The following is a 51,725-nucleotide window of genomic DNA, read 5'->3' as shown; positions in this document are numbered from 1 at the left end:
TAAAAATGAAGTTCCAATGTAATCATAGTCTTACTCAGCACCACCCAAGAGTCTGGTCTTCTATGTGCCGTTTACTAAAATGTTCTAGTGCTCTAGCCCAACAACAGTGAACCAGATTAAATGTTTATGTTGTTTCAAAATGAATTTGAAATGCACCTGTATAAACAGTAAAATCTCTTTCTGAATCCTGTTCTTACACTGAATCCTTGTTGTTGTAGAGAGGCCTGTTGCTGCTCCACACTTTATGACATTCTCCTACAGGGAAGATTTACTGTCGATACAGACAGGACACAGGCATTCACAAACTGTACATACAAGTCACATATCTATCCACACACAGATTCAAGATTCAAGATTCTTTATTTGTCACGTGCATACAAGTATACAGTGAAATGCAAAAGTGACAGTGCCACAGAGTAGTGCAACAATACAATAAGTTTTAAAATAGAATAAAATAAAATAGAAGTACTAAAAACACAGGTGCTCATACAGAGCACAACATGCACACAAGTCTGGCCACTTCCTGTTGTTCTTCCTCCTTATGAAACCTCAGGCAATTATTTGCATTAACTAACTTGGTAGTTTATGCCCTTTGATATCTTCTTGTGAGCAAGCCCCACATCAACTTCACTTTTCAAATCCTTCTCTCAGTCATACAGTAGACACCATCCTGTAGTCAGAGTTTACAGGCTCTCTCTGTAAAATGCCTTTGTACAAACCTATGGCTGGTCATCTGCTTTTGGTCATCTTCTTCTGTGAGTGATTCCTCTCATATACTGTCCATTTATGTTGATGTTTGTGCCACAGCATTCATCCATTTATTCTTCTGTCATTTTATGTGTCTCTCCTCTCTTTTCTACTACTTCCATTATTCAACTTTATATTTTTATACTTTCATTATCAAAGCCATAACAGTTGCCTAAACAGTTGCCAGAATTACATTTTACATTTTGCTGCCTATACTAGTCACAAGAATAAGGGGAAAAGTAATGTGCTATGAATGTATGATGTGCCACTTTAGAATCTGAAGTTAAATAGATAGTTATAGTCGAAATAGTTTGTAACTTGATTCTCCCTCTGAGATGAATCAATACAGATTCTGAAATATTACAGTATGTGTGTTAATTACAGCATTATTTCTCATGCATTCTCAGGTTTCCAATGTTACTTGCATGATATTTACTTTTTTAATTTACTTTTTTATTATTTCTAGATTCCTTCCAATTTATTAAATCCGAAGGTCAGTATCATTAAATTGTTTAACTTCATAATGTCTTAAAAGGGAGCTCTCTCCATTGTAACTATTTATTTGTTGTTATAATATAATCATATTTTAAATCAATCAGTTAGGTATTCACCTCCGCATTAAAAGTGGGAACTTGCCTTGTCTATTTTCTTCTCTTCATCATTATCTTGTTAACATACTGTGCGGTAAAGTAATCACAGATGCTATGTATACATGCCACTGTAAATGTTTTTTTTTTTTAAAGACTTTTGATCCTAAGTCATACAATAAATGTATCCATGTGACTACTGATTTTGAATACGAATACCATACGGACACACTCAACTGTTCTTATTTCACAGACCTTCCTCAACCCAGTCTGACAGTGAGTCCTAGAGTCATCAGAGAGACAGACTCAGTTCAGCTGAGCTGTAAGACTCCTCCATCTGTCTCTGTGACTCAGTGTTATTACTACATTGAGGGTGCAATGGAGGAGCCTGCCCTATCACCACCTTGTAGACATTCATTCACAGGGTCTGACCTGTTCAGAGGGACTGGTTTAAGATCACCCAATGAGGTCATCATTAGATGCCAATACAGTATGGAGAATTCACAATATAAATCCATATACAGTGAGGGTTCCAAAGTCAGAATTCAGGGTAAGAAGATGCTTTCCCATGTACCTCTCTTGAAATATTTCATCATACTGTACAAGTTATCATATGAAGAAATAGTCACAAGAAAACAGTCTCACTGCTGCATGAAGATTATAGAGTTATTCTCAAGATCCCTTACACCTATTTTGAAATATCATTGTGTTACTATTTTACAGGTTCCCATTAGAGTTATGTACTCACTCATCATCAATGTCTTTCATGGTGTCATTCATGGTAAAATGAGCAAAAACCAAACACAAAATGTAAAATACTCAATTGTTCTTGATGTCACAGATCCACCCAGGCTGACAGTGAGTCCTTCAGTCATCAGACAAACAGACTCAGTTCAGCTGAGCTGTGAGACTCCCCCATCTGAGACTCTCACTGTGTCTCGCTGTTATGTCGACATAAAGGGGACTCTAAAAAGGAGACTCTCATCATGCCTGGACAAACTCTCAGGCATTGACCTGCTTTCATTGGCAGGTGAACGTTCACCTGCTGTGGTCAACATTAGATGTCACTATTACGTTGTAGGGAGGCAGGACCAATCACCTCTCAGTGACCCTGTCTCAGTCACTGTCCAGGGTAAGAAGGAAATCTTACAATACAGTATGTTTTCAATTTACAAAGACTATATGGTCAACAACAGGATTAACAGTAAATGGTATGAACCATGTTAAAAAATTAAGTAGTTTGAAATGAAAAGTACAATTCTTATAATGTGCTATATTTCATTCATATAACCTCCATACTGTTTAACAGTTTAAAAGTCAAACCTTACACAGTCCACTTCCTCTGATCTCACAGGCTTTCCACCCCCCAATCTGACAGTGAGTCCTGCAACCATCAGAGAGACGGCCTCAGTTCAGCTGAACTGTGAGGCTCCTCCATCTGTCTCTGTGACTCAGTGTTCTTACTACATTGAGGGGAGACAGGATCACCTACAAACATCCTGTCAGTGGACTTTGTCAGGGTCTGACCTGCTGTTGAAGGCAGCTCAAAGTTCACCTGCTGAGGTCAAAGTGAAATGCTTTTACACTGTAAGCAATCAGGAGATAAACACCCCATCTACACACAGTAGCTGTGCCTCAGTCACTGTTCTGGGTAAGATCTTGAAAGTATTCCCCCTTAAATGATTAAGATTCAGCAAAATTAAGATTGACATACTCATACCTCAAGACCGATGTCGTGATAGGACAAAGACCATTGATAAAATGCATATTTGATGAATAACTCACCGTTGCTGTTGCGTTATTCCTTTATTATCTCTATTCACAAGGTTTTACTCCTGGTTCTACTTTGCCCACCAGCACCACAGTGAATCCCATTGAAGGTGTGTCGGCTCTCCGCCTCAATTTCCCATTCATGAATAGAAATTACTCATTCAAATCAAGCAGCTCATATATTTCATTATGCATCAGATGCTGATTGCATCAATCCCGTCCTGTAAAAAACCTTTACTCTTGTGTTATCTGTCATGATTACTAATTGCTTTTCAATAGGTTCAAATACTGGGTATACATCGACTTCTGGTACTCCAGAACGTCCAACTACAAGTGAGTGAACCTTCTAGGTTTCATTCAGTTTGTAAATTAGAGTATAATTGTTTGCATCAACCTGCTTATTGATATACAGGTATACATACTTTTAGTCCAGGTGAGGGGGCAATAGTTGCTTAATTATTAGTTTCCTCCAGATTCACCTGTTAGTTCGACTATGTCCTCTGATTCCTCACAAAGGCTAACTGCTAGTGAGTACCATCCCTTGAGACAGATGTTGTGATGACATAATGACCTTATTGACAGTAATTAATTTCCCACCTTGGCTGCTGGGTTATTCTTTTGTCATCTCTATTCATAAGGTTTGACTCTTGGTTCTACTTTGCCTCCCAGCACAACAGTGAGTGCTATTAAAGGTATGTAGGCCCTCTAATTACTTTGCCCGTTACTGTGCTATGAGAGTGTTGCTATTGTTTTTGTTAACACCACCACCCCCAACCTCCACCTGCTTTGGTTCTGCTCTGTCTATAACTATCAGGGGGTTGATAGATGTATGGGCTCCCTGCCATGTAATATACATGTATTTGTACAGGGAGCTCTCAAAAGAGTGGAGCCTTCCAAATATGCAAAGCCTAATTGTATCACCATTTTATATTGAATAAATGGTTAAACTAAGACGGAAGTGTTGTAAAAATGTAAACATCATCTCTGCTTACTGAGTAGTGCATGTGCATATAGGACTTCAAAGGTCCACAACAAGTGTAGTAAAGTCAGATCGTCCAGTCCATGTGAGTATCCTTTACTTTCAACCTGGCAAAATGCATATTTGATGAATAACTCACCGTTGCTGTTGCGTTATTCCTTTATTATCTCTATTCTCAAGGTTTTACTCCTGGTTCTACTTTGCCCACCAGCACCACAGTGAATCCCATTGAAGGTGTGTCGGCTCTCCGCCTCAATTTCCCATTCATGAATAGAAATGACTCACTCAAATCAAGCAGCTCATATATTTCATTATGCATCAGATGCTGATTGCATCAATCCCGTCCTGTAAAAAACCTTTACTCTTGTGTTATCTGTCATGATTACTAATTGCTTTTCAATAGGTTCAAATACTGGGTATACATCGACTTCTGGTACTCCAGAACATCCAACTACAAGTGAGTGAGCCTTCTAGGTTTGGAAGGATGTATTATGGCCTATGTATCAGTACCCTAATGTATCCACCCTAGTGGGAAGTCATATTGACCATAGGAATTAGTGCTTAGTAACTGTCATGATGTCACCAAACAGCAATGCAGGTTCGCCAGGCAGCAGTGGGTGTGGCCTCTGGAGTGGTTGTGTTCCTGCTGGGATTGACAGCTGGCTGTCTCTGCAGGAGGACTAGTGAGTACAAGGATCTGTTGACATGGGCTAAGCCTAGTAAATCTATAACCATGTGTTCCCTTTGGTCCTATTATATATCCAGTAATATTATTTATTGAGCTTGATTTATTTTTTCAGAGAAAAAAGATTCTCAGAGGTAAGAATACCTGTTTTGTGGATTGTTTCATGTAAGTTTCTATCTTGACCTTTTATTTTGTTCATGATGAGATCCTCTCATTAGAACCTTTTTGTCCTATGGTCTCCTCTCTCTCTTAGGCAGCCAACAGCCAACCCTGATGACTACCGTCAATGTATGTTCCTAAATTAATAAAACAACAAACACCACACATCTCAGACTAACATCATGTTTGTTACGATGGTTGTATTTATTTTGGTTTCTGTTGTAGATGATTTTCTGTCAATGGGCGCTGTGAGCAGTGGAGGCTTGGTGAGTATGGAGCATTACAGTGGTGTTTTGCACCTTTGACTGCCAGATGTGGGAGGATCTCAGGGTGAAGTAAGAAGGCATTTATTATCAATCAATTTGTCTATAATAAGGATATCCCTCTCTTTCTTGTAGGTGGATGCAGGGAATGCTGGGACCTTCAGCCTGGTCACCTATGTGAAGTCAATATATATGTCCTCAGCTTAGTCATTTCAGTTCAGGCAGAAAACAAAGTCTTTGGTTCACATGCTGACCATGGTGGCAACACAGGAGCTCATATATTAATGTTAATTTATACATTTAAGTAGCTACACTATGGTTTATTAATCATACATTTTGCTGAATCTATGACATCAAGGAATGCAGTTAGAGCAGTTCGTTTGAGCATCTCCGTCAGAACATTAGGACAAGATGTTAATACTTTAATTACATCAACACCAGTGCTTCTACTGCTTCTGTAGTACCTGAGCTGGCGCAAGGTAACAGTTAGATATCATTTACTATAGCAGTCTTTTTTTACTCTCTCTTTTTTCTAGTCTGATATATACCACGCATACTGCTCAACCCCTGATTGGCCAGCCAAGTCAGCTCAACAGGATATGGTGTACAGCGAGTTTGTTTCTCACACACATCTCAAAATACACCTCTGTCTTTCATGATGGCCAACTTTGACAAGAAGATCATCACTTTAAACCAGGGTTGTGTTCCAATTCTCTTCCCTTCACCCTGAAGTGTGCACTCATACACTTTCCCATTCTCATGCATTTAAATTAAAAGCATTGGGTTGGTACAAGCATGGCTGGAGAAAGTTTCCACCATATTCCTTACACCTGTCCATTCCTTTTAAATCCATTTGGGATTCAAAAGAAGGGTAGAGAATTGGATCACAACCCTGGTTTAACAAGTGGAAATCCCACAATCATCCTGTGATGTCATTGGCCCATTATGGTTACATGTGTTTTAGGGTTGTTGTTATTATGTTAATATTTTATATGTACTTTAAGTAAGACTGTTAAGACATACATTAGTGGTTCAACATTTCTTTTTCTTGTTCATCTCACAGTATTTCAACAAAAAAAATAAGTTCCAGAAGAAACTTTGTGGGCTTTTTCGTGTCCATAGAACTCCATGTTAAAAAGTGCACTTTCAAGTTTGTAATATTTAAAAAGTGTAATAGGTATCAAAACCAAAAGTCATAGCAACGCAAGTTAGACCTCTCTGCACATTTTAAAGTTGGATTGATGTGAATAGCTTAAAAGTTGTAGGAGGAGTAGCAGGTGGAAGGAATAATAATAATAAGTATGTCAAAGAACAATAGTTGGACTTGCTGAAGGAAGTGGGCTCACGCTAAAATATGCCCTACATAAAACACGTACATAAAGACAAATAGTGTGAACAGTGACACAAACACATCACACCTCAAAAACCACCTGAAAGTAACATAGTAAAAAAGAGAACTGATGGACAGTTGATAGAAAATAGGTATTTGTATTTATTTAGCAGCTTTCTCAAAGGTAGAGTTGGGGTTATGGGAAGGGCTCAACATTAGGTGTTATGGTTACAGTTATTATAACATTATTTAAAACAGGCAAATGTTCACATTTTCAGAATGCAGGCAGAGCTCAGAACTTTACTTCTTTCATGGAACGTAAATGTATTATTTTATTCTCCTTTTAACATGCATCTTTTGCTCTGTGAAATCTGCTATAAAAATGAGAAGCAGGCAGAATAAAATTACTTTAACCATTCCCTTATCTCTGCTGATATTTTACATGATCCCTGTCATAACCCAAAAGACAGAATCGGATTCTTCAAGATAAAGCAAAACACATTTAACTAACTAAATTGTTCTAAAATGTTGTTTTAATCAATTCCTTGCCAGTTGTATAAACACATTTCTTCTAAGGCTCTTTTTTATAATCCTTTCTCCAGTCCACATAACAACTAAGTCAGAAAAACAGACTCTTGTTATTATATACTGCAGTAGTTATAAAGGAACATTTACTTTCTTTGCTCCAGATTCTCCAAATTGTGTTAGTTGTCTCTCTGCTGAACAGCACAATGCATGATCATTTGTAATACCTGTTGGTGATAAGCAGGGAGTATTCTAATTGGTAATGTTCCCTGTTGGATGAGCAAGTTATGTTCTGCTTGGCCATGTTCCCTATGCATTGTAAGCTTCTGTTGGGGTGTTGTAGCTGGTCTTTGTCTCTGTCTGTCTCCATTGTTGGGTCCAGGGTAGATGGGGCTCAGGTGTGGTCACCTGCTGATGAGAGTGGCCAGTAGGGGGAACAGTGCTGCTGTGAGGGGGGCAGAGAGGCCTGTTGCTGCTCCACACTCCATGGCATTCTCCTACAAAGACACAGGGAGGATTTACAGGAGATACAAACCGTATACAGGCATTCACATACATGCAAGCAGTCATGTACCTACCCACACACTGAGCACAGAGCAGAGCTTGTATGCTCTCACACACTCACAACACACACACACACACACACACACACACACACACACACACACACACACACACACACACACACACACACACACACACACACACACACACACAGTACCTCTGGGTGGAAAGGATGACACGATTCTGGCCTCTTCCTGTCCTTCTGAAACTTCAGTCTGTCACATTTGAGAGACTCATTGTGTTCACAGGGGTTAAGGACAGAAATACTGATGAACAAAACCTCAGATTCCTCAGATAGGTTCACATGCAACTGTGGTCACACTCATCATTTCTACAGAACAACATAATTATAGCATGATGTGAAAACCAAACTGCAATGCTCACTTCAAAAATACCACTATGAGAAACATATTCAGATCCTCTCTTTATAACGTACTTCAAGAGCTGTTGTGTTGTTAACATTTGTATGACTCTATTTGTACATCATACAAATATTTTCGGGAAATCATAAAACCATAACCATATGTGTTACCCGACACAAAAGCGAGAGTGAGCATTAATAAAATAAAATCAACAAAAAATAATTTGTGTTCCTAAAAAAAAGAAAGAAAAAGAAAAAGTGCCTAAACTGATTACAACGTGCCTTTCATCAATTTATAACTTACAGTTTCTACTGTACACCTGACCAACGCACTCCTACCCCTTTCATTTAGCCATTTAATTCCATAACACTGAGGAAAGGATATACATGATCTCGATTGGCTCCATGGATACCGGGGGGGCGGAGCTACAGTCACACTTGTTGTCCACAACGACCATGAAGAGGTTACTGCTGGGAATCTGTTGAATAACAAATGACCTGCAGTCGAGGAGGAGGAGAGAGAGACAGTCCACATAAATATCTATGCAGTTGGCGTTAAACTGAGTCATGTTTAAGGCAAGGGGGATAATAGCACAGGTCTGATTATTGGGAAAAATACATGGCCCTACTCATGTTAATCTCCTGATATAATATCTTGTATAATATGTGCACCTTAAACATGGATACATCTACAGTATCTACAGTAGGTAAATCTATTCCTAGTACCTGACACAGCCCTCACAGTCGATGTTGCCGGTGGTCTCTTTGATGGTGCGTTCAGAGACAAAGGCAGGGTACTCTGTGTCACATGGCACCATCATGGTCTTTCCCCGAGATCTTTGGGCTGGAAGTGGGACATTCAACCATTAAAATACAGATGAACACAAATTCATCACACACACGCACATGCACACGCACACGCACACGCACACACACACACGCACACACACACACACACACACACACACACGCACACACCAAATCACCTTTGACAGAGAGGTCAACATTCCACCAGCTGTACAGGTTAAACTCCAGCAGAAAACTGAAGAGGAGAGCACAAGCATTAAGCACATTCAAAAACACATTAAATAATACACTCACCGAACACTTTATTAGGAACACCTGTACACCTTCTCATAGTGGAGGTGGTGTAATGGTGTGAGGAATGTTTTCTTAGCACACTTTGGGCCCATCTTGTGGAATCAATGCCATGAAGAATTGAGGCTGTTTTGAGAGCAAAGGGAGGCCCTACCCATTATTAATATAGTGTTCCTAATAAAGTGTTCAGTGAGTGTGTTAATATGTACTATATCAATACTATGAATATCAATCGTTTATTTTCCTATCCTATTATAAGATGGTGGTATTGTTCTCACATGACAAGTTCAGTCAGGAGCCATTTCACGACAGAGAAAGGCTGAAAGAAAGAAGAGGAAGGTTTTAACCGCAAGGCAAGACCATGATAACCACATTGACAACTGACAAACATGCTGTGGAAGGAACGACACTGGAAATGTTTGGTGACTGGACTTATGTCAGATTATGCCTTAGATAGAGTGCTTACGTCAGATAACGTGCGTGCACTGTCGCTGCTTCTGGCATACTCTTTACAGACAGCCTGGTAGTCATACAGAGTGATCCTACGAAGAGGAGAGAATACAGGCATTGAGTGTCTGTGTAGGCCATGGATGTGTGTGACTGTGTGTGCGTGTATGACAGAGAGAGAGAGAGAGACTGGGTGTGACTGCTCCTCCAACCTTTTGAAGGACCCCATGAGGAGTAGCTTGTTCATAACAGCACCCTCCACTTCTCCAAAGAAGAGCCCTGTCTGAGAAAGAAGAGTTTTTTTCAAAGGCAAATGTCATTGGAGCTGCGTAACACACGCACACGCACACGCGCGCACACACACATACACACACACACACACACACACACACGCACACACACACACGTACCTGAGAGTAGTCCTCTGTGACCAAGATGAAGCCATTGTTGTCTATGAGGTAACACTTAATGTCCTGACAGAGAAGAAGATAGGAAAATCAATACACATCATCACATACAAATGAAATCAGAGCAAGAGAAAGAAAAACAAGAGAAAGACTACAATACAGTTGAGACAGGAAGTACAACAGCCGAGACAGGAAGATAAATACAGCTTGAGCAGAAGCAGGAAGTGCCATGAGAGTGACAGGGATGGCTCTCACCTCGTTATCACAGCTGATGGTGCATTTCCCATCCAAAGCAGCACACTGAATTGACAAAGTATGAATCAATTAATTGAGTAAACAGTAAATCACATCTGACAGAACTAGAGTTTGAACCAGTAAATCATGTACTAATTCCTGTGTGTGTCTAGTCTACCTGTCTGCTGGCGGTCCAGAACTTTCTCTGAAAGAAATCCAGTTTCATCTGGATTCCTACAGCTGAGGACACAAACAAAAACACAAACAAATCACGCATTGACCGTTTGACAAAGGAGTTGTACCTTAAATAATATTTTGAGACCTTACTGTACCAGCGACAATAGGAGACTTTCTGTCATCAAGGAGCTGAATGGCGGTGCTGGCCAAAACCACACTTTTATTATCTGACCCTGTAGATACATACCAAAGGAACAGACATTAGCCTCAATCAACACAAGTTTCATGAATAAAATATAATCTTTTGATGGAAGATTTTAGGACATATTTAATGCTGTTTATAACCTAACCACCACCATCAATCACTATTTTCCACATAATATCACCAATGGGTCAACCAAAGCAGCAAAAATGGTAGACTCCTTTTCTACCCACTAGATGTCACCCTACCCATAGCTTTGCAAACACAGCATCCACCACAGTAAGCCACTCTCTAACTGGGAATAACATGGAATACCAGCAGTAGAGCCAGTACTCTATGTTTGAAATGATTCTAGCATGCAGAAAGTGTGATGGATTCCGTGATAAAACAGCACAGGTAATGACAGGGCAGAGACCCTTGGGACAGTCCTTTAGTGTGGTAGTTGTTAGTAGTAGAGGTATTAACGTGCCTAGGGGATAAGAGCAGGGAGAGCAGTTCTAATAACAGAGAACAGTGAGATCCTGATCTCCATCTCCTCCTCCCCGAGGGCAGAAAGTGGGGCACATTAATTACACACGACGTTGAGGGAGATGAGCTGCATTGCCTATCAGAGAATAGCGAACAACTCCACCACACTCAACAGAGATAAACATGTAAGATGAAATACAGAGAAATATTTTCAAATAGAAAATACACTTTGTTGACATGAAATCACAGGATAGAAGGAGGGAACTGGAATCGGGTAACTTGAAGAATTACAAGAGAACCACACAATGCACAGGGCACAAGAAAATGTATGTTTAGATTAATATAGACACTGTATATGTAGGGCAGCAGGGAGGTTATGTTTAACAACGAGGGGCAGATAAAGATGTATTCAGCAGGTGTGGTGGGTGGGTGCGTATCTGGATCCAGTAATATTAGGTTTTGTTAACAGTTTGCATACCAGAGCTGAATGGGATGGAGTAGACGAAGGTTCCAGGGACCTGCTCTGCTGCTCTCTTGTACCACAGGGGGAAGTGGTCAGCGTTGAACACACCCTCCTTATCCTCCGCTGTCAGGAAGTCTCTGAGAATATACAGGAAAGCACAAAGGATCAAGAGGAGACAAACTACAACGCAAATTACAAATCATCTATTAAATTTGAATTAGTCACTGTGGCACTGATTTGTCTTAGTGTTGCGCTCACTGAATTGTCATATGCTCAGTATTGTACTCACTGATTGGAAAGATGCTCTGGGACAACAAACAGGTTAGTTCTGGAGAGGCCAGTGCGTGTGCCCAGGTAGGCAATCTCCACTCCTTTGTCTGAGTTCCTGCACACATGATGGAAACCAACAAGTATGTAAGGGGAGATAAGGGTGAAGGTGACCGTAGGATGAGGCTGTGTACATGGGTCGTGATGCCACACAGTGTGTATATTATCTGTGATTATTGCAACTGTATTCAATAATAAACTCCATTGAACTGTATGAATACAAATCAATAAAGAGAATGATAAAAACAGAGATACAGAGTGATTGTGATGGAGTTGACGTGTGTGGGTTTGGGTTTGGGGGGGGGGGGGGGGGGTAATGGAGTTGGTGTGTGAAGGGTTTAGGGATGGCAGTAGAGTAGAGGTGTGTGGGTTGAATTGAGAAGGAGTTTGCTCACTCTGACTTATTGAGGGCCAGGCCAGTCCAATAGGCTTCCAGAGGAGCTGTGACCACAGCATCAAACAGCACTTCCTGAATCAACTCTCTGTCACCTGCAGCAGAGGGAGCGCTTCAGTCCAGGAGGAACACTACAACATCCTCTATACTGAACATACAGTACTATTACCAGTACTATTATACGAGTCACATAATCATAATTAACGAGACCACACATCATCATGGATAATATTATAAGATTAAGATTATATGATTTCCCAGGTTACGTAATTAAACATCAGTATAGATGCCCAGTGAGAGGTCACTCACATTTGAGGTTAGGCTTGCGGCCGGTCAGATAGAGCTTGATGGCCTGTATCTGGGTTAGGTAACGGTGCTCATGGTGCTCGTCTGTGTTGCAGTAAGTCCTGTGGTCCGAGTAGACAGACATACAGTGCTGTTATGTCAGAGGCCTCAACACGCCTGTTGAACTGAGTGCAATAACCTACATAACGCATGAATACACCCCTCCTCCATAACCCCTGCATTACCATTCGTCTGCCAGTGCGACATCTGGCTGTTCCAGGTCATGGAGTCCTGAAAAATACACAGGCATCAGTGACGCTTCAGCAATGCCAATCTGTGCGCTCTGCTATATGCCCCTACGGACAGACCTGCAGGTCCTGATGAAGCTCTCTTAGTTCACTGAGTGGGTGAATAAGGGAGGGAGGGAGCATGAGAATAAGTGAAAGTGACTCTTACCTGCTTCCACCGACACATTTCCCCTGAAGAAGAACTTGCCGTGACCTTGGGACAAAGCCACCCCGACACTGAATACAGAAACACACACGGCAGGGGAACTTTCAGAGAAAGTCAACAGTGGAGACTAACAATGCAACAAAAGAAAAAAAATTAGAGGTTGAATGAAAACAAATGAGTGATATCTCCCCCACCTGAATGGAGTTCCCTTGATGTCAGTGTAAAAGTAGTCATTGTGCATCTTCAGGACACGTTTCTGAAAACCGGGAGAAGAGCAGGGCAACGTGAGGTCTTATCCAGGCCACACGGAGCGAATAGTCAATGAATAGTCAAAAGTCAACAGTCATTGTGAGAGTCATCCTGCATCTCCAGTCTCACCCCTTTGTCCACAGTCTTCTTCACCTCCATGGAGAAAGTGCCTCTCTTTCTGTTGACCATGGCATTGCGCAGCTGAAACATAAACCACAGAACAACAATCAAGATGTAAGGAGTACATGCTCTGTACGTGTATTCTACTTAGTATTAGGGACGTGAGGTAGATAGAAACTATAGTCATAGTTTTAGTTCAAGTTAGATAGATCTTTAGTTCAGAATCAGATGTGTGTGTGAGGTCTTTGTTATTTCAGTGTTCAGACATACAAAGTCATCTTTGTCCTCCCACTCCACCTCAGACAGGTCCACACTGCTGTAGTTGGGCTTCCTCCTCTTCTTGCCCTCCTGGTACTGCACAGAGAACACAGGATGCCCACTTTAACCATACTGTACATGAGTCACTTTTCTGTGTCACCTAACAATGATAAGCCACAAGTTAGCGGTATTCACTGCAATGAATTTGGTGTTGTTGGTAACCTACTTAGCCCTCAGAGTATTTGAGCAAGTGTGAAGTGCAAAGTGTTTTATCTAAAGCTATATTCAGACTAGGATCCTACTGCATGAGAAATTAGTGGATTCAAAATCGTTCTGGCAAGAGTCTCACACACATAGTCCTGCTTACGCAACACCAGTGTTGATAAACTGTTGCTGCAGTGCTGTCCAAAATATAAATGTGCTCAGTTCAACAACCAATAATGTGATACTGTATACTGTAAATATCCAGTCTAATCCAGGCCCTAACAGAGCAAACAGTCCAGTCCAATACAGTCTGGCTCTACTCAGCATTGACCATCACAGTCACAGCACAGTCTAATGCACAAAGAAACGCCCACAAAGAAACACACACTAACAAACACGCACAACTGCACAGAGAGGAACTACATTGACACGGCACACAGATCCACTAGCACATAGTTCCAGTGGAACCCAGGGTCCCAGAGTGAGTGGCTGTGGTCTCTGTCAGGGGGCATTACCTCGGGTTAAGCTGAGGCCAGCCAGCCTATGAATGGCCGTTATCCCTGCATGCATACATCAAAGGAAAAGGTGGGGATTACAGACCACATCCTCCCATTGAGCCTCCCAGCCTGCCACTGTATGTAACTGACACACATGCACTGCATGTGCCTGTGCTAAACACACGTTAGTCATATCACAGACAAGCGGGTCAGTTCACCAAAGCTCAGTCGAACACAGAGTTCAATGGGTGATTATATCCACATAAAATATCCAACATATCTATCAATTATCTTTGATCACCACAGTGGTGACAGTGTACAGTATGCACATTGATTCAATGCAGGGGGGTAGTATCAATATAAAACATACAGTTGGGCATGCTTTCATTTGTAGAAAATAATAATACAAACCTGTATACAGTATACAATAACAGCTTTCTACAGATTACAAGGTGGATAATAGTAGGCTAAATATGAGGGTTTAGACTGGGCATGGTAGGTTAAGTGTAGTTGTTGTGACAGAGCTAGGGTTAAGGGATTAACATGGTGTGAGTGTGTTTAGAGGACAGATGATGTTACCAGGGGCCTCAGGTCCGGATGGGTCAGGATGTAGCCGTTGTTTGTGATGGCAAATACGTAACCGTGTATACCCAGCTGGAGGCACAACAAATAGGTTAGAGATATTTGATTACATGAAGTACAGTAAAGTAATCAGTACATATCACAACATAACATTTCATACATTTTCATCAGTCACACATTTGGGGTAGACCCTCACATACAGTACATACAGTACACACACACACATACACACAGGTTTTGTCCAGTACCAGATGTTTCGGGATGATCTTCATGAGTTCCTGGAGAGGAATGTCCGTGCCTACTACCCCTAACAGAATACCCTGGTTCCTCTGCAAACAGAGAGTAGAGACAGAGAGAGACTCTGTAAGTATTACACAGGCGCGCTTGAATGGACACACGCACAAATACATGCTTGCTCACTCACTCACCCACTCACTCACCGTCTCGTTCTTGGTGCTGAACACAGGCATGGCTACTGTAGTCATCAGACTGGGGCCACCCTTCTTGGGTCTTCTGAGCTGAGAGAGGGTATAGCAGTGACAGAGAGGGGTTAATGGGACTCCAGTTACTGTAAGTTGAGACTGATGCTAAATGCTATGCTAATATCAATGTGTTCATACGCAACACAGTCCAGGGCCACTTTCATCAAACAAGTGCTGTATGCTGTATGTCAAATGATGTTCCTGTAAAATAAAAGCGAGGCTCCAGTGCAAGACTATTGTAGATGTTGCCCCTGGTTTTAAATGCAGCTTTTGTTAGACTGGCACCGCTGTGTCTTGCCCAGTGAGAGGCTCTTGTTTGGCTGAGAGCGGGCTATGCTCAGCAGGATAAGAACTGACATGATTAAACACATGAGCTCACTGAAAGTAGGTCTGCAATTCCCTCACCTCACAAGCTCATGGACACAGCTGTGTATGTGTGTGTGTGTGTGTGTGCGTGTGTGTGTGTGTGTGTTTGTGTGTGTGTGTGTGTGTGTGTGTGTGTGTGTGTGTGTGTGTGTGTGTGTGTGTGTGTGTGTGTGTGTGTGTGTGTGTGAAAGACGGGAAGTATGCGTACTGTATGTTCACAAGTGTATACATGTGTAGGACAGAGGCAGTGAACTGTGAAGAGTCGGAGTGCGTGTAGCTGCCGGCTGGACAAAATGTTTGATGGATGGTCCCTCAATCGACCACCCCACTCACTCCTAATGTAGCCCCTAATGCCCACTGCCCAGTCTACACCAGCACAGGTAACTCCCAGTTCAACAGAGAGGGGCTTAGAGAAGAAGACACACAAGGAACATCCTGCAGCAGACACTAGAGAGCTTTCAGGGAAACGACCTTGTGCTACCCCCCCCCCCTCCCTCTCTCTTCCTCTCTGCCCCGCCCCCTCTCTCCCTCTCTCTTCCTCTCTGCCCCCCCCCCCCTTTCTCTCTGCTCCAATGTCAGTTTTATTATGGGCTTTAGGAGATAAAAGGCAATGATCCACAGCATGATGAATGGTGTGTCTCTGTGGCTGAGATACAGGAGCACACACTCCAGAGGACAATCCGCCAACCCTCACTTCTGTGTGTGGATATGTGTGTGTTTGTGTGTGTGTGTGTGTGTGTGTGTGTGTGTGTGTGTGTGTGTGTGTGTGTGTGTGTGTGTATATGTGTGTCAGCAGTCTTGGACAGTCCCCATACTGAGCAGAACCAAAGCTTTACAAATAACCGTGGGCTGTACTGCAATGCCTTAACCGTACAGAAGGAGGAGACACTCACCAGTCCACAAACAGGAACTGTGAAAAAAACTACCGAATGGCTTAAATTATTGCTACATTTAATGATAACTGTAAATGTACAGTATTTCCTAATGTGCATAACAATCATTTGAATACCAAGAATGCATTGCAATCAAATCCCATATTTATTTATTTTTGCGGAGGCCTTACCCTATGTGCCTGGGAAAGCTGCAGAGACAGAAAAGACAAATGAGGATTGAACTCTCCTGTACAACACTTTGATGTGCTGCTTTTGCACTTCCTGCATTATCATTCTGGGCACAGAACAGCAGAACAAGTCACGTGGGAAAATCCAACCCTGTTAATGAAGCTCATAATGAGGAATCACTCCAGCATCATGAAGGGTAATGATCAGAGAGGACACACACACACACACACACACACACACACACACACACACACACACACACACACACACACACACACACACACACACACACACACACACACACAGCTTTACTGTACTGTACCCGAACATGTACAGTATACACATAGAGTAGGAACACACCCCCACACACACACACGCAGGCAAGCATGCACACAGGCACGCACACACACAGGCACGCACGCACACAAGCACGCACGCACACAGGCACGCACGCACGCACATAAGACATACTCATTTTACACACACTCGCGCAGAAACATTTCACACTCACAATGATGACATACACACATGCAGAGACAAAGAGCACTCACAGTGCTGTCCACGTAGGCCTCAGTCCACACCGTGTCATGCTCATGGTCGATGACTTTGGGACGACTCATAACATGGAGATACCTCATCACATTCTCCGGAACATCAGCCAGAGTGGAGATCTGACTGAAATACCCTGAGGAAACACACACATACATTTCAAATACTGTGTTTGAGTCCACAATGAATTCAAGAGGTCATACAAATGCCATGGACAGATGTCCAAAATCTTGTAGTGCTACAGTATACAGTATACAGTACCATGGCATTTTGGCATGGAGCCGCTTGACTCGTATCAGCTCCACTGCCACCACAATCTCAGACAATGTTTCACATTAGACAAGAACGGGCATTTCACAGTAAGGGCCTGAGGAGGAGGGAGGTAGGGCTGTGCTCTCCAATCTCGCAGTGATCTGTTTTCCTGACTGTGCCATTCCCGTCCGGAGCGCCTTCATGCAGAGCGTGGGCACAGGGGAGCCATCAGCGGCAAGCAGCCAGAGGGAAATGCTCTGACAGGAAGAGGGATTACCTCTGACTGACCTCTGACCCTCCGGGTGTCACTTCACTGCTGCTCCACAGAGAGAGGCACAGCCAATCCCCAACACCCCGAACACACTCACGCATAAACACACTCACACTCACACCCTCCCCAACACACTCACACACCCTCTCCAACACACACACACCCTCCCCAACACACTCACACACCCTCCCCAACACACTCACACACCCTCCCCAACACACTCACACACCCTCCCCAACACACTCACACACCCTCTCCAACACACACACACACCCTCTCCAACACACTCACACACCCTCTCCAACACACTCACACACCCTCCCCAACACACACACACCCCCTCCCCAACACACACACACACACCCTCTCCAACACACACACACCCCCTCTCCAACACACTCACACACCCTCTCCAACACATTCACACACCGCCAGGCCCGCCTCCTTCCCTCTCAACACACACCACCGTCTGCCCCTCCTCCTTTTTCTTCTTCTTTGTGCTGTCCGACCCCTCACTCACTCCAACATCCCTATCACTGCCCCACCATCCTGACCTCCTGGCAACCCCTCTAACCTCACATTAACACACAGGCCCAACAATCTTGTCAGAGTTATTACATTGCATGAATAGAGGTTATCATGTCCAAACCTTTATTAGCACAGGCCATCCATTTGAGGTTATCAGCAAAGGCAGACTCTCGTCCAATCAGGTAAGGGAATATGCGCACCTGTGTAGAGGAGACAGAGATGTCAGCCATTTCAGTATGGGCTAAGATTTAAATAGCTAATACATAAACATGCACTCTGAAGCACCCACATAGTGCTCCATCTTCCTGCCCTGATTCTATCTGTCTATAGAAAACAGAATGGCTGTGCCTCTATAGGAAAGACCTAGAGCTCTCTAAGCTCTTTGCCTCCATCTCTCCTTCTCTCTTTTCCTGTACCATCCATTTTTCATTCTCTTTCTGTTATTCTCCCTCTCACTTTTTTTCTAACATCCATTCATCCCTTTCTGCATGTACATATTTCCTCAGATATGCATGTATGTATCAATCTTGAGTGACAGCACAGTGAGATAAGAGACAAGTCACATTCTCTCTGTGGCATATGGGAGCCAATCAGAAGGCCTCTGTGGACAAGGGGGGCAGTTCCAAGCATCCTGCATGGCTCATTGGCTCCAGATGCTATTCTAAACATATAGGAAGCAGAGTGAATGACTGCCAAATAATGCCCCTCAGGCTATGTGGGGGTGGATGGGATACATTGCCAAATACTGCCCCTTTGTGCACATGCTTGATAGGATTGGACAAAAGCCCCCTAAGCTGTTGTTTTTATTGCTCTGTGAATAGCACAGCAGTCCATTTCATTTCAATTGTATTTGTATAAAGGATATAGCCAGTCATTTGTCACTGCAAGCCTAACAAATGGTCCAGAAGCCTCCAGATGAAGCCAGCCTGGGGCAGCAAATCAGAGTCAAGAAAGAGGCTGTGAGAACATGAGAACACCCTGGGAGACGAGGAGCTCTAGAGAGTAAATACAATCCTGCTCCAGCAACGGCCAGGATGAGAGTTCATAGTTTGCATGAGTGCCTAATTCAGTCAACCCAGTCTGCTGTTCAGGTGGCTGGAGGTGACAAATGCCAATGAGTGCTCAATGAGACCTCACATTCCTCTTAATGTGTGATCAGTGTTAGTCAACTCCAGAGTCCTTCCTCTACTGCCACAGTAGCCCTACTGTCCTCATATGTATTTTCAGATTATTGAATAGGGGTTGGCACAGGATAAAATGCATGAAAAAACATTGACTTAAATAGGTAGTGCTTGTGGCGTCCCTTTTGGTTTAGTCAGCAGTTGGAAACATGGCGACCGCTCAGGGACTAAACCTGAACACACACTGCCCTTGAAAACGGTTCCCCATGACTCTCTGGCAAGGAGATGTGTCACACTGTGGTGGGTCAGCACTTTGGAGTACATGTTCATTGCTGTGGATTTACCATTACTGTGTTATGAGCTATAATGAAGTAAGAATCCAATTCCTCAAAACGTCAAGAAGGGAAATCCAACTGGCGCCACATATCAACGTGTTTAAATTGGTGAAAGCATTTAAAGCCTCAAAGGAAGAAAAATGCACAAAGAGCAGACATTTCGGGGAAAGAAATCGATTCACAATGGGGGTCAAAAAGAGAAATGGAGGCAATGGGAGAATGTGAAGTGTGTGTGTGTGTGTGTGTGTGTGAGAGAGAGAGAGAGAGAGAGAGAGAGACATCGAAGAGCTTTTCATTATCTTACCTTTCTGTCTGGCCAGTTGAACTTGGCAAAAACGTCATCGTACATCGCTGTCGCCCCGTCAGTCACAAGCATAATGGCCTGACTACACACACTGCCATGCCCAGTCTGGTTAAACTACAGAGAGAGAACACACAATGACTCAAACAAAGACACACAGATAAAGGCACACTTACACAGACACATTTCTATGAGACACACCATAACTAACTTCTTTCAAAGCAGCAAATCATTTACAGCATGGATTGAATTTAAATGATCTATTCATCTATTTGCTTGTTGTGCTAGGAAACTCAATGACATGAGCCAGACATGTTTTGAGGGCCACCTCCACTCATAGCACAGCCTGTAATGACTCTTTTTCACTGCGTCTGAAGATGTCCGATATTGGCGGCTGCAGGGCCGTCAGGGACTAAAACACAGATAATCTCTTTGTAAATAAACTGGGAAGTGCAGCCCACATTAATCTGATGGCAGAAGATGCATGGCGGTAATTAACTGGCTTATTGACCTGTGACAGAGTGAATGTGGAGAAATAGAGCTTTGTGCAGCGCCATTATCGCCGGCTAAAAGCTGCTGAGCTCTGCTGCTCCCAAACCACACCAGCAGCACAGTTCCCACACACACACACACACACACACAAACACACACACACACACACACACACACGCTGGATTTCAATGTCTCACACACATACACCCACAGTGGTCCCCATCCACACTGTGGATGAGCACATGGGTTGACCTTGGTATATGGTAATGTATGGTTATGTACAACACAATAAAGTACAGCATATGAAGCCAATGGTTGGTTTAATGAAAAACATCATGACTCCTTATTAAAGAGCTTTACAGCAGTACTCATACTCAGTCCACCTCGAGGAACATTATATGAAGATAAAGAGGTGCAACTCAGAGTGGCCATGCAAGTGAAGAGTACATGAAGGTATAGTATACTGTAGTAGATTAATGGGGTCCATGAGAGGATTATTTGGGGTATGTTTGGAATCACAGGGCTTAATTCAGTAGAGAAATACACTCCTTGTCTGGACTTCAGAATTCTGCCCTTCAGAGGTACATTTTCTCTCTGTGTCTGATTTGGTCTGAAATAGGCAGAATGGCCACAGTCAGAATCCACTCAGCGGGCAGTGGTGTAACAATGCATTTGAGAGGAAACCTACTGGCCACCTGATTACCATATTCATTGCAGCTTTAATTAATCTGACAAATGCAGACGTTAAAGCCCTGCTTCCCCAGCCTCTGTGGTGCGGCCGGAGCAAGCCTGAAAACAGAGAGATAAAAGGAGTGCAGAGTGGCTCCTGGCCTTATCTTCTCTGCTTTGTGTTCCAATCACCCACGTTATTAATCAGCGCTGTTAATTAGAATCATTAATCACCCTTCAGAAAAGATGTGTCTCTGTTCCGAGGGCGGAACGAGGAGAGCGGCGGAGCGTTTCGACAGGAGACACACCTACCACTCTCAAATACACCCGACTGGAGTGCACTTTTTTTATTCGATTAATTAAAACGTGAAACCTACTGTACCTGAACAAAGTACTTTTCCACTCAAACTTCTGTGACATGTACATAAGAGTGTTTACTCCATGTTCATTCAAGTGAAGACATTCTTTGATTACACTGAATTCTCACTTGCACTTGAGCACCGATTTGTGTTTCTCTTTTGGTTTATCTGTTTTTTGTGCAACTGTAAAATATGTGCTGTGTTTGCTCAGCTGAATAAATGAGTGTATGAATGAACAAATCCACAGTATCAAACACTGAGGCTGAACTTACATCATTTAGAATGGTGAACGCTTCGGCTAAAGCATTACCCAGCAACCCAATCCCTTTGGCAAACAGCTTGTCCAGATGTTCTCGGAAATGCTACCAGATAACAAGGTAAGACGTAGATTGAAGATTTGAATGTTAATCAAACATATTAGCTCTGATATGATCTACATACAATTCCATGGTTGTCTGTGTGAAGAGAACTCACATCTTTATTTGTTCTGTCTGCTCGTACCAGCGTCCCATTCAGACAGGGCTCTACATAGTGGACCTCCTGATTGTACTGTGAACAGACATATGAAGAGAGGAAGATGTGAGAGGAATTATAAATCACACACACACACACACACACACACACACACACACACACACACACACACACACACACACAAAAACACACACAAACACACACACACACACACACACACACACACAGGTCAATTTAAATGAAGGTACAGTAGACTGACAGCGATGATGTTTAAGAAGTCGTCATCCCCAAGTGTGTCTAGTATAGATGAGACGGTTTGTCTGGCAATGGTCAGTCTCAAGCCCTTCATGCTCCCGCTCACGTCCACTAAGATCACCACGTCTTTAGGAGACGTCGCTGCCTGGATGTACCTTCAGCAGGGAGGGAAAACACACACCATACCATCCTGAACTGGCACTGCAATGCAGCAAACATTGTAGTCAAATGTGGTACAGTTAAGCAAACATGCAACAGGTGTCATGACATTGCATCATAATGTATGCTGCGCAGCAAGATCTGTGTGTGAAGATCCATGTGCTAGCAAGCCAGATTGACATGATATGCAAACTAAGGCATACCACTTCCTGTTCCTGCAGTCGAAGGCGATGACTCCATGCTGGTCTGGATGCCATTTGACCCCTGGGGTTGGAACCAGAAGAACATACTTAGATACAGATACATGTCATAGCCAAATTAATAAGGTGTGCAGTTGAATGAATGAATAAGTGTCCAGTTGGCACATTTCTGAGGTGTAGTACACATGGGCAGTAGATAGGCAGTACACATTGGTCGTGGGTAGGAAGACATGACTGTAAATGAATCATAAATTAGTGGTATCCATACATCAAAAGTGCTGTGTGAAACAACCCATTTCTTTATTACCACTAATACCACATCTCTGTGCTGGCGTTAAAGCACTGCAGTCAGCATGGCTACAGTCAGGTGATGGTGTTGGTGATGGTCTCATAGCTCTGGTATGGTGCCATAGCTTTGGACAGAATTTAAATATACAGTTGGGCTAGGCACACAGTGGTTCAGATTCTGATTAATTTGCTATATGCATCCTCTCTGATGGTGTGTAAAATTACAACATTAGCAAAATCACTCTTTTAGCAATTCCATTTTATTTCTTCCTTTTTTATACAGTGACTGCCCCCTCACTGTTCCTCCCCCACACTCACACATGCACACACACACACATGCACACACACACACGCACACACAGAACTCACCAGGGTACTGTCTGAAGAAGCCCTTAGCACTTCCAAAGTACTGCCATATAAGTGATGGGTCTCTTTCATAATTATCCACAAACACTTTATTCAGAGCCTCAGACCAATACACCCCATTCACTATAGCAGGATCTGGGAGTGGGGGAGAGAGGGTGGTGAGACGGGGGTAGAGAGAGGGGAGGAGAGGGAGAGAGAAAAGGTGGTGGTGGGCAGGAGAGAGACCAGGAGAGAAAAACTGTAATAAGGGTAATCATCATGATCATCATTAACACTGAAACAGGAGTGCACAGTTGACCTTTGTCCCTTATTGACCCCCTTAGTGGAGACACAATGTCTGTGACTAAATCATCTCCTCCCATCCTTCTGCTGGCTGACACACACGAGTGGCTGATCCTGTCAGAAAGCCTCCCTTTGTGCTGGGGGAACAGAGGGGAGTGGAGAGCAATGAGGAGGCCATTACAGCCAAACAAAGGAAGCCAAGGCTATACAGAGAGAGAGAGGTGACACACTCAGCTATAAAACAAGTAACAGCTGAACAGCCACTGCCAAAGAACACCCCCCCCCCACACACACACACACACACACACACACACACACACACACACACACACACACACACACACACACACACACACACACACACACACACACACACAATCACACTCTTTCTCTCCAACATCTTGGAGAGGCCTGTGACTGCTCAGGGTATCTCTGGAACATTATCGATCCCCTCCACCCAGCCAGCAGTGACAATGTCATGGCCAGAGCACCCTCCAGTCCTGTCTCACCTCTGTGGTGCTCCTTCGTCTCCTTTCCATGTTTGGATACAGTGCACATGTTATATGTAGAATAAATGATAACTTATCATTTATCATGAATAAATCAATTATATTTGATAACTGATTGACATTTGTTGGGTAATGCACTCCTACGGTACCTTTGTTGTACATGTTTGTGGGCACCTGCACCACGCTGAGGCTGAGGTTGACAGGCAGGCTGTTGAAGTGTTCGTTGGGCTCCAGGATGAACTCTCCACCAAGCTCCACATTGTTGCCCTCCTCATCCACCTCGTTGATCAGCACAGCGTTGAAGTACTCATACTGATGAGAAAAACAACACAATATGAGACAAACACAAGAGTAACCTGATACCTGATACCTGATTCCTTTTGGACAGCCAGATTTAGAACTGGTTAAGCCAGATTTAGAACTGCATATAGACCATGTATCCAAAACCAGAGTCAAGTACAGTGCTTGGTTTGGTTTGGTGCATAGGTTTGAAATATGGTGGAGTGAAACACACTAGCAGTGGTTAGCTCCAGCACTCTGGATAAGAGGTTAAGAGCAATCTGACTTCTCTAAAGTGAAACTTTGAGTGTTTGATTGTCCTGTCCTTCACAGGCTGATCCTGTGGACCCTGTAAGAGGAGAGACTCTCTCATTCTGTCTAAGCAGCCTGGCTGTGGCCCCCGTTCCTCAGTATGGGGTTGGGGTAGTAGGGGGGTGATGGACTCTGCACTGTTCTCGGGGGAGGCCGCACCGGCATCACCATAAAGCAGCCACTGACAGCTCATACCACGCCTGGTCGCCCCTCTGACGGGCTGAGGCTGGGAGGAGGGGAGGGGGGAGGAGGGGCGGGGGGAGAAAAATGTGCACCCTCAGCAGAACTGATAGCACTGTACGTTAAGCACGCTAACCACCAGGGTTATTACTGTAGAGCAAGGCAGGGGACACTGCAGCTCCCTGAGACGCTCCACTGACTCTTACCCCGGCACAGTTAGCCAAGCCCTGCTGCAGAGAGCTGTGTTTTTATGCTAATTCTGTGGCTGGGTCCTTCTACTAGGAGCTGGGCCCTGCACTGGAGCCAGTGGAGTTCTGCAGTAGGTCTAACGGGCCTAGCGTGGGTCATATGCAATGTGTCGCAGGGGCTCGGGTCTTACAGTAGTGGGTTTTCTTTACAATATTCCCTCATGGAGTTGCAGCATATTACAACGCCCTTGAGAGTGTCCTTATCAAAGTCTCTGGACCAACTCCTTGCCAGGTTAGCAGGATCGCTGTTGCAATAACTACAAATAACCAATACACAGCAACAATATATCACTATATATATATATATATATATATATATATATATATATATATATATATATATATATATATATAAATAATCACAACATGTGCCGAAAAACATGCTATAGAAAATTGAAACCCCTCTCTAATATATACTAATCAATAATTTCAAATGCAATGGTTGTGAAAAGTGAGAACACATTCTGCCGTACAAACTGCAATGAGTATTAGGCTGTTTTCCGAATTTCAGAATCTAGTGGGAGTAGAGTATGTATCTCATATAAAATCAAGAAGAGGGGAACAACGCCATTGGAAATATAATGTACTTAAATACAAAGAATAGGTATTAGTAAAAACGAATATGCGCTTTGATTACTGAAGTAGAATAGTATAGACCTAGGCTACAACAGAAAACAGCACAATTCGTTGTTGCCTCGTCAACAGCCTACTCTTTGTTGGAGTGAATTTATTTACTTCCCGTTAATTTTTACTATGTATTCTGAATTGTCTGGATCTAATAGTATCGTTTTCCTTTTCCTTTTTTTTCTTTTCTTTTTTTTAAATCTAAAACTTCCAATACCAACCAATAAGGCTATTAATACCATGTGCCAAACACGGGACTGACTTCAAATGTTATTTTTGTTTTGGCTTATCAGTCAACAAATCAAAATACAGCCACAGCTCCATAACAAACTTTTACCCCGTGTTCATTTTCTTCTTCTTTCTGTTTCAGTTTTTTTTGTAAATAGCCTAATAGTTAGTAGCCTCATATGAACGACCAAGCGACACGGATGATAGTGTGCACATTGGAAAAAGAAATCACCTTGCGGTAGGCCGAGCCTACCATAAGTCACACATATTTCAGAGTTATGCTGCACGCCCTTGAACTCTGGGCAGTATGACACAAGTCAATGTAAAACACCCCAGTCATAAATAAGACAGTCGAGATAAGAGAAGCCGTCTTATCACGTCTTGGCTGGGGAAATGGTGCCTGAAAAATGCATGGTGTCAGAAAACGGCAAGCTTTTGATTAAATGATGCGGCAAACAGTCTGATGTTATAAAATTAAATAGGCCTATCCTTATCGCATATATTTTAATATCATGTTATTTATTTTATGTTTTACTTCAATTTGGTACGCTTACTTCACAACGGACTACCGACCTGTCATGTGGAGCAAAATAAAGTTAAATGTAGCTTATAAATGCATATCTCAAAATTAGTAAGAATGGCACATTCTTTAGAAGACAAGCAAATCGTTAATTAATTTGGACGTAGTCCAACAGATAGTTTAACAGATACGAGTGCAGACATCCTATTGAAAATAATCTTGAAAAAAAAATCATATTTCTAAAAGAACTGTTTTGTGCATACACATTTATGAGCAATAATGGTAGAATATTAAATTATAAAGCATGACCTTTGGAAATTAACTGCTTTTTCTTTTACACTCTTTAAATCTCTTCATCTTGTAGATTATGAGGCAAAAGAATATCAACAATAACATACAGTATGTTAGCTCAGCAAATTACAAATCACAAAATAAGATTAAATGATCTTAAATAATTTGGTTAATTATCATTGTGAGAAAGAAGATGGATATACTGTGTCATTAACATCTGTTTATATTTAGTCAAAGCTCAGCATGTCATATGGTGGATTGTTATCCAAAACTGCCGGATAATTGTAGATTGATGGAAAAATGATATAAAGTACTGAGCAGAAAAACATTTAGAAGGTGATAATGTAGACATTTAGATGATCCTAACAGCGATAATGACGTCCCTGCCTGTTTATTTGTATGTATTCATACAATCACCAGACAAACTGGCAAGCAATGGTTAATCAGCAATTCATGTGATGTAAATGCTTCTATTAACTGGAAATTACCGCCATTATTTCAAAGTGTTCTGTTGCCCGAGTGAGTTTCCAATCTACAGGCGGAAAAGTGGAACATTGCACTGTGCATAAGAGTTTCATTCATCTTTGTCTACTGGGGAGAGGGAGAGAGAGAAAGAGAGAGAGAGAGAGAGAGAGAGAGAGAGAGAGAGAGAGAGAGCGAGAGAGAAGAGAGAGAGAGAGAGAGAGAGAGAGAGAGAGAGAGAGCGAGAGAGAAAGAGAGAGAGAGAGAGAGAGAGAGAGAGAGAGAGGGAGAGAACATTCTCACTGTGACAGAATTACTGCATTCCCACCGCATTGAGAGGGGAAGCTCACTGCGCCAAGAAAGGGAGACAGAATCCAGCAATAATAGTGCAGCTAAATAATGTCCTGAACACAATGGCGAGTGCTGTACAACTCTGCACATGGAGAGACCACACGTGAGCATGTGCAGCACAGAGATTGACATAATGGAAATATAAATATATTTACTCTCACATTCATTTCAATTACAGTCATGTAGTGTAAACAAATTCAAAGAAGTTTGATTCAACAGAGCAGAAATCATTTTGTGGTTTGATCGCACTTCCTGATGCATAAAAACCAACATACTGTAATGTTGCATTGCATTCAGAATATCTGAGGAAAAGTACCCTATGGTACCATGGTACTGAAGTTGTGTGAATTTCAATGGTGGTTTACAAAAGAAATCGCCACTCACTCAATGGTGACACATTCACAGGATACTTTTGAAAAATGATTATGCTTTAAAACAATCAGTGTGAGTTATGACACACATGGTATAGCATTCTTAATGTATGCAGCATTGCTTATTACAGAAGCATTATGTATCATAAAGCTGACAGGGTATTAATGTGAAGGACACTGCCAATGCCATCAGGCACTAAACCTTTCCCCCTCCTCTCACATTTTCATGCAGGCTTTGCAAAGTTCTCCCTTTTTCCATTTTACACAACTTCTTTCTTTTACACTCAATTGCCCTTCTCTTTCCCACATCAGCCCCTTTCCCTTTCTCTTTCTCTCATTGTCTCTTCCTTTCCCGCACATCTCTCACCTCCAGATCGGGGTTCTCCTCATGCTGTAGATGGGCTTCCTCGGCTGCCTCCACAAGCCGCTGAGGGGGGATGATGGGGGTGGGGTGGAGTGAGGGACAGGACAGGACAGGACAGAGGGGAACCATCATCATCACACAAGTTCAACTCAAAGTCATCACACAAAACCAGGAGTTTTTTGACCCAATGTAATATCAGACAGCCTCTATGGGTGTAGAGAAATGGTCGATTGGACAGGACAGCTCGAGCTATAGGCAGTCACAGTGCATCATCACCTTCATGTGAGCAAAGGCAGAGGATATTTAACCTTCTGCATTATCATTTAATAATTTTTCACATTTGCAGATATTTCCCAATTATGACCGTTAAAACCGTGATTCTTGAATCATTTCAGGTTATCTACCTACAATTTTAGAGGACCTTACCTGATTTATAAAGAATTCTATTGGCTTATAATTAGTTCACTATTTTGGTTTTATTTGTTCTGTTTATTTTATATTTTTTCAGCAGCACAGTAGAATAACCTGCTTCACACAAAAGGCAGGCCTTACCTCTGAAAGCTGCATGAAAACATCAAGAAATGTAGAAAATGTGTGTGTGCAATGCATTTCCCATTCTGGGTCCCTCTCAAGGCAGAATGTGGATGCCATAAGATGATTGATTGTCAGCTGACCCAGCTTGGAACCAGATCCCATGACGTGCAATACCAATATTTTTCAATATTCCCCTCCTTGAAATGTGCTTGCCGGCGTGTTTTGGAAGAAATGCCACCTTAACATCTACAGTCACCGCTGTCGTTCTGGAACAGGTAATTAATAACTGTCGAGCACGTCAAAAATAGCTGCAACGCAAACAAAAATGGTGGCTATGGCGCAAACTCTTTTGTGACAGTTAAACTACATTTATTTCCACACCTACGTTTCAGTCTTAGTAGATTGTGTTGTCAACAATGAGCCTACATGGGAAAAATAAATGTTCCAAATGAAAGCACAAATCTTTGACCTGGTATCAAGCCAAATAATAATAAAAAAAAAACAATAAAACTGTCTGCTCAATAGGCTACACTCTGTTTTATATTATTTTTTAATTTCAAATAGACCCACTCAAAGTATGGGATACCGACTATTGTGTGTTTCATTTCAATAAAGTGTCGGAATTTTGTAACTGAACTACTGCTGAAGATCACTAATTTTATTTTAACTAGGCCTATTATAAAGACGCCATCTAATGCGATTTTTATCATTCGCATCCGAAGAGCGCTTTTAAAATAGGCCTAGGCAATTTAGTTACTTGGATTTGGTTACAAATGAAGCATTCGGCCAATTTACAGCACTGCCACTGCAATAGCCATATGCCTACACATTGAAAACGTGCGTTGTAAATAACGAATTATATTGAATTACAACCGGGTAGGCTAATACAATGGAGCCAGGAGATCTGGCGGCGAGAGATAAACGTTATCATCTCACACCACTCACTGGGGGTTACAATTAAAATAGGCTACATGCACCTCTCCGCTCAGGTCCTACATAAATGTCTGACGACTTTATCTGTCTCCGAGAATGCCTTCCGGATTGGGAAAGTAAATAGCATTGGACCTCGTCGCTGGATGAAATGCGACACCAGGTGTAATTGCCTTTTGCAACAAACTTTATAAACGGATGTTATGAATCTTCTACCATAGGCGTAAAAATAGCCAATTTCCGACAGGCAGAAATATAATTGGTTATATTTCATATCATTGGCATATGTGATAAAATGCCAAAAATTGGTTAGTGCGCATAATAGGCCTAATACTATAGCCTACTACTACTAATACTACTGCTGCTGCTGCTGCTGCTGCTGCTGCTACTACTACTACTACTACTACTACTACTACTACTACTACTACTACTGATACTAGGCCTACTACTATTAATATGCTAATAATAATAATAATAATAATAATAATAATAATAATAATAATAATAATAGCCCTAATAATAATAATACAAAAACAAAAACATAACAACTCTAAAACCTCTGGCCAAGAAGTTTATAGTGCAGTCCAATTTGATGTTTGATAACAGTTTTAAGCAAGACATACAATTCAGTGTTGCGTTGCGTTGTCTCATCTAAGAAATAATCTTTACTGTACAGTAGATCGAAGAAAAGGTGACGTACCCGCATGGCCTCAGCTTTTCTCCGAAACATTTCCTCCATCCTCTCCGATAAGTTTTTTACCAGTTTTTCGCCGTCAATTTCTTCCACTCTGACGGACTTTTCAAATTCCTTATATTTCTGTAAACAAAGAAAAAGAACCAAAAATAATGTACTTTTACTTTGATACAGTCATCATAATTTAACAAACCATAATCTCTTATGTCTTAAAAATAAAACAATGAAAACATAGTCTGTCTCGGGGCACATATATCACGTAATTTGTCATTTGTAAATCTTATGTTTCCGATAGCCATTTATACATAATTATAAACAAATGCCTGCTACAAATGTTATATCAACCAAAATGTTGAGAGAGAGAGAGAGAGAGAGAGAGAGAGAGAGAGAGAGAGAGAGAGAGAGAGAGAGAGAGAGGCTATTGGCTAGAGCTACAGTATTCAGTGAACATTCGGAGTGAAAATTCTTGCCGATATTGGAAACTTTATGTTAATTCGTTTTAGATTGAGGGAATGAGCCGTGTGGTTTGTAGTGGCATTTTAAACCTCGACACTATGTAGATTATGACACACGCAGATGAGAAACCCCCATGCTGTGTCTTTTTCCACACCCACCAGATGAAGAAAAACACACCACCTCTCATAGGACCTCTGAAACTGCAGCGCGAGAAAGTTTAACAAGCCTTCCCTTGTCTCAAAAACTGGTTGACAAGCTGCAGCAAGACTCAGATGATTGGCTGATAAGATGTATCCTGCTACATTGAATGATTGATACGCTTTATCTTGTCACAGTAATTGGCTGACAAGCTGTGGCTCTGTCTCTGATTCGCTGGAAATGCAGGCTGGGTGGGCAAGGGCCTAGGGGGCGGGGCTGAGTGTGAGTCTGAAGGCCACGCACGGATGGAGGGTAATTGAAATGGAGTCAAATGCACAGGAGAAAGATAATAACGTGTCAAGCTTCGGCGATTCTGGATAATGAACTACACTTCACATAATGCTGAGTCTGCTGTATATGCAGCACCTGCACTGTTATAGAACAAAGCCCAACAGAACACAAAGGAATATAACATAACCTCAATACACACACCCTGCACATCTCTTATCCCCACCCACACACACACCTTCATATCTCTCTTTCTCTGTCTCTGTCTCTGTCTCTGTCTCTCTCTCTCTCTCTCTCTCTCTCTCTCTCTCTCTCTCACACACACACACACACACACACACAACACACACACACACACACACACACACACACACACACTCCTTTATACACTTCTCATATCATGTAAACACACACTGCCCATAATACGCACACACACACACATACAAACACACTCACACACAGAAATCCCAGTACATGAGACGACAAATTACCAAGTGAAAGGAAGAGTGTGGGCGAGCACTGAAGCGGAACAGTTCATTTCACGCCTGTCCTCCCCGCCTCAGCACCCAAACCCCCCCTACCCCCATTTCCCCTCCCTCTCACTCTCCCAGTCATCAGGGTGAGGTTAAACCCCATCCATCAGTAGCACTGATCATGATTATTGATTAGAGTAATGACTGATGTGAGGATGAGGCCTAACTAAGGCCAGAGGAGTCACACTCACCACAGCACATCCTGCCTACATCCTGCCTACTCCTGTTCCACACTGGAGCTCTGTGTAAAAATCTGGTAATTCACCATAAAGCACATAATGATCATCCTTAACGATCAACCCTAACGATCCAGCTGTGCTTCCCCACCTCACTGGTTTGTGCTGATTGGCTGAATGGTGTTCTCACCCAGTCATGCTTCCATGAATAGGAACAAGAAGAAAGTGCTTACATATGCAAAAAAGAAAACAACACTGCTGGGGACATCTTAGCATTGAGTGTTCTCAGTGGACAACGCAATTGCAGAATAATGCTGCAGGGGACATGGAAATTGATGTGTGATGTGACTCTAATGCACACTCCCACACACACCAATACACGTTCACAACCAAAGTACACTACTACTACTACTACTACTGCTACTACTACTACTACTACTACTACTACTACTACTACTACTGCTACTACTACTACTACTACTACTACTACCACTCTCTCTCTCCCTCTCTCTCTCTCTCTCTCTCTCTCTGTCTCTCTCTCTCTCTCTCTGTCTCTCTCTCTCTCTTTCACTGTCTCTCTCTCACACACATGCAAGCACACACGCACACACGCACACACGCACACACACACACACACACACACACACACACACACACACACACACACACACACACACACACACATACTGTATAGAGCATTTCAGTGGTGCAGCAGCAGTGTGTACATTGATAGCAGTTGGTGGTTAGGATTGCAGCAGCCCAGTGCTGTACTGATCACCTCCTTATCACACACACACACACACACACACACACACACACACACACACACACACACACACACACACACACACACACACACACACACACACACACACACACATACACACACACACACACACACACACACACACACACACACACACACACACACACACACACAGTGAGAGGCTGATGAATGATGTTGGATGATGATATTTATCTCCTCACATTCATCATCAATGAGTTTGCAATGCACTCACACAGAACCACAGTACACACCACCTACACTGTATATAGCAGTGGAGCGCTGGTGGAGGTAGAAATTGGAGAACGGGCTCATTGTATCAAACACCATTCCTCATTCTATTCTATGCATTACACGATCAGGTTTTCCTCTGTTCTGGTCATCCACTACTTATCAGTGCAACTTCCATGCACACACATTTAAGATAATTAAATTAATCAAATTCATTTAATATTCATTATTTTATTTGTGGCCCAATTGAAGTTCTATATGAGCACAATACATTGGAACTGAATTTGCTATCCAGGCGTAAATCATTGCTCTTTTGCAAGGAAGATTTAACTTATGTGCATGGATCGCAAATTTGGATTGGGTCATTATTGCCTATAGGACACTAACTACAAAATGCCTTGAGTAGACCTACACCACAAACTCTGTACATAATACTTGGTAGAACACTGATCACATACACAGGTAGTGCAAAACCTCCACTGTCTAATTATAAGAACTACAATGAACACAGCCTATTGTAGTGTACACTGCTTGGAGTACATTACCTTCACTTGAAAGAAGTTACTGTGAGACACAGGTTCAAAACATAGAGTGCAGTACATTGCACTCCTCCACTTAGATGACACTATGCCAAGGGCTCATGTAACCTCTGTGCAAAGTAGGGAGTCCACGTCTGCCACCAAGTGGTCATTTACGTGAATAGGGATTTCCTGTAATATTTTCGTTTTTTTTATCGGTCTCTCTCTAGTTCCTCCCTCTCCTCCCCGACTCCCATCCAACCACATCCCATCCCACACACTCTTATTCAATTTGTTTCCTTGTCGCGTTTATGTCCTGGGGTTGAAACTCTTGACTCCAGAGAGTGAACTGGAGATGAGATGAGAGAGGAAACAGTGCTGTGGTTAATGGGCTATGTCGAGTACACACACACACACACACACACACACACACACACACACACACACACACACACATACACACACACACACACACACACACTCACACACACACATACACAACCAGCTGAGCCTCTGATCCACACACCTGAGTCTTCTTTGACACAACACATCAGTATTCAGCCGAGACACAAAAATGTGTCGGCAACCATTAGAGTAAAAAGCAGCATTACAGCGTACAGTGTGTATGTGTGGAGGGGGGGGGGGGGGGGGGGGAGACAGACAGACAGACAGGGAAAGGGAGAGTATGAGAGAGCTCATTATGAGAGAGAGAGAGTGTGTGTGTGTGTGTGTGTGTGTGTGTGTGTGTGTGTGTGTGTGTGTGTGTGTGTGTGTGTGTGTGTGTGTGTGTGTGTGTGTGTGTGTGTGTGACTGTGACTGTGAGTGTGTGTGCGTGTGTATTCCGAACAAATAGGCTATAGAGCTACAGTACGCAGGGAATATTCAGAGCTAAAACTCTTACCGATATTGAACACTTTATGTTAATTTGATATAGACTGAGGGAATGAGCTATGAGGAAAGGAAGGAGTGTGAGGAATATTGAGGAAAGAAAGATACTGAGATACTGTACCTTCTGCAGCAGCTGGGACCCAGAATATTTTGCAGAAATTGATTTAATTTCTCCACCAAACGCTGATGCCCATAGCTTCACACTGGAACAAAACAGTAAATGTTTCAGTTCTTAGCAGTTCAGTTTGACAAAGCACGGGAGGATTCTGTGAGATGCCATTAAGATTCCATTAATGTAGCCTAAAGTAAATGTACAAAACGAAATAAATGCAGCTCAACACTACAATAAACAATTGTAATGTTTTAAGTAAGTGGTTAATATTTTGTCTATTCTTTGTTATATGGCAGGAATAAATGATACTGTGTTCCTGAATACATTGACTTCAGCTTTACAATGGACAATGTAAAACGTTATTGTAATGGTCTCTCACAAATAAGCATATGGGTTAAGATACATAGATTTGCAACAGGTTTTTACACACCATGGGTGATTGTTTCCAAGCCTGACATCTGATGGTAGTTGGTAATGATTTAAGTAAAGCATTCATAAGCACTAAACACATAATACTAGCTGCAGAGCTCATTATTGAAGCTTTACAATATATCAACCGAGCATTTGATGAGTGCCTTGATATTATTAATACCCAAATATAAAAGTTAGTTTGTTTTGTCATAAATGTTGTTACAGTAAATATGACCAGGAAAGACTATTTGATTTTCTATACAATATTCTATGTCAAATATATTATAGATCATTAAAATCACTCTATAAAATAAGTGATCAACATCCTGTAATGTTTGTTTTGTGCTGATGCGTGTGTTATGAATTATAGATAAAGTTATTATAAATGACTGTATTTCATAAACTGTACGCTGAGGAACTGCAGTGCAACCCTAGTACAGAGTATTGAGTACAGTATTGTCATTAGCAATTTCTTATTATCATTATTATATCATAGTATAGGCTATTATTTGACACAGACTGTTCTTACTGCAGACTAATTGTAAACTACAACAGAAGTTTACAGTTTATTTTTCAATGTGGCCCCTAAATGATTCTCCACCAAGAGTAAATAGCTGCAGGCTATAGCTATAATGCAAAATAAGGTCTGAGTATGTCTGACACGGTTTATATAAAAAAGTTTTAAGGCACAGATATAAAACCGTCTCTACTCACACTGATAATGGAATCCCTTGCTGGGACCCTACCACGTCCACGACAGTCGTGCCTAGGGTAATCCAAAACAGAAGGAAGGTGGTACAGCACACGTGCGAAAAGAGGATCCTCCAATTCCACAGCATCTTCACGGGTTTTCCCAACAACGGATACCCGCTCAATGACTCGCGCAAGCTCCCCTCTTTCTTCCCGAAAACGCACACCGCGGAAGAGCAGCCCTATTGCCAGCACATTCTGTATTTCGCGGTGCCTCCCTCGCGCCAGTCCCGCATCCAAGGTGCCAGTTGTCACTCCAGAAGCGACCCGCGTGCTGAAAAAGAGGACCTATGAACATCGGCACTGGCCTCTCACCACCAGAGGGCAGAGAGAGGGAGAGAGGGAGCGAGAGAGAGAGGCTCAAAAAATGCGGAACACGTTTAGCCCTGGATCTGAAAAATCTACTCAGCCAGCTATCGCATCATGGAGGGAGGAGTTGGAGGAGTTGCCTTTAGAGGGAGACCGGTAGGCAGATTGAAAATGTGTGCGGTCCCCTATATACCAACACCTAAAAAGGGCGAAGTGGCAAATTCAGAACTTTCACTCAGGAGCGCGCGCATAACCTACCCCTGGCGATCAACTGGGTTCAATCAAAGCAGCGTTTCGTGACGGACCTACACCCTCAAGCCCAGAGGAGCACGGAGAGCACCACTGAGAGCATTGCTACAGAGAAACAAGAATCCGATGGGGCAGGCATTCCTAAAGTTAACATAGCGTAGGAGTTCTAAGGCATTCATCGATAACCCTTTCTCGCTGACTTCCAGATGTGCGGATCTTGACTCAAAATAGCTTTGACCTGCTTTTCGCAAGCATCTTGCAGTGCCGTCGTCGAAGCCCTCGCCACGGCACTTACAGCACTGTCAGCATAAGAAAGAGACAGGAGGGAGATATGACCGTTTTAATTAAACATGTAGAAATCGATAACCAAAGGAAATAGGGTACTGGTCTATAGGGTAGGCCTATGCCTAGGTCTATTTCACGGCAGGCACAGTAGAAAAAGTTGGAAGACATTTTACATACTGTATATGTTTGGCCAATAGTGAATAAATAAATAAATCGGTGAAACTCACAATTAACAAAAATGTGCATATAAATGAATGTTTTCAGTGATTCAGTTATTAACCATTCACATTGAACGAGTGCCGTGCCAATTATATCATATGGGCTAGGCCAGCATGTTACATAGGCCTATATGGTCGATGTTTTAGTAGCCTACTGTAGCCTACATTCTCGAGCTGTTCATTATCAGACCGGTTGCCAAAATAGGCCTGAGACGTTTTTTCTATGTTGTCCAAATCTGTTTTCAGAAACTGGACTTTAAGGGTTTCACAGACAAGGCTTAAGCCTAGTCCTGGACTAATTCACACTTTCAATGGCAAATTGCCACAGAGGATGCTTTTTAGTCTAGGACTAGGTTCAAACCTTGTCTGTGAAACCGGCCCTAAATGTGTTTAAAACAAATAAGCCTAGTTCGATGTCACTGACCACTTTTTGTTTGAAACAGGCTCTCATTTTTGGAAGTCCTCATCAGGTCCCTCTTCTCTCTCTTTTAAACGCTGATTAGCGCGTGATAATGATGTCAAGGCAGTGAACGGGCTGATGGATCTCCCGCCACGCATGCAGCGTTTCGGCGCAAGGCCATTATTAGCTTAGTAATTACGTCGTACATCAAAGGCGAGAGGAGCCTCTGCTTCGCGGGAACGTGCCGATAAGCCGCCCGATGATGGACAATATCAACCGCTACTGCACCCGGTCACAGCCTCCTCCCTGTCCGGGCCCCAATCACATCTAGCGCGCGGAGGGTCGCCGCTTTAATTAACTATCGACTCGAAATAAAATCTTAGTGTCGCATTCCGCGAAACTTGATCCGAATCTCACTCAAGAGTCCTGGATGTTTAGTGTGAGATAGCCTAAGAAACTACAATAGTGACAGCAGGCAGAATAGATGTAGCCTGTTAAACTCTGTCAGTAGCAGAGTTGCTATTGAATAGTCCTCTTGATTCATTGTCCCCATTTTAAAGACTTATCTCATGAACTCAGTAAGCCCATGTACAGACGCCTCACTATTATGAACTTAATCAATAGAAAATAGGAATGCTGTTAAGGGTTGTGCCTATTCTGTGAAGTTTGAAATACGAATACGAACACACAAAGCTTGCCCTAATAGCAGCTAAGTTTGAATAACTATTCGCTTGTGATCTCTGTTGTGCGCTGTCCATGGTGCTGATTTTTGGGCTCGCTTATATCGGAGCCATGAAGGAACGTCTTTATTGTGGCAGACGTTTTTTAAACATAGAAGTTTTCTATTCTCCCACGAAGATAACAGATAGATAGATTTACAGCCTGCTGAGTCCACCGTTAATGTGTCAAATAAAGATCACACTGACAAGAAATAGCTTTATACACTACTAACTGATATAGCTGTTTAATCAATGCCAGAGTCCTCGTGGCTGTACTCACATTCAGGACCAAAACACTAGTAATCTCTGTCTTGACTTAATGATCTTAAACCTCTTAAAAGGTTACACATCGGACACTTCACTATGCTGTCTCCTCTCTTGTTAACACCCTGGGCTTAACTACAGCCCACCAATCACTGTCAGCTTCTGATCCATGTTTCCCTGTGACCCCATAAAGTATTTGGGCCTCTCACCTCCCTCTATATGCCTTACTGTACCATTTATGTTATCCTATGTCAACCAGAGTGTGTCAACTGCCCTACAGTCACACAGTCAAATACCCCTCGAATCAGGCACACTTTACAATACTACTGCCCCACCATCTAACAATGTACAATGGCTGCCATCAGAAATGTGGTTGGCTCCTGACTTTCGTTAATCATCAAAGTGGCTGTGATTGCACAGGGAGAGGGATTTGGTCCGACTTAGAGATGCATTTGATAACTTGTTTAGGGCAAGAGGAGACTAGGGGCTAAATAATAACTTCTAACACAATGTACCTGCTGTACATTCTGTTTGTGTTCATGATGGCTTAATCAATCCCTTACATAGGGCATTACTGTAGTTTCACATACTAAAAGACCTCAGAGTAAATACAGTTGAGCCAAAACACACACTGTTAGATCAAATGGAAAGAATGAACTGTATCTTTATGATGAATGATTACAATAAACAATGTTGTAATTGAACTAATGTCTTTAATGAGTGTGTGTGCGTGCGTGTGTGTGTGTGTGTGTGTGTGTGTGTGTGTGTTTGTGTGTTTGTATGTATGAGGGATATATATATATATATATATATATATATATATATATATATATATATACATATATATATATCCCTCTCACACACACACACACACACACACACACACACACACACACACACACACACACACACACATATATATATATATATATATATATATATATATATATATATATATATATATATATATATATATATACATAACGGGAGAGAGTCTTATCCATTAATTCTGTTGTGACAGCTGGACAAAAACAAATTTGACCTCAAGTGGTCAGACATTTTCCCGAAAAAGTGGGATCAAGAACCTTGGCTTGGGGGAATTAGTTTTGGCTAAGTCTGGATCTGAGGGATTTACTTTAGGTTTTAGGGCACCTAATCTCAGAGATGCCACTCTCTATGTCTCCCACATCCCTGTCCCCTCACAGAGTTGAGGTGTTGGCTCTTGAAGTGTGAGAGTCTCTGTCTGAGTGTGAATGTGTATGTGTGTGTGTGTGTGTATTCTTGCCGTTCTGTATCTATGTATCGCCATGCCTCAGCCTCTCTGTTCAATACCTCATCCTACCAGGGGCCTGGCAACGAGCAGATCCTGTCCCGCCCCGGATTCATCACCCTTGCCGTAATCATGGCCATATTTACTGGGCCGGCAATTGTCCTCAACGCTACAGTGATCGCTGTGTCCCTCATGTACAAGCAGCTGAGACAGCCTCTCAACTTCGCCCTGGTGAACATGGCCGTGGCTGACCTGGGCACTGCGCTGACTGGAGGTATTCTCTCTGTGGTTAACAATGCTCTAGGATACTTTGCCCTGGGCAGGACAGGCTGTGTGTTGGAGGGCTTTGCTGTGTCCCTGTTTGGTGAGTGACTCTCGGTATGCAATTGTGAAACGCTTTGTGGCTGTCACATGCTGTACAGTATACAGCATGGATGACATTGATGCTAAAAATAGGGTAAATGATAAATATCATAATGCAATGTCAAATGTTACAATATAAATCTATAATATTAGATAGATTTTTATTGAATTGTTTCTTCTTTGTTGAGTCATTATTTTCCACCAATTGGTCCATCAAAGGGTGTTTGGTATTTAAGGTATACTGACTAGTGCTGCCTAAAGTTTGTATTGCCCTTAAATGCCCTACAAGATCAACTAATTAACAACATGATGCCATGATTTGAAAGTGGCACCTGTGGAGCTGTGTGTGATTGCCTGCTGTGTTCTGACTGGTCTGCAGGTATCACATCTCTGTGCACAGTTGCCTTGATCGCGGTGGAGAGGATGTTTGTAGTGTGCAAGCCACTGGGGACCATCTCATTCCAGACTAAGCATGCAGCAGGGGGTGTGGCCCTGTCCTGGGTGTGGTCATTCATATGGAACACCCCACCCCTGTTTGGCTGGGGCAGATATGAGCTGGAGGGTGTGGGGACGTCCTGTGCCCCAGACTGGCACAGCCGTGACTCCAAAAATGTCTCCTATATCCTGTGTTACTTCCTACTGTGCTTTGCTATTCCCTTCACCATCATTGTGGCATCCTACGCAAAGCTCATGTGGACCTTACGACAGGTGGGTGGGTGAGCTTTGCAGTCTGTCTGTCTGTCTTGTAGTTTGTCCTCCGATGTCTCCCTCCACTGGCCTCCCCTGGTACCCATGGATTATCACTTGCAGGGGAGGCTGGTGGAGGTAGAAATCGGATGAGGACAGGCTCATTGTAATGCATGGAATGGAATGAGAAATGGTATTAAACAAGTGTCCTCATTCCATTACATGCATTACAATGAGCCCATCCTCAGATTTCTACCTCCACCAGCCTCCACTGGTCACTTGTGACCTGAAGGACGTGTGTGAAGTCTGTCATGTAGTACATGGCACAATGTACACACTGTGACCTGTACTGTGTATGTCATGTATTGTGTGTACTTTCAGTGTAATTACTGTAGTAATTCAGAAGTTTTCCACTGAGCTGCCTCCTCTTCCAGGTGTCTAAAATGGGCTGTCTAAAAGAGGGTGCAGCAGCTAAGGCGGAGGCTAAGGTGGCCCGCATGGTGATTCTTATGGTGGTGACGTTTCTGATCAGCTGGCTGCCCTATGCCGGCCTGGCCCTCCTGGTGGTGTCTAACCCTGACATGAAGATCCACCCCCTGGTTGGGACAGTACCCGTGTACCTGGCCAAGAGCAGTACCGTCTACAACCCTCTAATCTACATCTACCTCAACAAACAGGTACTACAAACAATATCTTCAGATCTGGTAGCAAAAATTATACACTTGTTGGATTAATAGCAGACAATCTTATGGTATCCCTGTTTACCTAACCTCATTATTATTAGCAGTTGGTTAACTCTTGATGTTCCTCGGGTCTCCACCAAATTGGGTAAATCTGCTTTTAGTTATAGTACACCTAACTGCTGGAACAATCTACAGAAAAAAATCAGTTGGATGTTCTGGGCAATTTAGGGTGTTAATTGAGGGCCTCCTTGGTGGAAGATTTGATTGTTTCTATTGTGGTTTTATATGATCTATTGATTTCTGTATTGAACTGTGTTGTATTTTCTATGTGTTGTTTTGTTATTGTGTAACAATTGTGAACAGGGTGCACCTGCAAAAGAGGCCTTGGTCTCAGTGTGTTTCTCCTGTATAAATAAAGGTTAAATAATGGTCCTCTGTGGCTCAGTTGGTAGAGCATGGTGTTAACAACGCTAAAGTTGTGGGTTTGATTCCCACTGGCACCATATATACTGAAAAATATATGCACTCACTGCAATGTAAGTTGCTTTGGATAAAAGCGTCAGTTAAATGGCATATATTATTATTATATATTAAATAAAAACTATGATTTGTAGAATGACTTCAGGATGTACTGCTCTGTAGGACACTGACACCATCTAGTGGTATTCAATGAGAAAGCCTGTTTCTATAACCAATGGGTCATGTGATGTTTTGTCATAGAGATATTCATTTACTGAAGCTGTGAGTTCGCACTTTTGGGAAAATTCCATAGGTTCCAGGCAAACAAGCGCAGCTCAAACACTGTATTTTAAAGTATTTGACCCGTGGTCTTCTATATGCTGTTTTGTCATCCCTAGTTCCAGAAATATGCAGTGCCCTTTCTGCTGTGTGGGAGAAATCCATGGGCCTCAGAGGAGGAGGTGGTATCAGAGAGCCAGACCATCGTGGCCACCATGGGCCCTGACAACAACCAAGTCTCCCCCATGTGAATGTAGAGATGTCCACTGCTGGCATTCATAGCTTTTAACATTGGCCCGATTAACTTAATTATAAACCCATTTCTTTGGTCACCTATTACCCTTAACTCAATACAACATTCACCTCTGGGTTGTGTGTCAGATGGTTTGATTTGAAACTGGTAATTACTTTGTTACGTTTATTTACGGAGTGTTTATTTATTTGGCTACCATATCTATGAAATCAATTGTGGTTCTATAGTAAATATGAATATGCTGTCAATGTGATAAAAGTTCTGATCTGCATCCATCATTCATGTGCATAAAGTATAGTTTCTCACAAACAGTGCAGAATTTCAGTGTAAGTTTATTCAGTAATAATCATTAGAAAATAAAATATCAGTATCGATTCAAATAAATTCAAGGCCAAAATAAAATGGAAAAATACAAAAAAATGTATTGATACAAAACCTAGAGGGTCATAATAAAGCATTTGCTACTAAGATAAATCATGTTTACTGAATAAAAACATTACAGAGCAAATATCAGGACTTTCAAGTAGAGAACATTACCATGGGTCTTTCCTTACATTTGTACATATTTTACATTATCTTCTATTTTAATACATCTTTAAGAACAGTAATAGTAGTAATAGTAATCATAATAATTATAATAATATAATGAAAACTAATCAAAATGTTTAAATTAATAAGTGTTTCTCTGTAAACTGGTATATTACCATTGGATTCATTTTTTTTACCCGCAAACAGAGGAACAGTGCACCTTGAAAATGTTATTTTTTCTTTTTTCTTTTCATATTCTTTCAGTCCCAGCAATGTAAGGTGAGGTGTAAATGACAAATATAGATTTCACTAAACCATACACACAGTCACAAAAAAGTACAAAATTGTCTCACCTTAATACACAAAAAATGTGTATAGAAAAAAGGAGAAACAATAGCACTATACAGTTACTTGTGCAAAGACAAACAGCTATGTGCTAATATTTAAATACCATTGGTATAGAATGAACCAAATCATTTTCTTTTCTTTTTTCAGGAATCCCTGACATGAGGTAAAAGTAAGTTGGTTTTATCTTTAGTTTAACACAACTTTTTAAAAGTGTTTACAAAATAATGCATATTTTCAGTTTATCAGTAATTGCTACGAATAGTACAATGTGCCTGGAATGCGCATTGGTCCTTTCACAAGATAGTTATCAACAAAAAGACCATAACACATGTTTTTACTCACAAACAATTCAAAGAGCCCTTTCAATGTGCACACAAAGTGGAAAACCTACATTTTCACGACAGTATTCGGTTGACTGAGAGCGCAGAACGCACTCATGAACTACGAATCAAACACACTCATGAACTACAGATCTCATAGGTCTCATGACCTACACGTCATCTGTGCTAATTCTAACTCTCCAGGGCAGTGCCTGAAAAAGTTAACATCGTAGTCTTTTTTGTCAGTTTGTTTACTATTGTGGTGCAGTAATTTTAAACTTTTGTAGTTAGCAACAAGAGTGGGGTTTTTTTCTTAAAAGGAACCTAGCACAAATGTTCGCAGTACCAATCCCCTGTGGAGTAAGAGAAGCTGTGGGAAACAGACTGGTTGAGAGACTGATATGTTTGTCCCCAATGCTTTACGAGGTATACTGTATGCTGAAGCCAGAGATGCTGAAAGAGTCAGGGGGGTTAGTATTGCTTAGCCTCTCTCCAGCTGCAACACATCAGGCCCAATATGCATGTCCTGACATGAGCACACCTGCTGTTAACCCACCTCGAACATGCCTCATGTGGGCATCTCTCCTGTGAACATCCCTGATGTGTACATGCCTCACCTGCCCATGTAGGCTCTGTCACAAGCCTCCCAAGCAACATGAAGGCTAAGTGATTAGGAAGATTCAGTTTAAAGGATCAATGGAATCATGATCATGATCAACAAATATGTTAAGGAAAATCCCAGTCCAGGCAAAGAAAAAGAGAAACCTATTAATCTCACTTCTGACTATCATGTTTTCTTTCAGCAGCAGAAGGCATTTCAGTTTGGATCGATGAAACTAAAGTTGTATTTATTCCAAAATCAACTAATTAAGCAGCATTGTCAATGCAGTATGCATTTTACCTTCCTGTGCACCTCCCCTGCACAAAATATGCAAAGAAAATTCTTTATCACATTTTATAATATTTCAGCATTTCATCTGTACTGCAAGCCCTACACATAAGTTATTCAAAAGTGGGCTTAACCTTGTGGAATTGGTGTTGGTTTGGTGGAGTTACACTTATATACTCTTATGCTCATAAAGCAAGTAAAAACAAAGACATTTGCATATCTTGTGCAGTCGTGTTGTCGCACAAGCATAAACTCTTAAAAAACGCTGTTTTCACAGACAAATCAAAGATGCATATGAGCAAAAAAGAAAAGGCAAATAAAAGTCAGAATATTGTACCTAATAAAATAACCCCAATCTGCTTTCATAACGTAATAGGTTTCATTAGGGTCCATATTGCTGATCTTCTTTTAAATGGTACATAATTACAAAATATAGAACATCTCTTTACAAAGTTTTTTTTTGTTATATAATACAATTCATGTACAGTATATCTACTATGAAATATTAATCAGGCTATTCTAAAATTAAAAATAACCTGCCTGCTAGTGCATTTATCACAAATGCTGCTGTTGCCTCAAAAGTATATACGTATCTCCAGTTTGATGATGCTATAAATATGACTGATATCTCCTGCATAAACTGGTTAATCTCTACTGTTGCTCTTCTCAATTTGACCCATCTACAGCAATTTTTTTATTATTCTATTTCAATGATTTAGGGATCAAGTTACACTATGTCTAAGGAGGTTGGGAGATATGCCTTTCTATGCTTGCATTGAAAACTTGCATGATATGCCAAACCTTTAATAAAGTGACTGAGGTAATGACATCTTACATCTGATTGTCATCACCCTTAAAAACCCGCCCTCTAGTATCTCACACCTCTGCCAATGGGTCCATCTTCTTCACTAACATGCCATGTCCTTGTCTTTGATTGGCTGTTGGGTGAACCTGTGTGTGTCACCTCCAGACCGTGACCTATGACAGATGGGCATGGTCCCCTATGTGCCAGTGTTGGTCTGGGGCGGGACAAACAAGATTCCCTGGCACCAGGAGTGGTTCCTGGCTCTGTGATTGACAGACGTGACTTCCCTTACTAGCAGGAGGTGAGTAAGAGAGAATGGGCAGGGCCAGTGTGTCTCTTCTCAAGGTGCCTTCTCTTCCAGGTAAAAGGCACTTCTTTTGGTCGTGAGCCAATAGATGCATTTCTCTTTATTTTCACTGATGGTAGTTTATGAAGTGTATACTAGTTTGTAGTGTTCTCCAGCCAATGCTATAAAGTTGTGATGCATATCATCTCATCAGCCAGGTCCTCCTCATAGGGCGCTCGGGGCTCGACCTCAGGCTCCTCATCACTATAGCTGGCTGTGGCGTCCTGCAGCTCATAGTCCCGCGGGTTCAGAACAGGGAACACGTTGACCCCGTTGATGCCCGGGGCCACCCCACCATTCAGTAGGTGGCTGGCCGCGCTCTCCATCTCGTCTATAGTCATCTCGCAGGCGTCTGCTATCTCGTGCTTGGTAGCGGCCACAAACTTTGGATCCTTGGCGTATCTCCCGAGGCCCTCTGATATCAACACCTGCTCAACAACAGGAGAAAACAGACCCATAGTGTGTTACAATGAATTATTCCAGTTACTGTTATGATATCTCAAATTCAATGGTTCTGAGAGTTCAAACCACCTAAATCAGCGGTCACTCCTGTAAAATAAACAATGTAAATCAAGTCATGTGGTCAAGAAAAACTCCTAGCCCTACACCAAACCACCCCCAACCCCCCTGACTCACCGCCTCCACCAGGCTTGTGGCGCTGCCTCTCTTTTGGTGGTACTGGTTGCGGAACTCTGGGGGAACCTGCAGGTGGACAGGTGAGTAGGTCCTCTGAGAGTACTCAGGGTCATCTGTGTACCAGGAGCTCTTACGCACTGACACCTGGCTGCTGCCTGCACTCTCCCTGCGTGGATGGTCCACTCGGATCAGAGGTGTATAGTACGGTGACTGCTCTTTACTGGCCGGTGTGGCGGGGGGCGTGGCCCAGGAGCGGGTGGAGCGCGTTGGGGAGAGCCGGTGGGCTCTGCTGGAGTCCAGCCCTGCTACTGCCATCACCTTGGAGGAGGAGCGACCAGACACAGACCTTACTCACTGCTGCATCAGGAGTGGGAGAGCTATACACGGGTTACTGTGTTTCAATTCATGCAATATTGGGTCCAGTTTTATAGTAGTGCACTGTGAGGGGTGTGTTTGTGTGTGTGACATGTGTACAGTACATAAAGTGCAGGGGTCATCTAGAGCAGTGCACTGGTGTGTGTGTGTGTGCATGCCTGCCTGCGTGCATGTGTGCATGTCTGTGTGTGTATGTGTGTGTTACCTGGTGCTGCATTAGGTGCAGTGGTAGAGCAGTGCGCTGGTGTGGGAGCTCGTCCTGGCTGCCCTGTCTGCGCAAACACTCAAAGTTGAAGGACGGCCTCCTGTTACCTGAGTGAGTGAGGGGTGGACAGGCCAGTGAGTGTGACGACTCATGCAGGGAACACTGAATGCATGCATTACTGTAAGTGGCAGCAAAACACACATTTCACATAAAAAAACGATTAAAGAAGAAGAGTAATTAAAACCATGTCAATTAAACAAATTCATCAAAAACCTGAAGGTGAATTACTCTTTGATGTGTTTTGAGCAGGTTGCTTCTAAAGTATCTGACTACTGCATGACCATTGCAGACAATGGTTTTTAGCTCTGCATTTTCTGATGATGCTGCATAGCCACTAGGCCTGCCTTAAGGCCAATTCATGCTTCATCAACAACAACGCAACCAGGGGTCTGCGTAGGTTCGCGAAGGTCGTGCCACTGTTGCAGAGGAGGTTGCACAGGGTGTCGCACACCTCTCTCGATTTCTCGATGAGCGACCGGCCGCGTAGATGTTGCACACCATTGACTGGTTGGTTAGTGAATGGAGGTAACAAAGAAAAGTGGAGCTGTGGCTGGGACTCAAACAAAGCCCACCTTCTTTGTTATGCTCTCCTGGCTGGAAGCCTTTGTTTACTAGCTAGCTAATTAGCTTTGTTTGTTAACTAGCCACTAGCCTACAGTACAGTCTGACTTCTGCCACCCTACTTTGACTGCAGCTGTTCTCAACCATTAATTATGTAATCGGTAATATGAAAGCCACCAGAAGTGTGTACAGTGTAAGTGTAATGACACCACTGTGCACAGGCTACGCAGAAGTATGAATGAAGTATGAGTGCTTGCGACAGTGTTGCGCAGTGCAAACCACATACTAGACACACAAGTGACACAGAAGCATGTAGAGGCCTTTAGAAACATTCTCCATGCTGGGAAGGGAGTTACCTTGCGGTGTGGCAGGAAGCAGCCGTCTCTTAGGTGACCTTCTTGGATCGTGGTAGAGGGGCTGCTCATCATCGTCATAGTAACTGTCAGGGTGATGGTAACCTCTGGGAGTCTCATATTCAGTGTCACTGTTCTGGTACCTGTCAAGGTATTCCTTATAGGACCTCCTGAAAGACAATGGTCGACCATTGGAGAAGTGAACAGTATGACTCGTCCAAAGCTCATCGCTAAACACAGTACTGTACAGTACAACAGTAGGTTTTCCCCCACAGATAAAACATATGGGAGACAGCACTACACTCAAAAGCTATTCAACAAAATTCAATAAAGTGAGAGGAAAAAATGTAAATAACAGGCGGTGTATATATTTCACACAAAACTGCTATTTCCCAATTCAAAGTGGGTGTTGTTGTCTTCGTAATGGTATATTAGGGTATGGAGGGTGGTTTGTTACCTGTCTCCTGACAGCATGCTGTCATCTTCATAGAACTCCTCCCCACTGTAGTACTCTCCAGAGTAGCGGTCCTCATCCAACTCCTCCTCCCTACGGATGGTGGGGTGGCCACGATCTCCTCCATGCGCCCTGGTGGGAGGTCAGGGTTCAGAGGTCAGAGGGTGCTGGTTGTGACTCTGCTGTGGGTTAGGGGGGAACAGGGCCATGCACTGCCATGCAAACGCAAGCCTCCAGGGGGCAGCGATGCAACAGAACGCCTTCATCTACCACCACAGCCACAACAGGTAGAAACACCAGCTGTGCAGATTTACCATAAAGAACATCACGCAATGTTTCACTAGGGGACAGTCTCAAAGGAAAACTACGGTTGCCTAGCATTTTGAAGTCCTCAATCAGATGTATCAAAACTTACATCCCCTTGTAATGCATTATAGCCGTGGTTAAGTGAATAAAATACATTTTAGAGGAGGTTTATTTACTGGTAGTTGGCTTCTTAGGAAGTGAGGATTTAGGGGGAGTAAGGTAAGTTTCCATACATATCCATGGGTTTGAGCATCTGAGTCCTCCTTCAAGGCAAGCACTTCACTTCTGTTAGCGGTGCTCTCCTTCCTACCAGACACATGCATACAGCAAGACTGGTCTAGGCAGTATGCTGGCCACTCATGCCTTCCCCATCTCTCCCCAAAAATAAGGGCACTGAGACACTGTATCCTCATTTAGAGGTAGGGAGGCAGGAAGAGGGATGACTGGACAGCACACACGGCTCTCACTTAGCAGGGATGCAGTCACTCATTGGACCAAAAACTGAATCAAAATGAAAATGTTCTCCTTTGTTGTAGAAACATACTGTACTGCTGTAGGCATACCTAGGAAGATAACATACCTAACATAGGTCTCATAGTAGCGCCTTCTGTCCAAGAAAGCAGAGGGATGGTTGAGAGAAAGCATTTTGGTTAGGTAGGAGAAAGGGAGGAGGAGAGAACAGAGAGAAAAGGGAAAGGACAGTGTGACATATATATCATACAGTATATGAATCATATACAGCATTCCTATATATGTATCATTGAAGGAGGAGGAGAGAGCAGGATGGCAGGTGTGTGTGCCATTGTTGGGGGTCAATTCCATTTGAACTACAGTTAGAAATTCAATCTATAAATTCACATAATTGTGAATAATTGCTTTTCTGAATTGACAGTAATGTAAATGAGATTGACCACAACCCTGAGGTGTATACCAAAGAAAGGTATTGACCTATTCTGGAATGGGAAGTCTGGAGACAGTGTGCGATAGGTCAGTTATGGAATGGACTGTCATTGAATAAGAGTGTTATTTGTCAGTTATGGGATGGGGAGCATATGATTGGTCAGTTTTGGGTCTTACAGGGTTTCTGCCGATAGGTCAGTGACAAGGGAAGGTTTGATAAGAACACGCTGATTCCTGCCTTCGGAGAAATCTGTAATGGTACACATACAGTAATGGCCTTATGGGTTTTGCTTCCCGCATGCTAACAATGCATGCTAACCTAGCTCAGGGTGTTCTATTGGGTCAAACCCAGCGTGGTGACATCATACACTGAGACAGTGGTATGACTGTGAGGGACTCAGAAAGTCCCTCAGGTGAATAGGAGAGGGACTGGAGGAGTTTAAAGGTTATACTTTTACATTTACAACTTATATTGTGTTTGACGTTTATTTGAAGCCTCCAAGCCTCCAAATCACTGTGAATTAACCTCATTCTCTCTTGTTAAATCAATTCCACTCAACACATGACGCTTCACCCATTTCAACAGCACAAAGAGAGATGGCTGAGGGTCAGTGTGTGGTCACCTTTGTCCATGTGGCGTCCGGGGCTTTTCATAGTCGTAGTAGGAGCCGCGGTGGCCGGGGTAGCCGTTGGCGGGTGCGTGCTCGTAGTAGCGATGGTGTCCCCCGTTGGGCAGGCTGGACACGTTGGCGTTGTTGAGGTTGATGTTGGTGGACTTGGGCGACTTGCCGTAGGAGTTGTGGTGGTGGTGGTGGTGGTGATGGTGGTGGTGGTTCGGGTGTGACATGGCGTTGGCTCGGCATAGGCGTCCCACTGGCTGCTCCATGTGGGCGTAGTGGGGTGGCGGTTGCACCTGCAGGGGCCGCTGTGTGGCGTTAGTCTGGTGGCCCGAGGAGCGCCGGTGGTCCCCGTTTACGTGGTTGAGGTGGTTGCCGAAGAGCCCGCCGTTGCGCTGTGAAGGAACACTCAGAGTCAAAACGTCAAGGACTCTTCCTGTTTAAATGGGGGATGAGTGTGCTACTGATGTGCAACTGGTTGACTCTGAGATTGTTCTTTTTTTCCCCAGAAATTGTATGGGCAGAAAATAAGTTCAGAAGCTGATTCAATGGTTCATGGTATATGTGAGCGAAAAGAAGGCATATTATATTCCTTCTTCGTCTGAATTGAAGTGAGGGAAAAACAAAAGAACTGCAAATGAAAGCTTACTTTCTAAAAAGTCCTTTTCTTACTTTTGTGGGTCTGATACCAGTGCACCTGTATGTCCTCTTGAGTGACTGACTGAGTTACTTTGTGTGTACTGTATATCTACTGTATGTGTGTGTACATCACTCCCTATAGAACATGGAGCATAATGCAAGGCATTACAGACTGCAATTACCATCTGTTTGTTATGTAACTCATTACAGCAGGTAAAAGTAAATACAGTGCATTCAGAAAGTACTCAGACCCCTTCACTTTTTCCACATTTTGTTATGTTACAGCCTTATTCTAAAATGGATTCAATTTTTTTTTTCCTCATCAACCTACACAGAATACCCCATAATGACAAAGCAAAAACAGGTTTTTAGAAATGTCTGCTAATTTATTAAAAATAAAAAACTGAAATATCACATTTACATAAGTATTCAAACCCTTTGCTATGACACTTGAAATTGAGCTCAGGTGCATCCTGTTTCCACTGATTATCCTTGAGATGTTTCTACGACTTGAACCAGGCCATGAGGAATTGAAGGAATTGTCCATAGGCCTCCAAGACAGGACTGTGTCGAGGCACAGATCTGGGGAAGAGTACAAAAAAATGTCTGCAGTGTTGAAGGTTCCCAAGAACACAGTAGCCTCCATCATTCTTAAATGGAAGTTTGGAACCACCAAGACTCTTCTTAGAGCTGGCCGCCCGGCCAAACTGAGCAATAGGGGGAGAAGGGCCATCGTCAGTGAGGTGACCAATAACCCAATAGTCACTCTGACAGAGTTCCAGAGTTTCTCTGTGGAGATGAGAGAACCTTCCAGAAGGACAACCATCTCTGCAGCACCACCAATCAGGCCTTTATGGTAGAGTGGCCAGACGGAAGCCACTCCTCAGTAAAAAGCACAGCCCGCTTGGAGTTTGCCAAAAGGCACCTAAAGGACTCTCAGACCATGAGAAACAAGACTCTCTGGTCTGATGAAACCAAGATTGAACTCTTTGGCCTGAATGCCAAGCGTCACATCTGGAGGAAACCAGGCACCGCTCATCACCTGGCCAATACCATCCATATGGTGAAGCATGGTGGTGGCAGCATCATGCTGTGGGGATGTTTTCAGCGGCAGGGAC

General features: G+C 42.7%; 3 protein-coding genes across 3 annotated transcripts in view; 1 reads left to right on the top strand and 2 right to left on the bottom strand.

Moving 5' to 3' along the window:
• Positions 1-7,016: 7,016 nt before the first annotated feature.
• Positions 7,017-35,916, bottom strand: cacna2d3 (calcium channel, voltage dependent, alpha2/delta subunit 3; the record flags this gene model as incomplete). Its single annotated transcript, XM_083668438.1, has 37 exons — positions 7,017-7,542; positions 7,767-7,875; positions 8,358-8,468; positions 8,697-8,814; positions 8,957-9,012; positions 9,347-9,387; positions 9,535-9,610; positions 9,728-9,798; positions 9,926-9,988; positions 10,178-10,222; positions 10,335-10,396; positions 10,489-10,566; positions 11,482-11,603; positions 11,756-11,851; positions 12,189-12,282; positions 12,497-12,594; positions 12,718-12,763; positions 12,929-12,996; positions 13,120-13,181; positions 13,304-13,375; positions 13,565-13,648; positions 14,833-14,907; positions 15,084-15,164; positions 15,276-15,353; positions 17,296-17,429; positions 18,466-18,544; positions 20,105-20,218; positions 21,894-21,983; positions 22,096-22,170; positions 22,355-22,505; positions 22,713-22,773; positions 23,367-23,498; positions 24,304-24,466; positions 28,388-28,447; positions 30,549-30,665; positions 34,676-34,757; positions 35,792-35,916. 37 exons carry the CDS (start codon positions 35,914-35,916, stop codon positions 7,450-7,452), a joined length of 3,282 nt encoding a protein of 1,093 aa, XP_083524564.1. The 3' UTR covers positions 7,017-7,449.
• A 3,652-nt stretch (positions 35,917-39,568) lies between these two features.
• Positions 39,569-42,263, top strand: LOC310803007 (parapinopsin-like; the record flags this gene model as incomplete). The annotated part of the gene is made up of 4 exons (XM_083667644.1): positions 39,569-39,905; positions 40,284-40,612; positions 41,026-41,268; positions 42,132-42,263. The coding sequence occupies 4 exons, from the start codon at positions 39,569-39,571 to the stop codon at positions 42,261-42,263; spliced, it is 1,041 nt and encodes a 346-aa protein (XP_083523770.1).
• A 3,260-nt stretch (positions 42,264-45,523) lies between these two features.
• The window catches only part of cacna1da (calcium channel, voltage-dependent, L type, alpha 1D subunit, a), a gene marked incomplete at its 5' end in the record, with an annotated part of 52,821 nt that continues 46,619 nt past the window's right edge, over positions 45,524-51,725 (bottom strand). Inside the window, 6 exons of the mRNA XM_083669149.1 lie at positions 45,524-45,929; positions 46,138-46,455; positions 46,718-46,824; positions 47,695-47,861; positions 48,149-48,277; positions 49,975-50,363. Of these exons, the coding sequence (XP_083525275.1) occupies positions 45,624-45,929; positions 46,138-46,455; positions 46,718-46,824; positions 47,695-47,861; positions 48,149-48,277; positions 49,975-50,363 (1,416 nt within the window). The 3' untranslated portion in view covers positions 45,524-45,623. The remainder of the gene's footprint in view (positions 45,930-46,137; positions 46,456-46,717; positions 46,825-47,694; positions 47,862-48,148; positions 48,278-49,974; positions 50,364-51,725) is intronic.

Source organism: Argentina silus (genome assembly GCF_951799395.1).
Source record: "Argentina silus genome assembly, chromosome: 4".
Taxonomy (NCBI): Eukaryota; Metazoa; Chordata; class Actinopteri; order Argentiniformes; family Argentinidae; genus Argentina; species Argentina silus.
The sequence above is the reverse complement of the archived record's forward strand: the minus strand, read 5'-3'. Positions and strand labels throughout refer to the sequence as shown.